The following is a 72,089-nucleotide window of genomic DNA, read 5'->3' as shown; positions in this document are numbered from 1 at the left end:
TGGAGAAATTGGGAAAATAGGGTACTCCATTTTGTTAATGGAAGTGAGTTTCCCTTGAACATGAAACTCTTCCACTTCATCTCTGTGGTGGTTGGGTTGGGAAATCTGCTTGTCTTTTGGTTTATCATACCATTTCAAAGCCTCTATTTTTGGTTTTGGGTCAATATTACCAACGCCATTCAGTGTCACCGCTATGTTTAAGAAAAGTCATTCAGTCAATATCTGCTACAATACTCTTAAGCCTTCATTACATGTCTTCCTTTCCTGATCCAGTTCCGTATCAGCATCATTCTAATGATTCTTCCTTAAATCATGATACTCATTTCGTGTCATTGATGGGGGATACATCAAGGCCCTCCTGCAACTGGTTGCTTCCTGTTGACATCAACTCATTATCCAAGAAGTTGACTTAGAAACATACCTTGGTACCTTGGTTCTTGCATACATCAATGGTAAGTTTCCTCGCTCTCTATGACATGTTTACATCATTGATCTTCAATCGAAATATTCTTTGTGGTGTTTGACATCAACTTATTTATTCACACCATACAGATTGTATTGCAATACCTTGAGATCCATTAACATAATCAGGGGTTTCTCATGTCTATTAACAACTTACATCATTGGCCAGTAATCAAATGGTGTCTACCATGTTCAAGTCCAACTCATTGATTCACATGGTTAGACTCGTACGTTGGTTGGTCGTGTGAACGAGATAGAAGACCCTGGATCTAGTTTCATCCATCTGGGCTGTGATTTCAGGAGTAATACAAGATTAAAATGTATGATGGCTATGATTATATAGGCATTCATCTAGTCATGGGTCCACCATCTGTCATCCGTGGACGTGTCTTTTGATCATTGTACATGTAATGTTAGCTTATTTGTTGAGTATGGGTATGCCTCCCTTAGCAAATATATCATGATGTAAATGTATTGTAACAGATGATGATCTCGCCGATTGTTCTTGATCCTGACTTGTCACAAGGTAAAGCACTTCAGTCATCAGCTATCATTTCTGACTTTGCGCTTTAGGGGGAAATCTGTTATAGGCCATTTTGTCACATCTGGTCAATAGGCCTTCAACTAGATCAATCAACATCCTTTGACCCCTTTTCATCATCCTTGCACAAATCCCTAAGCATGACTCATTCTAAACCTTGAAATTTTGTCTGAAAACACGTTGTTTGGGTCATTTTAAGGACCAACACACCCTACTTTCTTACTGGCCAGTGTTGACTACTACGTTGCCCTACTCTGCACCTGCGCTAATCACAAGCAGGTTTCTCAGTGTTGGGGGTGCACTGATTCTAGAAATCGGGAAAACAAAAAAGAATCCCGAAGCTTCCTCTTCTAGAAGCTTCCAGGATCTATTGTAACCATTTACCTCAGATAAAAGTATCGAATCCTATCCTATCCTACCTTGGAGTTTTCATCCCTTATCCCTTGAGCTCATTCTCCCATCAAGAGTGGATCTCAAGCCTAGATTGGTAAAAGGATAAGAATTCATGAACTACCTCCTTCACCTATATATTTATTGTCATCCCTAGGCAAGGGGTTGGATTTTGGAGAGTGATTCTACCCTTATGTTGTTGTTGTGAAAGACATCTTTCCATGCATTAGGTTGATTAGAGGTGAACTTTGTGACAAGGAAATGACAAGTCAACTTAAAGGAGCTCTTCTACAAGATCAACGTTTATTTTTGGTTATAACTCACTCCATTTATATGAATGCAAAGAGTCCTTAGTTTTCCTATATATGATGTTATGGTTTCATATATTTCAATACCATGTTGATCTATTGAAAAAGGTGATTAGATGATGATGCATAAAATTTGTGGATCGTTGGCTTGTGTTATCTGACTGTGCAAGTTCTAATTATAGCGATCAGAGCTAGGATGGGATCATTCAAGCCAAGAAAGGAGTGAAGAAAATGAAATATTCCAGATAGGCTTCATCCTGTTATCTATTTACTTTAAGGAAAACATTAGTCCTTTTGTCTTTATGTTGCTCTAGGTCATTCCACATAACAGGAGCATTTGTAAGCAACTGCGTCAACTACTCAAAACTAACTGCAAATTCCCCTGTCCATTCAAATTTCTTTCCTTTCCTCTGCAAAGATGTAATAGGATAGGAAATATGTGAGAAGTTCCTGATGAACCTAACCCCATGAATGATCTGACCTCATCCACATTCCTAGGAGCTACCCATTCCATGATAACTCTAATCTTTTCTGGATCCACTGCTATGCCTTCCTTGGAAAAAACATGTCCCAAGTAATGTACCTTTGTCTGAAAGAAACTGCATTTACTAAGCTTGGCATACAACTGATGCTCTCTTAGAAATCTCAATATCATTGCTAAGTGTTCGGTATGCTCTTCCTCATTCTTAGAATATATCAATATATAATCAATGAATACAATCACAAACTTGTCCAGATAAGGACATAACACACCATTCATAAAACACATGAAAGTAGTTGGAGCATTAGTCAAACCAAAAGGAACCACAACAAACTCATAATTCCCATAATTGGTTCGAAAAGCAGTCTTGTAGATGTCCTCTTCTTTGATGTGTACCTGATGATAACTTGATCTCAAATCAATCTTCGAGAACACCACTACTCCCTTCAACTGATCAAACAAGTCATCAATCTGTGACAAAGGGTACCTGTTCTTGATCGTCACCTTGTTCAACACTATGTAATCAATGCATAACCTAAGGATGCCATCCTTTTTCTTCACAAGCAATACTGGTGCACCCTAAGGCGACACATTTGGCCTAATGTATCCCTCTTCAAGCATTTCCTTCAACTACAACTTTATTTTCACTAACTTTGGAGTGCCCATCATGTACGATGCCTTTGATGTTGGCATTGCCCCTAGTACCAACTCAATAGAAAAGTCCACTTCCCTATGAGGCGACAACTCTAAAATCTCTGCTGGAAATACATCCTAAAACTGCTGTAAAACAAGATACCTATTCAATGCTTCTGCATCCTCAACATCTTTACCTTTATCACTAGAAATGTGCATTGTGAACAATGCACACCCTTTCCTATTCAACCTATGCCTGTTGAGCCCCAGAACTACCTCTCTTCTACATACTTCCTAGACCTTTTCTCTTCCATTTTTCCCACATCAGTGCCTCATAAGCTATCAAAGATCATTACATATTGATTCTAGGAGTGCATTTAAGTGGTTTTCTAACTATATTCTTGTGTGTGCTATTTGATTTAGATTTTGTTCATTAGCTGCAGAATGTAGCCACTTTCCGCAGCTGACTCGCAATTCCGCAGCTATTTTATTTGTTCTCTAGGTTACAGGTGTCGGCAGGTGAAACGAGGCACGTGGGCAGCTCATAAATGATCTAGACATGGACAAGGTCCTATCTATTCAGTCGAATTCATAAAGAAAATCCTTGGTTAAAGGATGGTCAAACAAGGAGTCCTACAGCAAATAGGTCTCTGTTTTCAGCACGTGAAAGGTCCGAGACCGTTCCTAGATTCGTGGATCCCTCTTGACAGTTGCAGGCCATCTCCATGATGCAAATCCAACATCCACCTTTTGTATATTGAATGATCATGGCGACCAAGACGCTAAGCTTATGGGTTCTACCTTTTTACGTGTCCTCTGCTGAAGATTCCTCACAGAAAAACAGTTATCTAATTTCCTCTATAAATAATGCGTTTGCAAATGAAAGTAGTTAGTCTTGATGTTAGTTTTTATGTTGTTGCTGTAGCGTTAGTCCTACTGTTGTAACGAGAAGACATATCCTATGTTTTGCAATATAAAAACTTTGTTTCTTATGACTGTTTAAAGCGTGATTTTGGGTTGACAGCGTATTGACCAAAGGCCGTGCAGAGGGCCCCTGCTGGCTGAGGTTTTGCTTTTCGTTTTTGTAAAGTTTTCATGCATCATTTCCCTTATTTTCACTGTATATGTTTCATAATTTTTTTAACTGTATATATTTCATAACTCGTTTATGGTGTTAATCTTTTACTCCTATACATGATTTTCAGCATTGCATACTTTTTACTAACACTGATCAGTGTGTTTCAGGATAGGTTATGCTCGAGATTTTTCATATAATTTTTTCATCAAATAGTGACATGAGATTTGCCTCTCTACTAAACTTTTTAAGCTTTTCAATTTCAGTTATGCTTTGATTTCATTGATATTTATTTGTTGTTATTAGCTAGTTTAGATATCAAATTCTTCATGTTATTTGACGTTATCTCCGGTGCCATGGCTTAACCCCGAAAAGCTACTTGGCGAGCTATTGGATTATAAGTGAAGTGATTTGACTTTAATTTTATTAATCTGAAAATAGGTAGTTTAGATATCAAGTTCTTCATGTTATTTGACGTTATCTTCGGTGCCATGGCTTAACCCCGAAAAGCTACTTGGCGAGCTATTGGATTATAAGTGAAGTAATTTGATTTTGCTTTCATTAATCTGCAAGTAGGTAATTTAGATATCAATTATTCATGTTATTTGACGTTATCTCCGGTGCCATGGCTTCACCCCAAAAAGCTGCTTGGTGAGCTATCAGATTATAAGTGAAGAAAATTGATCTTGCTTTCATTAGTCTGCAATTTTTGGTTTGTTTGAGTGCAATAGTTTAGATTTTATTTATGTAATTAGATGGGTAGCAGAGACAGTGATTTCATGATCAGTGTTTCATCTTTTGATTAATTTAAGTAGCTGCACATTTACATTCCTGTTCAAGTACTAATTTTATCACTAGCATGTTTTGAGATCTTTTGAAGTGCTAAGTTCTCGAAATTATCATAAGAGACATAAACCTTGTCTTAAATCTACATCCATACTTGCGTTCTAAAAGTATTCTTAAAACTTAGGAATATGATTTCCATTTGCATTAGGAGACCAACAAAGACAAAACCCCAAAAACAAAATAAAATTGAAAACAATAAAAGTAAGAAAGAGGTTGTCTTGCACATACAATGCGCCACGCTTCATCAGTTTATGACTCCCGGGTTGATAATTATTAATGTAGCAATTTAGGACATACTAAATTGACTAAACATTTTGGTGCCGTTTTCGGGGAAGTGTAACTAGGTAGTCGATCTCTTACACTAAAAAAAGAGAGGGAAAAATTGATAATCTCTTGAAGTATGTTGTCCTCTTGCACCTGGTGTGATCTGGAGGATCAGGAAAGAGAGTTATTAGTTCAATAATTTCTTGAGTATGCTCTCTTCTTGCACTTAGTGTGATCTGGAAGATCAGAAAAAGAATTATTAGCCCAACTGAAAAATCATTAAAAAAAAATGACATGCATAGAGCAAGAGATTCTAGGGGAAGGTTTATAGCTAGGGCCAAAAGTTCGATTTTTACAACTCCAGCCACTTCAAGGCATAGACAAGACACACCTCCATCCCAGACTCATACTCCCAGCCTTAGGATTCTTGGAATTCAAGAGGAAGCAACTGAATTAGAAGATTTTTCCACACTATCTACTAAATCTGATCTAGGAGAAGAACCCTTCTTCACTTCTATAGGGGAACATATTGCAATTGAAGAAGTAGAATCACCTGAAGAAGAAGGAAAGGGAGAGACTCCCTCTCATCAGCCATTAATAGAAGAACTAGAAAACCCAGAGGAAACTATCATGGCAGAAGAAGTACTAGATGGAGAATATTCTCAATTTGGAGGAGGGGGTAGAGGTAGAGGTTGAGGAAATAATGGAGGTGGTGGTAGAGGAAACAATGGAGGTAACAATGGAGGTAACAATGGAGGAGGTAGAGGTAATATTGGGGGAAATAGGAAAGGAGATAACTCATTTGGATTCCCTATAGCCGATGAGGAAACCCATACAACAATGAAAAACATTTCACCATCTGTCCTCCCAAACTTTCATGGGTTGCGAAGTGAGGATCCTGAAACATTTCTATTTGAGTTTGAAGTCTTGTGCCGAACCTATGACTATATGGAAGACTCTCAAAAACTCAAACTGTTTCCTTCAACATTGAAAGGAGCTGCTTTGAAATGGTTCATGGGATTAGTCACTCAATCTATTAGGACTTGGAATGATATGAAGCAAACATTTTTGGATAGATATCTGGATTATTGTATGCCCACTAATCATAAGGATGAGGTATTCAAAATGATGCAAAAAGAAGATGAGAACTTGGAGGATTTACTTGAAAGATTTCAATAGAACTTAAAGAGAGCGAAATGAGAAATTTAGACGAGGAAACTTTGAAAGCCATTAGAGATGAATGGATATATATTTTAAACATGATAGGGAATGGAGACATTTCTCAACTTCCACTACATGACATAGCAGAACTATGTGTCCATCTCTCAAGGGGAAAATCTAAAACCGGAAAGGGCCTAGAGATCCTTCTCTTATTAGAGCAAACAAATCTCCAACTGGATCAGTAAGTAGGGCAGAGATTGGCAATATGCTTGATGAGTTCAAAACTGACATTCTAGGGAGCCTCAGAGAACAACTAGACACCCTTAAAATTCAAAACAAGCAGAAAACAGAAGCCGATGCCTTAGCCATCTTTTTCCCAAAATGTAGGAAGAAACATGCTCTAAGGGAATGCCCCTTGGATGCAAAAGTTGTAGAAACATGTATGATTTGCTCAGAAAGTCATGAGACCAAGGATTGTCCTTCAATTCCCGGGCTCAAAGCTGTCTTTTAGGAAGATCCAAATTCAGTAGAATCCCTTTGTTTTGTTTCAAGAAGAACTTGGCAAGGGCAACAAAATCAAGGATTTAACAATCCTGTGAATTTTTAGCTCCCACCAAATTGAAATTCTTGGCAACAACCTTGGCCCCAAACTCAAAATCCATATCAGTCATGGGCACAAGGGGTACAAAATCCTTATGAGAGATTTTCTCAATTTTATCAATATCCTCCATCTTTTCAAAATCAACAACAAAATCCACAACTTCCAAATCAAAGTCCATAACTTTCATTGCCATTTCCACAACAACAACCTTCTCAACAAAATCAAAATTTTCAACTCTTGCTTCCATTTCAACAAAAGCCAAATCAACTACCAGCCCAGCCATTACCAAATCCTAACAACAAAAATCCTCAGAATGCTTACATGGTAGAAGGACAACAATTTCCTACCTATATGATTGTTCCTCTTAGATCTGGTAGAATTTTAGAAAAAGAAAAACCTTCTATAGATGTTCAAGAGCAAGATGCCTGTGAGGAGGATTCTCTTAAAGCCAATAAAGGTTCTGAGGAAGCATCCCTTCAAAACCCAATCATTCAAAAACAAAAACAAAAAGAAGAGTCAACCCCCACAACTCCTATAGTGGAGCAACCTGCATCTTCATCCACACCGCCTTTCCCTAAAAGATTACAAATTGACAAAAGGGTGGAAAAGCAAATCTTGTTGCCTGACTATGATTTCCTAGATGAATTAAATAATGTTTGTATCAAGATTCCCTTGCTACAAGCCATTAGAGAGATTCCTAAGTTGAGTTTCAAAAGACCAGGTAGGAAACCAAGAGATACAAAAAGAATCCACCTGGTAGGAAAAATTGCAGATATCATGATGGGAAAGATTACCATGCAGAAATATGTGGATCCAGGTAGTCCAATTTTCAAGACACACATAAATGGGATAGAAATTCCAAATACATTGATTGACTTAAGGGCTGCTATAAACATTATGAGTAGACAGACTATGGAACAACTTAAATGTCCTAGTCTTCTTTTTACACCTACCTTGTTGCAAATTGCAGATAGATCAGTAATCGATATTTCAGTCTCCTTAGATTCTTGGGAATATCCAGTATATTTCATGATTTTGACTCCCAAGAGTAATCTAGGAGGGCACCCACTCATCTTAGGAAGACCTTGGCTAGCCACAGCTGATGCTTTCATTAGTTGTAGATCTAGGGATATGTACATTTCTGATGGTATTTCAACAAAGAAATTCAACTTGTATCCTCCAGCAAAAGTAATTACAGAAGTAGGAGACAATGAATGGGTCAATGATGAAGATATTATACAACCTATCTTTACTATCTCTGAAATTAGTGAAGATAGTCAAATTTTCAACACATTAATTTTTTTTGAAACATCTTCAGAATATGACCACACACAATTTTAGTTAGATTCTGATATTGAATATTTGTCATCAAGGCAAATATATCTTTACTCTATGGAAGAGTTTGGTAGTTCTGCAGTTGAAATTTTTCCAGGTAAAACATTGAATATCAACAAAAATCTGGAAAAGTTACAACAGGAAGAGCTAACCAGAATCTTGCAAAAACATTCTACTGCATTTGCATGGGAGTATACTGATATGAAAGGTATTGACCCTAAGACTTGCATCCATCATATCTATATTGAGGAAAACAGTAGACCAATCAGACAACCTCAGAGAAGGATGAATCCAAATCTTAGGAAGATTGTGAAAGAAGAGCTCCAAAAACTACTCAATATAAACTTCATTTACCCAATTTCAAATAGCTGATGGGTTTCTCCCTTGGTTATAGTACCCAAAAGGAATGGTAAATGGAGGGTGTGCATTGATTACATGGAATTGAATAAAGCAACTTTGAAGGATCACTTTCCTTTGCCCTTTATCGATCAAGTATTAGATACATTAGCAGGCAAAAAGTACTTTTCATTCCTGGATGGTTTTAGTGGTTATAATCAAATTCAGGTAGCACTTGAGGATCAAGATAAAACCACATTTACCTGTCCATGGGGAACTTTTGCTTATTGAGTGCTTCCTTTTGGATTATGTAATGCACCCGAAACATTCCAAAGAGCAGTACTAGAAATTTTTTCTGATCTAATCCATGATTGTGTAGAGGTATATATGGATGATTTTACAGTTTATGGTAATACATTTGAAGAGGCATTAGAAAATTTGGAAAAAGTCCTTATAAGATGTAAAGAAACAAACCTTTCATTAAGCCATGAAAAATAATTTATGATGTTTACTGAAGGTATTGTTTTAGGACATCATATTTCAGGGGATGGGATTAAAGTTGATAAATCAAAAGTTGAAGTCATCTCCAAGTTACCTATTCCAAATTGTCAAAAAGATGTTAGAATTTTTCTAGGATTTACTGGATATTGTAGGAGATTCATAGAAAACTTCACCAAAATAGCATCTCCACTCTTTAAATTACTTACAAAAGATTGTGAATTCAAATGGAGTCCTGATTGCCAATCAGCGTTTGAAACTTTGAAAACAAGAATATCTGAAGCGCCTATTTTGAGAGGACTAAATTGGAAACTTCATTTCCATATTTTTACAGATGCTTCAGATACAACTCTAGGGGTTGTGTTGGGACAAAAAGACTTAGTTCCTTATGCCATTTACTATACCAGTAAAAATTTAATTCTCACTGAGATGAATTATACTGTGACTGAAAAAGAGTTCTTAGCTGTTGTTCATGCAATCAATAAGTTCAGACATTATATAACAGGCTATGAAACTTTTATTCATATTGATCACTGCAATTAGATATCTAATGAACAAACCCGTTACTAATGGAAGAGTTATAAGGTGGCTCCTAATTTTACAGGAATTCAATATTACTGTGTTAGATAGACCAGGGAAACAAAACACAGTAGCTAATTTCTTATCTAGGATTCAGAATACTAAAGAAGATTATCCTGTAGAGGACAAGTTTCCTGATGAATATTTATTTGCAGTAACTACTAAGACTCCTTGGTATGCAGATATGGCTAACTATTTGGTTACAGGGAAGCTACCTTCACACTTATTTCCTAGTGAAAGAAGAAAGAATATTCAGGAGAGTTCAAAATATTCATGGATTTCTAACGAATTGTTTAAAACAGGGCTAGATCTTGTGATCAGAAGATGTGCCAGGGAAGATGAAATGCCTGATATTCTCAAAGCATGTCATGATGAACCATGTGGTGGACACTTCGCTGACAAAAGGACATCCTATAAAATCCTTTCTTTAGGATATTATTGGTCGTCCCTCTTCAAAGATGCAAAAAAATATGTCAAAAGGTGTGACAGCTGCCAAAGAGTAGGGAAACCTACCCTTTCAAATGAGATGCCATTACAACCACAGGTACTCATCGATCCCTTTGAAAAATGGGCTTTAGACTTTATTGGACCTATTAATCCACCATCTAAACAGAAAAAGTATATATTGGTATGTACTGATTATGTCACTAAATGGGTAGAAGCCAGAGCATTATTTTCTGCTACTGAGAATTCAGTGATTAGTTTTCTTTATGAGGATATTTTTACTCGCTTTGGTGTTCCAAGAGAAATTGTGACAGATCAGGGAGGTCAATTCACATCCTAACTGGTGGAGAAGCTGATGGAAGAGTACAAAGTCAAGCACAGAAAATATACTCCTTACCATCCGCAAGAAAATGGTCAAGCAGAGTCTACAAACAAAGTAATTGAAAGCATCATTACCAAGACTGTTCATCTAAACAGAAGAGATTGGACAAAAAGGATTCCTGAAGCCTTATGGGCCTACAGAACCACATGGAGGAACACAACATGACATTCTCCCTATGAACTTGTTTATGGGAAAGAAGTTCTGCTCCCCATTGAGTTACAAGTTAAGACCTTAAAGATTGCAATTCAATTGGGAATGGATCTATCAGAAGCCCAAAAGCATAGAATGGAGCAATTGAATGAACTAGATGAGATCAGACAAGAAGCAATCCTAGGAACTGATCTAGTTCAATATCAAAGAGCTAAGTGGCATGACAAATACATCAAGGAGAAAAAGTTTCAAGAAGGAGATTGGGCATTCCTATTTGATTCCAAGTTCAAGGATTTCAAAGGTAAATTTCAGACTCCTTGGCTTGGGCCATATGAGATTGAAAAAGCTTTTAGCAATGGAGCGGTAAGAATCAAAACCATTGATGAGTATCAAACTCCTCTCATTGTGAATGGTCACAGATTGAAGATCTATCATAAGCCACTCTCAAAGGAGGAATTTGTCAAAATATTTCAAGATAATTCTACAGTAAGGATGGTGAAGAAGAATCCTTCTTCTCCACCAGCCTAGTCTTTGTTTCTTTTCATTGTTTTAAAAAAATAATAATGTATAAGCTTGAAAACCAGTCACTGATTGGCACTCTTATACAGAAAATATAGGGCGAAAATCAGAAATTTATGGCGCCCTATATTTTCCAAAAAAAAACTCTCATTCCATTCATAGTTGTTCCATTTCATATTATTTCACTTCACTTCATTTCATTCCATTTCACCATCACATTCCACCAATAAAATTCCTTTCATGTCCAGTTTTCATTCATTCAATCATCATTCATTTCCATCCATCTCCATTCACTTCGCCAAGTCATATGTTCACTATGTCAGATTCCGCAGCTGAATACTGATTCCGCAGCTGATTGTTGATTCCGTAGCTAATACTCTGTTACTCTGCAGTGACAGTCAAATGTTAGCCAAGTAATGATGAAAACCAGATGCAGGTATGGAAGAGGAAGATATTTTGAAGATGTTAGCACCTAAAGCACCAAAAAGAAGCAACCAATCAAGAGTTAGCGAACGGAATTGGTAAGATTCTAAGGTATGAGCAAAATTAATTTCAAATAGCATTTTTAAACACATGATCTGTATAGTTGTAAAACCATCGGCTCCATCATGTGTAATGATTTGAATTGATAGCTTCCTTAACTCCTCCATGACCTTTGCATAAATCCACCACGTTTTCCGCATCAAATTCCAACAGCCTCATGATCCTCTTCCGAATCTAACTCGTACTTATTTATACGACCGCATTACACCTGTTGAACCAGTTAATCATGAAGACGTAAGCCAATTGACCATGGCTCTCCTCTGCCACACCACTCTGCAGTCATTTATGAATTTTATAATGTCCACTCCGCAGCCTTTTAATTCAAAATTCTGCCAAACTCACTCTATTTCCATACTCTCACATTGAGTTTACGATTGTCAGTTCTGGTCTTTTTATACAAGCCTTTGCTTCATGAACTCATCTTCATTACATGCTCTGTATTCTTTCCGTTTTGTGACTACTATTTTTTTTCCACAATCATCCTCCATCTTCCGTTCATACAACCATTCCGCCTCCGTCAATCCATCACTTACAGAGGTATTTTCTAGGCAAAAGGAAGGAATAAGCCTTCTGGTAAGAATAGAGCCGAACGGGCCTAAATTCATGGAGGGTTATCCACAGTTAAAGAGCACATTAAGGAAAGCACGGTGGCTGCAGTTTATCCAGAAATTCAGAGGTCACAATAAAGAAGTCACGAAGACATTTGCAAGGTCTTTCAACGGCATGGAAGTTGAGGTTGGGGATATCAAATTTTTAATAATAGAGGCTTCCATTGCAGCAACAACAGAGCTCCCACAGGAAGGAGAACGATGGTTCAAAAACAAATACTTCGATGAGAAGGCCTAGAGAATCATTTTGCGTAACCCAGGTATGGATATAACCGTTTTTAAACGTGGAATCCCTGTCTCTGCCCTCAAGGAAAAATGGACTAGTTTACTATTGATAATTCAGAAGTTTATTACATGTGAAGGAAGGTTTGGGTCCATGTACATGTACCATATAAGGTTGTTAATGAATTTTTGGAGAATCAAACCATCAATCTGCCTTATTTCTTGTTGAGTAGTTTGAAAAGGATGTCCACCATTGTACAAAAGAATCTGGATGACGTAGAGCCTCACCTTTATCATCACGGTCTTGTCAAAATTCTGATTGAAAAACAATTGAAGGAAAGAAAGGACACATGGGAACAATTCCTAATTAGAAACTTCTTTCAGGACCCACCTGAAACACCTGAAGGTAGCTCAACAAGGAAAAGTAGGAGGAGAAAAACAAGTGTAAACATTCAAGATACTCCTACTAGCATAGCTAAAGAAACTAGTAAGGAAGAAATTCTGTGTGAAAATTTGACTGAGGTTAGGAAGCAAGTGAAACAGAAGGGGAAAAGAAATGTTGAGGATGTTTATCAAACCCCAGAACCTTCCTCAGAAGAGGAACATATATTTTCTGAAAGACTAATCCACCTTAAAGAACAATTAGCTATGGCAAAGGAAAAAGGGAAAGAAAAACAGTGTAGAAAAAGGAGATCCCAGCTCACAGAATTTAAGGAGTTCCAGACTTAAAGGAAAACTGAAGAAAGTGCAAACTAAAGGGACTCACTTCATAGATTTAGGAGGGGAAACACCAGAACAGTCACCAGCAATCACCCCTCCTGACCATAGTCCACAACATTCTCCTTTTTTTCAACCAGATTTTGAGATCAGTCCAAGAAAGGCCACACCAGAAATAGATCCCACTCAGCAACAAATGTATGATTTTATTGAATCATTGGAAAAGACTGCAACAGAACAGGGCACTTCATCTAATCAGCCTAATACAGCTCAGGAAGTTTTGATCCAATCACTAAAACAAGAATTTTTTGAACTAGAAGTCTTGAATAGACACATCAAAAGACAAAATGAAACATTGAAAGAACAGAACAGGTTGGACAAAATCACCCATGACAATACCATGCTGCATTTAGGGTTGTGGAACAAGAAAAACAGGAAATTGAAGAAGAAGAACAGGAGGTTGAGCAGAGCCCTCATCAACCTCAAATACAGGTGCCTAATGATGAAGCCCAGGATGACAGTGACACCAAGGAAGAAGAAGAGAAGGCTAGATGTATTAGCAGAAGTCTCAGAGCAGATGAATTGAAGGAAGGATAGTCACAGTTTTGGTTGCATGGGGACATGCAACATCTTCACAATGGGGGTATGTTGAGCCCCAGTTCCCCATGCAACATCTTCACAGTGGGGGTATGTTTAGCCCCAGAACTACCTCTCTTCTACATACTTCCTAGACCTTTTCTCTTCCATTTTTCTCACATCAGTGCCTCATAAGCTATCAAATATCATTACATATTGATTCTAGGAGTGCATTTAAGTGGTTTTCTAACTATATTCTTGTGTGTGCTATTTGATTTAGATTTTGTTCATCAGCTGTGGAATGTAGCCACTTTCTGCAGCTGACTCACAATTTCGCACCTATTTTATTTGTTCTCTAAGTTACAGGTGTCGGCAGGTGAAATGAGGCACGTGGGCAGCTTAGAAATGATCTAGACATGGACAAGGTCCTATTTGTTCAGTCGAATTCATAAAGAAAAGCCTTGGTCAAAGGACGGTCAAACAAGGAGTCCTATAGCAAATAGGTCTCTGTTTTCATCACGTGAAAGGTCTGAGACCGTTCCTAGATTCGTGGATCCCTCTTGACAATTGCAGGCCGTCTCCACGATGCAAATCCAACATCCACCTTTTGTATATTGAATGATCATGGCGACCAAGACGCTAAGCTTATGGGTTCTGTCTTTTTACGTGTCCTCTGCTGAAGATTCCTCACAGAAAAATAGTTCTCTATTTTCCTATATAAATAACGTGTTTGCAAACACAAGTAGTTAGTCTTGATGTTAGTTTTTATGATGTTGTTGTAGCGTTAGTCCTGCTGTTGTAATGAGAAGACATATCCTATGTTTTGCAATATAAAAACTCTGTTTCTTATGATTGTTTAAAGCGTGATTTTGGGTTGACAGCGTATTGACCAAAGGCCGTGCAGAGGGCCCCTGCTGGCTGAGGTTTTGCTTTTCGTTTTTGTAAAGTTTTCATGCATCGTTTCCCTTATTTTCATTGTATATGTTTCATAATTTGTTTAACTGTATATATTTAATAACTCATTTATGGTGTTAATCTTTTACTCCTGTACATGATTTTCAACATTGCATACTAGGTTATGCTCGAGCTTTTTCATATAATTTTTGCATCAAATAGTGACATGAGATTTTCCTCTCTACTGAACTTTTTAAGCTTTTCAATTTCAGTTATGCTTTGATTTCAGTGATATTTATTTGTTGTTGTTAGCTAGTTTAGATATCAAATTCTTCATGTTATTTGATGTTATCTCCGGTGCCATGGCTTAACCCCGAAAAGCTACTTGGCGAGCTATCGGATTATAAGTGAAGTGATTTGATTTTACTTTCATTAATCTGCAAGTAGGTAGTTTAGATATCAAGTTCTTCATGTTATTTGACATTATCTCTAGTGCCATGGCTTAACCCCGCAAAACTACTTGGCGAGCTATTGGATTATAAGTGAAGTAATTTGATTTTTCTTTCATTAATCTGCAAGTAGGTAATTTAGATATCAATTCTTCATGTTATTTGACGTTATCTTTGGTGCCATGGCTTCACCCCGAAAAGCTACTTGGCGAGCTATCGGATTATAAGTGAAGAAAATTGATCTTGCTTTCATTAGTCTGCAATTTTTGGTTTGTTTGAGTGCAATAGTTTAGATTTTATTTTTGTTATTAGATGGGTAGCAGAGACAGTGATTTCATGATCAGTATTTCATCTTTTGATTAGTTTTAGTAGCTACACATTTACATTCCTGTTCAAGTACTAATTTTATCACTAGCATGTTTTGAGATCTTTTGAAGTGCTAAGTTCTGGAAATTATCATAAGAGACATAAACCTTGTCTTAAATCTACATCCATACTTGCGTTCTAAAAGTATTCTTAAAACTTAGGAATAGGATTTCCATTTGCATTAGGAGACCAACAAAGACAAAACCCTAAAAACAAAATAAAATTGAAAACAATAAAAGTAAGAAAGAGGTTGTCTTGCACATACAGTGCGCCACACTTCATCAATTTACGACTACCGGATTGATAATTAATGTAGCAATTTAGGACATACTAAATTGACTAAACAATTCCCACCATTAGACCTGCGACCATATGCCCCATTAGTCCTATCCTCCTATCCATAATTGATCCATGGTTTTCCTTATCTCTGCAAGTTTTACAAATTTTGAAGAAAAAATGCATTGACCTCTACTCGTTTCTCCTGTGCCCTAGCAATTTTTTTCTATGACTAAATGATTATATCATTATCTACCTTGCAACTTCAGATTTCTGCTTTTAAACTTCTCAAGGTGTTTGTTATGTCAAGAGAGTACTCGTCTCTTGGCTACTCATCTGATCTGTAAGGGGAGTCTCGTGAACTGTAATCCACCATTTTTCTAGTCATCTTTGATCTTTTTCTTCCTACAAGCATACCATGTCAGATAACCAAATATAAACATAATCAACATACCTCAATGAAGTTCAGGGGAGGCTATCTCATTTGCAAAATCATATATATATATATATATATATATATATATATATATATATATATATCATCATCATCATCATCATCATCATTCCAATTACCATCCATGATGCCACAACTATAACACCAACTAGATACAATGCATGCATAACAACATATAGACAAATGACATGCATGCACGACAAACACATTCTGCCCATTCAATCCAAGTATTTGAACCATGCTCACATACCAATTTGTAACACCACCTCCAACATTTACCCACTTCCACCAGCCTTTCAGGGTAAACATGAGTTGAGGGCTACTATGACATGACTCAACCTCCTAAGTACCATAAAGGAAGCAGAATCGAAAAACTGAGATTTCACTGACCATCCACAACATCCTACAGGTGCTACAGGACCCATAAAGGCTCAGAAACCATCCCAGGAGGCCAAACTATGATCTGAACCCCTCCTTCTCTTCCTTGGTCCCTCAACCGTACCCACAACAAGGCCTCCATGTGGTTGGGAGCCTCCAACTGCATACATAAGCTTGAATCCATGGGGTTGCAACCCAAAATCTCTGGTTAGTATTCAACGGTCCCAGATTCTGAGCCTAAATTTCAGGTTAGCCTCCAGACCACTGCCCAAAATTTCCTGTAACTTCTCAGATGCATAAATGACATAACAAAGCTTGACATACACATTTGAAATCAACACTTGACCTAACCAAGCCTAACCATGACAACCACTTCGTCAAACACATCAAGAACATGTAATTTGCAGGCCATGAATGCATATCTGAACATAAGGGTCTGAGACGTATCTTATAATCATCAAGAAGGTTTAATTCCCTCTCATAATAGTTGCAATAAATTTGTTAGGTCATGCATTCATTAACGATTCATCAACAAATAAAATACATCAAGAGCCATAGCTAGAACCTGTAATGGAACCATGCTTATAACCAGCATATAACCAGAATAATAACCATAATAAAACAACCATCAAAGCCACATAATAACGAATACAAGTACTCATGAAGTACAAGAGGAAAAAAACTCATTAACAAATGCAAAAGGAAAACAAGTCAGGAACTTCCACGTACCACCCAACCATAGATTGAGATGAACCAAATATTTCTTTTAGCCAATCACCCTCGTGCCATATTCCAAGCATGAATGTGGGAATCAAAACCAAAACTACCAAGGATTTTTGTAGATTAAACCACATGCACCCTCAGGCTTTACCGCAATCCCGCCAAAACCAGTCAAGGGATTCCTAGGCCCAAAACCATAACATAAACCACCAGGCTTTACCACAATCTTGCAAAATTGGTCAAAGGATTCCTAGGCCCAAAAAAAGTTTGGATGCCTCAAAATTTATTCATCAATACCTTGAGGAATTTTCTCGTCTCCACCCTTAGGCTTTATCGAATTCCCGCCAAAACCGATCAAGGGATTCCTAGGCCCTTGGGAATTTTCCTAAGACCACCTCAGTGGGTTCCAAAACCATCTAGCAATCCAAAGCTCAACCGAATGATAGAACCCCATCACACCATGGCTATCTGGAAATGGCAAGGAAAGGTTGAAACCACTGTCACACCTGGAAAAACCCATGCCCATGACAGCAAAATAACAAAATGCATACATGCATGTACAATGCATTCACAAACCAGCTAGGAGAGCACACATGCAACCTATTACTTGCAAGCATTCCTACTAAAGCTGCTTGATCCAACTTTTCCTTGCTTATCCCTTGCTTTTCTTTGTTTCCTAGTCCTTCCTTTGCCTTCCTTTCTCCAATGTTATAGTGCTCCAAGAATGCTCTAAGTGTGCAAGAGTATGAGATAATAGAGAGAGCTCCAAGTTAAAACTAACAAAAGGATATGAACTAATCCTTAGAAGCCCTTTTAACATTGAGGCCTTTATTTTCTTCTATTTCCTCTATTTTTCCTTCAATTTTCCTCTCATGCAATTTTGTGGCCTTTCATCTCCCTTTTCTCCTAATTTCCTTTATTTTCATAAATAAAATGCCAATAAATGTCTCTTTGTCTTTTCAAATCCTTTTCCAATTCCTTTGCCAATTTCCTTAGTCATAATAAACCGAATTAACACCCACTAGAATGTTTTTCCCAATATTCAGCTTGGAATACGTGTCCCACAAGGAAAATTTTAAGGATGGAAAATTTTCTTGAAGTTTAAAACATTGGCGAATCTCACTAATCCCTAATATGAAAATTATAAATGTTTATTGATATATTTGTAAAATTAATCAAATTTATAATTATTTTATATATAGTCTCTATATAATGTTGGCGATTTTTAAGGTAAAATAATTTTATATTCTAAAATTTGGGCGAATCGTCTTTTATAAAATTGGAAATTGGCGAATCTTTTTTTTGGACAAATCATGGAAAATTAGCCCACTGGGCGAACATTAGCCCCTAAAATTTTCCATGTTGGCCTTGGTCTTATTTTTCCTTTATTAACTTTATTACATGAACTTTTAACTCGGGGTTGTCACAACATACTAGGCTTTGGGGGCCTGCTTCAAACCTTAAAGTGCCTTCTTCAACCTGCAAACATGAGTCTTCCTATTTAGTACTTCAAATCCCAGTGGTTGCTCAATGAATACTTCTTCCTACAGTATGCCATGAAGAAGCACAGACTTCACATCCATCTGGTGAAGGATCCATCCTTGACTAGCAATAAGGGAAACAATAAATGTAATAGTGGTATAGTGGGAAACTGGTGCAAATATATCATCATAGTCTTCTCCCTCTTTTTGGGAGAAACCTCTAGCCACAAACCTCACTTTATATTTCTCAATACTTCCATCATCACCATGCTTGATCATGTACAACCACTTAGAATTCACCACAGAATTCCCTTTGGGTCTCATAACCACTTCCCACATGTCATTATTCATAATAGATTTGTATTCTTCGGCCATAGCATATTTCCAAACCCGTTCTTTCATTGCTTCTTCAACGGTGGGAGGCTTAGCTTGAATGATGGAGCTCATAGCTATAACATATCCCTGGTATTAGCATGGATTCTTGCTTTCTCTAAAGTTTCCTATGGTAGTGACATGTCTTTCAGCATCCTATAATGTATCATGAAGCCAAAGTGATCTCTTCCTGGAAGGGGGATCACATGGAGGAGGATCCAAGGGGTCTGTAGGCTCCATGGGATCATCAACAATTTATTTATTCAACGCGGGCACAAAATGGCCATCTAGTAGGTCCACATCATCATCATTTTTCTCAAAAGGAGGAGGAGGAATATCCCTTTCTTTACCCAGTGAAACATCTTCATCGAAAGTCACACCCCTACTAAACTCAAAATTTCTCTAACCAGGCACATATTCTAAAAGATTTAGAGTTATCACAATACCTAACAAACATACATTTATTTTCAGTGGCTTCCATCTTGTTCCTCTTGTCCTTTGGCAGATGAAAACACACAGGAAAACCAAATATCCTCAGATGTCCAACATCGGGCTTCACACTTGTGAACACTTCTTTGGGAATCTTATCGCCCAGGGCTTGATGAGAAGTCCTATTTTCAACATAGAGAGATGTATTAGTGGCTTCTCCCCAAAGGAACTTTGACAAATTTTGATCATGCAACATGGCCCCAGTAACTTCCATGATAGTCTTGTTCTTTCTTTTAGCCACACCATTCTGCTCAGGATTATAGGGTACGATGGTATCCCTCTTGATTCCATCCTTTTTGCAGAATTCAATGAACTCATTCGAAGTATATTCTCCACCATTGTCAGACCTGAAGACCTCAATCATTTTCCCTATTTGGTTGTCTATTAGTGCATTTAATTCCTGGAACATCTTGAATGCTTCATCCTTGTGCTTCAGGTATAATATCCATGTCTTCTGGAAGAAGTCATCCATAGAGATTATATAGTATAAATAGCCACCTAGAGATTTTACAAGCATGGGAACACATAAATCAGAGTGAATGAGTTATAGAATGTCACTGGACCTTCTTTTTCTATAGGGGAGTGGTCCCCTTAACTTCTTTCCACTGGCACATCCTAAACACACTCCATCATGATTAGGTTGAACTTTAGGCATCCCAAAAACCATCCTTTTAACTTTAGGCAGGGCTTCAAAATGTAGATGTGCAAACCTTTGGTGCAAAAACTCACTTTGATGATTGCTAACATGTATCATTGCTTGCAGAGGTCTTCCATTGACTCTATAGAGTCCTTCCATTCTAGATCCCATGGTGAATGCATCCCTCATGCGATATTCCACAAGCCAGGTGAGGATCTTTCCAGGCTTGTGAAGGAAAATTTCATCCCTTTGTCTTGCAAGGTAGATATAGACACCAGGTTCTTCTTTAATCCTGGAACATACATAACATCATGAAGAAGAATGGTTTCCCCATACTCCAAATGAAACTTGACAAAACCAAAACCCTTCCCTGGATATGTAGATTTTTCTCCAAGGATGATATTTAGATTAGTCCCCCTCTCAACTAAATTTGAAATGACTTCCCGATACCCAGAGAAATATCTAGAAGCCCCAGTATCTACCAACCAATTATCACACGAATATGGAGGAGAAGAACTAGAAAGAGCAGAAATAAGAATATATTCAGATTAAGTAGAATTTGTATTATTTCCATACATGGAGTTCCTTGGTCTCTTTTGAGGACGATGGCCTTCTTCACAGTCATCAGGAGCATCTCTTCTTCTTCTATCATTAAACTTGTTGTTGTTGAAGCCACGATTTTTGTTGTAGTTTGATCTTGGAGCATCTCTCTTTTCCAGATAGTCTCAGGGATAATGAACATGTTTGTTACAATTAAAGAATTCAATTATTCTTCCTCTTCTTTGGGAGTCCTTTGATCTAGGGGCAGACTTTCTTGAGCCAGATGGGCTCCCTCTTCCTTTTCTCTTCTTGTCTTATGCAACAAATGCAAAGGACTCTCCTTCCTCCTGCTTCTGAATTCTCCCTCTAGATGTCATCTTGGATTCTTCTTGATACATTTTCCAACCAACTCATCAAATGTCGGAAATTTTTCATCATCGCTTATAGTGGTAATGAAGGTTTCCCAAATATGAGGAAGACCTTGAAGAGTAACAAGCACCAACTCTCTATCAGATATAGGTTCTCTAGCATTCTACAAGTGATCCCTTAATTGGGATATCCTCATAACATAAGATTTCACAGATTCCCCCTTGTTCATCTTAATGTCTTTGAGTTGATTCTTCAAGGAAAAAATATGATTCAAATTGTTGACCTCATACATCCCAACCAACTTATCATAGATGTCCTTAGTCTTCTTCAATTTCCAAACATAAGTAAGCAAATGATCTTTCAAAGACTCAATAAGAATTTTCTTAGCTTTGAGCTCACCTTTTTTATATTTGGACTTGGGAACAACAGGAGCATTTTCTGGTGGCTCTGGTACTTTTCCTTCCACATATTCCAAGACATCATTATCATCTAATATGACTTCCAACATGATCTTCTAAGCAACCAAATTTGATGAGTCACCCAACTTCTTTGTATCCTTGAAGTAAGAGGTAGACATATTGATCAGGTGGCTTCTTCCAAATAGATTCCTTCAAAGGTGATTGCTTTATACTCTTATCTCCTTGGGCTTGTGTTCACCTTAACATTGACACCATGTTAATTTTCCACTGTTTTATGCTAGAAAAATCATTTAGACCAATTATTTCTTCAATTAGCAATCACTTTTAAATAAATTTTATCTTCCAATAACAATGAGCAATTGTAAATAGAAAAATAATTCAAATGCAATAAAAGACAACCAAGAACATGAGACAAGAGAGACACAAGATTTGGTCAAAGACCAGGGAAAAACCCCACAAGAGGGAAAATCCTTTCAAAATTCTTCTTTTATATGATTGTCATCAAATGTTTAGTAGAGAGATACACTATTCCAATTCAACAATAAAGAGTCAAAGTCAATTCTTTGACGTATAAAAAATATACTAACCAATATCCAAGAGATGAGCCCAAAAGTCAAATCTAGTCAACAAGTGAAATCTGGTCAAAGTCAACAACAATCAACAACAGAAAATTATGCCCTAACTAGTCAACGTTCAGCAGTCAAATCAACTCCAAATCAACTCGATCAATAGTCAAACAATTTGACCTCCTTTGTTGGTCAAAATTCAATCAAAATAGTCCCAAAAAGACTCAATCAAAGGAGAGGGAAAGTTGCGGTCAAACTTCAGTCAATATACTACATTCAACCCCAGTCATAGTGCCCATAAAAATTTGGTTCCTTCACCAAGAAATTTGGCCTCTAAGATTCGAAATTTTGCAAGTCAAAATGCTAAGTCAAAGGTAGTCAACGACTACCCAAACAAAAAGTTAATGCATAAAATAAAGTCAACCTCCTTCCCTTCACATGTGTCAGCTTAGACTCCTAAATTGCAGACCTGTACGAACCAATCAAGAGAAGAGAGAGAGAAGAGATGTGTGATGTGATGATCAAATGAGGTGACCTTCATGTGTATTTATATGTGACTTTGGAGACCCAATTTTTCCTTTAGGTCGACCTATACTTTTGTGTACTTGTGTGTTTTCCAATACAAATAATATTTTTCCTTTACCAAAATAAATTATTCCAAGGAAAAAGAGGGCCTTCTTTGAATGAGGAAGGTTTTCCAAAGGAGGGAATTTGTCCCTGAGCTACCAAATTAGTAGGGACTCCCATCCGGTATGTGGGCCCGACTAAAACCATGTTGTTAAAGGTTCGCTTGGGACAAAATAAACAACAAATTTTTGAGAACAAATAAAACTTCAATAAATGCAATTAAGCAACTTATGGAAATTGAACATGTGGAATGTTATGAATATAACAATGACCAAGTATCGTGACATGAATCTCAAGAGAAGCAGTGTTAGCAAAATTTCAAATAAAACTCATGTATACAGTAAATATTAATTCAATGATCATAAACAAGTTCATAACCAACAATATCATGAAAATGTAAGTGTACAAACCTACACATAATATATGCTCAAATCAATAAAGCAATCATTGACATAAACATAAAGTAAGCACAAAATATACCATCCGATCGCCACATAAGGAATCTCACAATGATTGACGACACATGAAAAGAATTGCATACGCAGGCTCAAAGAAATTCAAACATTAAGTTGAAATATCCATAACATTTCCACATGAAATGCCCATGAAATCCATCAGTGGAAGTGTAGAGTCACTACTTGTATTCACAAAAGATCTATTAGCTCTCAAAAAATATGCACAAGTTGAGTCCAAAACAAAAGGTCCCTTTACATCTAGCCACAAGGGTTTATTTATAAAAGGTAAGGTGACCTTTCACCTTCCATGACATTTCATCTACCTCATGTCTCTTCAGCTTCCCCATGACCTTTCATATTCCATATGAGTCTCTCTACTCTACATTATAATCTACTATTAATAATATACAAATTACATTAAATATTAAAGAAAACAAGACTTTTCAATCAGCTAATCTAGTAATAGAGAGATCTGGGACATCCGAAATCTTATACTAAGTGTGGCTACCATAGCTTGTATTCCCCTGCAAGAGTCAGGATCTTATGCTACAACTCATCTCCATGCCTCTAAAATCATTCTATAGCATCTAGTATCAAGGTGGACTTGTTGACTTGTACCTGATTTGATAGAGTCTTAAGCTTTGTGTATAGCCTTACAGGCTCAACCACGTATTGAGCAATCACCTCCTTCATAATTTCCAAGCCATCTCTTGCAACAAGTTGCTTGATGGGATCCAAGAATCCCTAAATCTCTTGTTTGACTTCCTCTTTTGTTCTTGTTTCACCCACTGCGCCAATGGAAGGAATCTTGTACAACTCAACAAGAGATTCCAGTGGACCATGGAAGTGCTTGTATGATGCCATTACCTTGTCTAGATCCTTGGCCAATTTGTCATGTGACTACATATTGACATGGAAAACAACCTTGTCATTTTTCGTTGGTATCCAATTTTTCCTTAGAAGTTCCTTGGGTGGATTATCAGACTGGTTAGAACATTCATATATGTGTTCGACTGCTACAATAGTTATTTTGATCATCATTCCCCTTTCTTTCAATTCCCTGTGCATGCTTGGGAACAGAGCCATGACTTGATGTAAAGTCATCATCTCATCATAAACCAAGTTCATTACCTCTTCTAGTATATGTACTTCATCTAGAATAGATGCCTCTAAATCTTTGCTTTGGGAGCGGGAGGCAAGCAAAGCTTGGTTCTCACTCTATAATTGTACAACCTTTTGCTTGGAGGCAGCTAGATTTGTCTTCAAGTCTGCATTTTCCTTATTTTCCTTATTTATATTTAACTTTGTAGCTATTACAAAAGCAGTTCTAGCAAAAGCTATCATTTCATGATTCATCGTGATGTTGATGACAATTTCCTTTTCGATGACAACTGATATGGGCTTTGTTGGGTTTTAGCGTAACACCTATGGCTTTCTTGCATGATTTTATATTGGACTTGATCAAAGGTCAGCCTAGAGATGTCCAATACTTATTCCTCTCCCTCCTTCGGAATGCCCAATTCCTGCATTGGGAAGTGTTTGCTAGTGATGGGAGTGGATGGAAAAATGTTCAAGGTGGGCACCTCCACCTGCATCTCTGAGTTCCTTAACTAATCATCTTCTACTGATTTGTTCTCCTGCTCTCTAAATAGATCCTACTCAATTTGTTTGGCTATGGCTTCTTCTTGTTACTTGGCTTGCTCTTCTTCTTGTATTTCCTTTCCTTTTCTTCTTCTTTCTTTCTTTGTGCTTCTTCTCTCCAAGCTTTTTCTTCCTTTGTTTTCTCTTGAGTTCTTCCTCCTCCATCTCCTTCTTCATTTCCTCCTTTCTTCTTCTTTGTTGCTTTTGCATTCTTCTTCCTTAGGGATTCTTTTTTCTTCTTCTCCTCTTCCTGCTTCCTTTTAAGTTCTTCTTCATGTTTTCACTAAGCCTCTTCTTCATGTTTCTTGCTTTGCTCCTTCTCTGCTTGATTAACCTTTGGTTTCTTTTTCTTTTCTTTATTGGATCCCTGCCCCTTGTTTCTCTTAAGAATGGTTTCCCTTGCTTCAAGACTCATGCTTTCTTGTGTATCATTCACTGATTGTTCTGCCTTCGCTTCTTGTTGTACATTTGATCCTATTGCCCTGGAAGATTTATAAAAGTATTTGATGTTTTCTTCATCATCATCGAAGTATGCATAGGCCCATCCAAATCCAATTAATTTGTAGTGTGCCGACACAATACCCCTTGGGTCATATTTATGGAACCTCAACTCAATGACAAGGAAATGATTCAAGACCTTGGCTTCCGCTTTGACCTCCTTAAAGTTTTGGATAGTATATCCAATGTCCAAAGGGAAGACAGGACATGGTCCCTTATTGCCTTTGACTAAGGTCATATACAACTCCGTAGTTAATTGATAAGCAACCTCCTGTAAAACCACTATGTTAATTACCAGTGTAGGGAGACCGAGAGGAGGTTTATAGGCACCAAAAACTCTGATATAATTTACTTCTCCAACTGGGAACCAATCTGCAATATCATGGAGGGATTTCTTAGCCCTTTTGGACATGCACAAAGGCTCTTCTCCAAAGAGTGTGCTATACAAAAGAGAAATGAAGGATTATGTAATCCTTTCGTACATGCCCTTGTAATCCGTGTTCCAAAAGCTTTTGTAGTGAATATGCACATGTTTTCGCTCTTCTGGGGTCCGTTTCAAACCTAAGCCTTTGAAGTCACACCTTGCGCAGATTGCATCTAAGAGGTAGGAAGCCATATAGAACACTAATTGTTTCCCTTTTTCCAGGTTCTTGGCCACTTGGGAAATTGACTTGAGAGAAGATGCAAGAATGCTTGCCCAATTGAAAATTGTTCCTTTTGTAGCAACTATGTGCATCAAGGGGACCCATGATCCTAGAAAGGTGTCAATGTTTTCCTTCCCATTGAGTATATTCATCATGGTAGCCATCAACTGGTACACCTTCTTGAGATTTTTTTTTTTTATAAACTGCATCTGCTTTGACCCTGAATTTAGTTGGCTCCTGCCACCATGATTTGAATATATCCTTGGACCTGGCTTCACTGAAAGTTGATAACCATTTAGTATTAAAGGATTCCTCATGTTTTGGTAGCTTATAGTAACTCGCAATATCGATATAGTGAAGGATGTTATAAGCTCTCCATTATGTCCCCTGATTGCCCAGTTATCTTCGTTTTTGTGTTATAATATCCACTCCATCGTTTTGGCACACGGGAAGACCAGCGGGTGTGTTGTCACTTGATGCAACCAAGATTTCTTTATATTGATATATAACTGAAAATATTCCTAGTCCTATGGAATGTCCTTATTTTCAAACTCTAAGTAGATGTCACCCCAAGTGAGTTTTGTTGCTTTTTCAATTTGAAAAGCAATATCAACATAGATGGGAAGCTTTGGCGGATTGTCCATGACCCCTTCTATGTTTCTTTGAACTCTATTGGAACTCCTGATATAACCTCTGATCACAAGTGGCACATCTCTCAAGAAGAAGATGGGATATTGATGTAATCTAAGTCGATGGTACTTAGACATCTCAAAAATGTTGATTAGTGACATAAATGTTAGCACAAACAATGATAATCACCAATTTGATGCGAAAATAAAAATGTTAATTAGAGGTTTTAGGGTGCTAGGGTAAAGGCTATTTGGGCTGGGAAAGGAGAAAGGATTTGTGCAAGTCGCAGTTGTAATTGGTAGGATGAATCACAATTTTGAAAGGCAGGACAGGTCACACCCTGCTAATGCATCACTAAGGTTCACAACTGCGATTTGCGACTTGGAGTGTTAGTGTGATGGTCTAGTCGCAAAACTGGCTCACAAATATGGCCACATTTATTAAGAGCAGAGCAGGTGACACTCTTGAGGAACAAGACAGGTCACACATCGGCTCAACAATGTTGGTCGCAATTAGAATCGGTAGAATCGACAACCTCGTGCAGGACCAGTATGGTGAGGTCACGTCCCCAACTCTTATTGCAAGTCGCGAGGTTATATGGCACAGTGAGAGAGTGGATTGTGACCTTACGTAAGTCACGACAGTTAAGTTACAACCTTGGATGGCAGTTGGGGAAGCGACGGGCAATTCAAAGGCATGAACATTGGGTTAGGCCTTCAAATCGCGTACACTCAAAGCTAATCGACGAGAGTTTTCGTGGTTGCAAATACGACGTAAGCTTGTAACTCGAGAAACGTCAATTTGTAGCTAGAAGTAATGATTACAGGCTTAACGTATGCGTTACTTACCAAGTCGCAAGTCGCTATGACAAGCTAGAGGGCGGGTTGCTTGCTCCGTTGTGAAGGCAAAATGAAGTGACGAATAAGAGTCAAGGAGTTTTATAAAGAAGTAACACGTGCGAGGGAGGTCACACTTTAAACTCGCGTGATAGTTTTATTGCATGAGACAAGCTTAGGAGGGAGGTCGCACATAGGAGTCGCGCAATGATTTTATCGCGTGCGACGAGAAAAGGGAGGTCGTAAGTTTGGAGTCATGAGAGTCGCGGAGTGGTCTTATCGCATGCAACAAGCATAGGGAGGTTGCAAATTACACATTCAAATTGGAGTGAGGAGTTACCAATGACCAAGAATGTGACTTTGCGACTTAGTGAAAGAGTATTTAAAGGAGGTCGCAAGTCACAATTCTTATGCCCAATTCTTATGCCCAGTGTGGTTGCCTCTACAAGTTGTTGGTGCGACTAGTGACTTGAAGAGTGAAGAAGCACAAAGGAGGTCACAAATGGCAAATTTAGTGGCTAGTAAGATTGCCACTACAAAATGTGATTGTGATTTTCGACTTAGTGAGGAAAACTTAAGTTTTTGGACTTTGAGAGTTAAACTTCCTAGGTCCCAAGGAAACCCTAGATAGGTCTAAGGGGAGATGAAACCCTAGGAGACCATAGGCAAAGGATGATGAGGAATTAAGTATGGGGTTCTCCAAAATTTTGAGAAAGCTGAAATTTTGGGGCTGTTGTAGCAGCTACCACATATGGGTAACATTTGTTGGAAGTTTTTGTAACCAGAGGCAAGTCCAAAGGTGATGATTGTTATTATGCAATTCATTTCACTATTCTTAATCCCACTTCTTCACTCCTTTGACATCACTTAATGTAATGAGCGCTAAGTGAGGCACAATACTTGTTAAAGTTTTGCAAATTGGGTAGCAAGATTTATTAGTTTGACTCTGGGCAAAAGTCCATGGACGTTTGAGCCCGAGTAGTCTTGGGATGTGTGATGTTATCAAGAAGTTATAATTATCAAGTGTAAGACTAGAGGGTGATAATTGATGCTTTGAAATCCATTTTGTTAGTTTGATCCTACTTCACCCTTGTAGGCATCACCTAATGTAGTGAGTGCTAACTATTATTAAAATTCATGAGAAATTGGTCATTCTAATTAGTTATGATGGGATATGGGTCACACATTAATGACTTACACTACACATAATTACAACAATGACATTTTATATATTGGACGATGAAAGTCCTCCAAAGCTTAAATATAAGCGTCAAGGGAGCTTCAAATGAATATTCATAAGGCACAATACTTGTCAATATTGGAAATGAGGTAGTATGCTAAGTGAGCTTGACTATGGGGACAACTCCATGGTTGAGCATGCTTGAGACATAGTAGCCTTCAGATGAGTGATTTTCTTGAGAATTTCGATTACTAGGTGCAAGTCCCATAAGCGATGATTAATACTATGCATTTTCTAGGTGTCGATCCCACTTATTCACACCTATAAACTTCATTTAATACAATAACTGTTAAATATAATATTCAAGAATAATAAGAAAATAACCATTCTAGTTAATTGTCATGAAACAGAAGTAATGTATTAATGACTTACATTGCATACCTAATCCGAAAATGATACTTCATATATTAAATTAAAAAAAATCTCCAAAAACATATTTTTTAATAATACATATAATATTAATAATTGTACATCTTCAAAGGGAGGACTAGGTCACCGATGAGCGAGAGGGGAATGGAGGGTTTACAGATTGCGACCTTGCGGAATGGCGAGACTTGGCAAGCCGCGGTGGGCAAGGCCATCAAGGTCGATGTCTGGATCCTCACACTTCGAATCTCATGCAACGTTAGGTATACGCTCATGCCCTCGTTCTCGTTTGAGACCCTTCAGATAATATTACGCTCACCGTAGCGACAGTCCCAGGAGGTGCAGACCTACGCCGCATAGGAAAAGCTCATCCCCATCAACAGGGAGAGGTCGGACACCACCGCTACGACCTAAGTTTTCATCCTCTATTAGCCCAGGAGCGGGAGATCTGAAGGCGGGGGTGGTCTCACGCACTGACGTAACTGCTACGCTCGGAGGCCTAGGAAGCCATGGCAGCCCTGGACAGAGAATTCGCTCTCCAGTTAATAGAACCAAAGGCGGCCACGCAGAAGATGTCATACAAATACTGATTCGAAATAGCCATCACTCAGAGGTTACCAGCTCTATTCATTGGCAAGGATCGATCGTTCTTGATCTGGATTGGAATTTTATCCACGGATTGAGACACATCCTATCAAATCTGATCAACTAGAAGACAGATTTGCCTTCGATCTAGCAAGATCCGGAAGTATCTCCTCGAAATAGCAATACCCAATACCTTTCTGTTGACGATAAGCTCTTTATGAGGACAGATCTGGCATTTTTCCAGGTTTCACTGAATCTTGCGGAGTTGGATCAGCATATCATCTTAGCAATACGGGAATATGCCCTAGAATTGGCAAACACTGAACTCAGATACCAAAAGGGCCTCTTAGTCAAGCAGATCGGTGGTGCTCTTGTCGGCTGGAACATGATGAAGCTCTGCACGGAAGCAACGAGATGCTTAGATCTGACATATCTGGGCACATGGGTAACAGATTGAGCCATACCTCAGAAGGACACACACTCAAAAGAGGAGGATCAGATACAAATTTTCATTAAAACATTGGATGGCAAGACTATTTGCTGGAGGATTTGGAAAAGGAGGAAGATTTAGGAGCTAAAAAACAAAATCGAGAACCACCTTGGTATACCAGCATACCGACAAAATCTGATCTGCTTAGGCCACAGTTTACACGACAATCTCACACTCCAGGATTATGGCATCACCGCAGACTCAACCATCATAATTAACCTGCGTCTGAGGGGTGGAAGTACTGGAACCAGCTCAAAAAGCACATGATCCTTCAAGGAAGCAATCAGAGGTAAAACCGCAACACCGCTCGAGCTCCCAGAACCCTACATTGTAGAACAAAAATATGAGAATCCTGCTCTTACCATAGCAATTCCTAAGGTAAAAGACCTGTACACAGATCTCTATTCCAAATCAGTTATATGCAGATTTAATGGGTTTGAGCCAAAATCTGATGTTTTGCACCAATGGATTTATGAGACCTGGTCTCCAAACTATGAGATATACTTATGTCCCAAAGGTTTTTTTATAGTCAGATTTAGAACAGTACAATAAAGGGAATATATCCTCAATAAGGGGCCAGGGTTCTAGGGCAATGAAGGACTATTTATGACCCTTTGGTTTCCGAAATTCGACGCCAACACAATGGTGGTATCAAAGATGCCAATGTGGGTAAGGTTGCACAACCTCCTGCTACATTTCTAGCATCATAATGTATTAATCGCCATAGGGAATGTATTGGGAAAATTCCTAAAGACCGATGATGACAGAATCACAAGGGGGATATTCACATTTGTCAGGATATGCATTGAAGACCTCAGTGAAGGACTACCAGAAAGCATAAACTTGAATGTCAATAATACACAATGGACACAACCACTAGACTACGAAAACACAGCTTTCTGATGTCGAGGATGTCTACAAACAAGACACCTCCACAGTGCTTGTACTAAAGCAAAACAAACCCCCAAAACGGAACAAGAAGTAACAGAAACTGCCAAAAGGATGGCAATATATATCCCCCTTGGAGGAAGATGTAGAAAAAGCAGAAACAACAGCACACAAAGCAGAAATGGAGGATCAAAAGGACCAAAACAACACACCAAAGGAGGAAGAAGACCCCAACAACCCAATGCAACACTAAGCATCTCAACTAACATGAATGGAAATAACTGGCGTCAAGCGAACTCATGGATCAGAGGGATCCGATTCTGACAAAGACACTCCCACTCATACAAGTGAAAATCAGCTTTCCATTGTATCAACCACTTCCAAAACTGGAGGTTGGCGAAAGGTGGAAAAAAGAAAGAGAGAAAAAACAATAGTTAGTTTTTTATTTTTTTTATACTTTTGTCTGTCTTGTATCCTGTGAAAACAGAAACATGCCATATGTTTATGCTTTTCAGAGTCTACAAAATGTATTTTTGTCTTTATAAATTACAATTTTTCCAAAATCCAAAAAATAAAATAATAAATAAATCATACATCTTCAAAATATAAATTTAAATAAAATATATATGTGTATATGCATAAAATAAGACTTCGCATAAAATAAGACTTCAATGTTATTTTTGTTAGGCCGCCGTGTGCCCCATTGTCAAAACAACAACTATATCATGTGCTTAATATTCGACCACAACTAACTATATCATGTGATTAATATTCGACCACAACTATATCTTGTGTTTATACCATGTGTTTAATATATCACGTGTTTAGTAAACCCGTAAGTGGATCCCATCGCGGAGTTTAAATTTGTGTCGATCTCTCTAACTTGAATTTTTTATCTTTATGGACCTCATACACGTGAAGATATTAGAACTTAGAATCCAATCTGATTTTGTGGGGCTGACTTTGCCATAGAGGAAACTTCTTAATTTACTTTTTCGGTTTATGATTGCAAATAATAAAGATGTATGGATTTTTTTTTAACAATAACCAATAATATTTATATTTAGGGTGGGAAAAAATTATATAAATTATGTTTTTATATATATATATATTTAAATATTTGAAATAATTGCATAGAATAAATGGTGATAGGGTGTACTGTTAAGTGACTATATGATGTGAAAGTCATCGAGTCAACTCTATCGGCAAAAATCCAGTGATGTTAAGGGCTATGTGGTCCAGGCCAGGGGCGATCCCTAAGTGATTTTGACAGCTTAGATGCCATTGGATCGCGGTTTTAAAGGTTAAACTTGTAGTCATCTTTGGAGGACACAAACAACTTGACAAAAAAAAATTATTTGAGATAATTTATTTCAAAAAATGTAATAAGAAAGTTGATGATTTAATGTAAAGTTAAACATTATATCTATTAAAATTTATATTGCAAGACGAGTTAGCACATTGTAGAATCATGTTATAAAATACACAGAATTAAGAACTCTTGCCACGTGAGCATGATGTGGGCATCGGAACCTTATGGCATAGATTGAGTGAAATTCTCGAGACAATGTTATGGAATTAAGAGGGGGATTACAAAAAATGGAGAAAATTGTCCACATGTTAAAAAAGAATCCAAAGGGCCATTTTTGTAGAAGGGAAATTGCTAAGGAAGGGGAATTGACCTTCAAGTTGGAGAATGACATGAGAGAATTATATAAATAATTTATCTTTTCAACAAGGGGATTCAACTCCTAAGATTTTTAGTGAGATACATTGTATGATATGTGTACAATTTAACATTAAGTATTTAGATATTGAATTTCGACCAAAGATATCATGGGTTACATTATACATGTCTAAGAGAGAAGAAGATCTCCATACCAAGATGTAACACGTCAATTTTGGCCTTAGCATGTGAATAAAGTTTGAATTTATTTCATTCACCTCCCTTGTTTGCCTACAATCTTTTAGTGGTTTTCATTATCCTTTGTGTTGCAACTCTCATTAAGCATGTGTGTAGGCACAACTTTTGTAGAGTTAGCACTCCAAAGGTGAAAGATTGTTTTTGCAATAATTATTATTTGTTCACATGTCCCAGCATTGCACCAAGTGGTATCAAAGCAAGCTTTGTTCCTATAAATTTGTCCCTATTCAAATTTGTTCCCATGTGAAATTGTGGTTGGATTGAGGCTTGAGATAAAATTGCTTCAATAAAGTGTGATCCATGAAAGTGGAGCTTGTGGTAGAAATGCCACGAAGGAAACCATCAGAATGGTAGTTAGGTTGTGAACTACAAGACAAGATACAAGGGTGTCTCTACAAGGAGGAGGAGGATGAGGCACGGGGATAAAAATATTGGAGGGATAGAGGACGAGAACTGAAGAGTTGTAGATGTCGAAGAAGGTTCAAATTAGAATCTGAGATCACTAAAGAGCAAAACAATAATGAAAGAGACTCAAAAACGCAATTGATCAAGTTTATGAAGGAAAGAGGTAATTCTAGACTGGAAATTTCTTGCTACAATGGTAACTTAAATGATGAGGCTCTCATTCACAAGGTAGGAAAATGTAGAAGACCCCAATAGGGTTGGTTTGTTGTAACTAAGTTGAAGGGCCACCCCTCTCTAGTGGGTCATTGCGTAGAAAGACAAAGTAGAGAGGCAGCGAAAGAAGATCAAGCCCTGAAAGAAAATGGTGAGCAAAATCAAGGATAAATTCTTACTTGTTGATTACCAACCGAGTTTGTGTAGACAAGCATATAGAGAAAATGAGACATATATCCAAGAGTATATAAAAGAATTCTTCAATTTATCACTCTAATCAAGCGTTAAAGAGCTAGAGTACTATACGACAATGAGGTACATTAATGGTTTAAAATTCAAATTCAAGATAAAAGGAGTACCCATCATTATGTAGATGCAGCTTATCAGACTGCTCTGAAGAAGGAAATTTTAAATAGGAGACATCAACTAACCTTCAAAGGAAGAGCCTCTAGAGGTAAAGGAAGAACAAATGATGCAAGAGGTAAACTCAATGATGGTAAAGAGAATGAAACGACCAGCAACAAATATACTAGAGGTAACAACATTTGCAATGGTAAAGGTTTTGCAAAAGGCCAAAGAGGTAAGTATGTCTCATCATCTGCTACAAACATAGGGTAGAAAGACAAAAAGCATCATAATGCTAGAAAAATCACAATTATGGAAAAAGATAGGAGGCCAGGACTCGTCTTGCAGGATGAAGCATTGGTCATTAGAGCGAATGTTGCTATAATTCATCGTGAATAATGAGAGAACCTGACGTTTAGGGTATGTTTCTGAAGCTTAAGAACAAAACTATTGAGGAACCTAGGATTGGAGTGTTTTCAAATCTAATTCCAAGATTTAGAGTAAATGTTGTAACTTAATCATAGATAACAGAATTAAGGAAAATTCAGTTTCCACAAAGGTTATTGAAACATTGAAGTTAAAATGCATTCCTCCTCGTAGGGCATATCATGTTTCATGGCTGTAGAAGGGTCAACAAGTAGTTGTGACAAAGCAATCCATGTTAAGTTTTCAAAAGAAAAATTATATGTATCAGGTACCATGTGAAGTCATTGAGATGGATGCTTACCATGAGCTGCCATGAACATTCTTCATTTGACAAGAAAGTTTTCCATCACTTTATGGAGAATACATTTTAATTTGTAAAGGATGGACAGAGTTTCTTCATATTGTTGCCTATGAAAGAGAAGAACATTGTAAAGATGAACAATGATAATGACAGTAGTAGTGGACGTAGCCATAGCAATAACAACCAAGTATTGTTGTGCTAAACCGAGGAATTTCTGAAGGAGCAAAAGAAGGCCAATTTCTGTTTGGCCATAACATTGAAGAGAATCCAAGATGTTGATAAAAACAGATATGTGATAGTTAAGGTCCAACATTTGTTGAGCAAATTTAAGAAGATAGTTTCGAGTGACATCATGTTGGTATACTTCCCATGAGAAGTAGTTTTCATCGGAGACACTTAACCCTTAGATTAAGTATGGGCCATAAAGGCCCTAAGCAAATGACTCCTGCAAAGAATGAAGTAAATAGGTAGGGGCATGAATCATTGATAGGGGTTTGATACAAAAGAGTCTTAGTCCCTGTGTTGTACCGACAATGTTGGCACCTAAGAAAGGTGGCAAATAGAGAATGTGTATTGTTTTGGGGCCTATCAATAATTGGCCAAGGATGTATGACTTCATGCACTCTGTGGGGCAAAGTACATTTTGAAAATAGACTTCAAAAGCAAATATCATTAAAACCAGAAAAGGGAAGGTGATGATGGAACGCAGCATTCGAGACAAACGATGTATTGTTTGAGTCGCTGTTTATGTCGTTCAGCTTAACTTATGCATCTAGTATGTTTATGCTGTTGATGAATCAAGTCTTGAAGCCTTCTCTTGAGAAGTTTGTCATTGTATAACTTGATGGCATTCTGATTTCTAATAGTCAACAAAAAGCATTTTATGCATTTGAAGAAAGAGGTACATTGGTTAAATTGGAAATGTACTTTCTTGTAGGAATTGTTGATTTTCTCGATTTTGTAGTTTCCCAAGAAGGTTTGAAAATGAATACCAAAAAGCTAAGGGCTATTGTTAAATGGCTGATGCCTAAATTCACTTTTGATGTGAGGAGCTGTCATAGTTTGGCAAGCTTTTACAGGGAAATTATGAAAAACTTTAGTGGGATTTAAGCAACATTAATTCAATGTATGAAAGGGGGGATTTTCCAGTGGGCAATAACAGCAATAGTCTTTTGAGACGTTGAAGAGGAAGGTAACGAAACAAGAAGGATTAACAAGCCTAGATTTCAATGAGGTGTTTCAAGTAGATTGCGATGCAAGTGTTTCAGTGATTGGAACAGTTTTGGGCCAAGAAGGTAACCCTATAGCATTTTTTTAATAGAAATTGAATGAGGCTAAGAAAAGGTAATCAATTTATGACCAATAGTTCAAAGTCATTGTTCGAGCTTATAATCATTGGCAATAGAATTTGTATTGTTCACATATCATAAGGCATTCTAGAGCATGAATGATTCAGCTAAGATTAACCAACAACCTCTTAATGGTTGGATTTTTTACATAGCTACTCACATGTTTTTAAACACAGATCTGAAAAATCCAATAAAGTAGCAAGATGCTTTAAGTAGGAAACAGATATCTCTGAACACAATGTCTATTAAAGTAGTTAGTTTGGACATCATGAAAGAGTCATATATAGATGATGTTGATTTTGCATAGGCATGGAAGGCTTATAAGGAGCCATGTAGTACAGATACAAGTGTACTTGGATTTTCATATCCAATAGGGATTACTATTTAAGGAGTGTGTATCATAGAGATTGTTGGTAGGAAATCTCATTTGGGAGCTACATAGTGGAGGTTTAGATGACACTTGAGAGTGGATAAGACAAAAGCTTCGGTAGATGAAAGGTGTTTTTGACATATTCTTGGAAAAGAAGTCAAGAAGTTTGTTGAGTGTTACATAATTTGTCAATTTAGACAAGGGAAGAAGCCCCGACACAGGTTGTATATTCCTTTACCAATACTCGAGAAACAATGATAAGACATAAGCATGGATTTTGTTTTGGGACTGCCCAAGACACAAAGAGGTAATGATTCAGTGCTAGTTATAGTGAACACATTTTCTAAAATGTCACACTTGATAACATGCAAGAAGAACAATGCTACTCACAAGGTAGTTTTGTTTTTCACGGAGGTTGTGACACTATGCACTACCTAGAAATATCACTTTAGAGAGATATACTAAATTTCTCAGATATTTTTGGAGAACGCCTTGGAGGAGAATGGATTTCGAATGCACTTTAGCTCCACATATCATCCTATGGAGGGATGGTCGAACAAAGGCTGTTCACCAAGGTATTGGTAACTTGATGAGACGTTTAGTTAGAGACAACACTTGGTCAATGGGATTTGGCTTTAGCTCAAGTTGAATTCGTTTGTAATGAATAGATACATTTGCAGAAGTCCATTTTGGAGAGTAACTTTATGGTGGGGCTCCAAAAGGTGTTGATTTGGTCAAGTTGTTAGAAACAAAGAATAAAAAAGAGTGTTGATGCTCACAGTTTTACAAAAAGCCTGAAGGAAATTCATGAACAGAATAGAACGAAGCAACAACAGAGTAATGACAGCGGCAAGAACGCAGCAAATATGACATTGATATTTCATAAAGAATGAAATACGGTAATGGTGCACATAAGAAGGGGCAGATTTCCCAGACAATAAACAAGTACAAAAGGATTGGTCTGTGTAAGATTTCCAGAAGGATGTGCAAGACTCTGATCCTCCCTTCATGAGTTTGTGGTTCAGCACACATGAGCAAAAGGTTTACGTTTTTGAATTTTTCTAACCAAGGATCACTGATGCAGGGGCATCCTTGGCTGCAAGCAATCAACATCACCCAAAAAAAGATTTTACTTTCCTGAAACAAGGCCCAGATCTCTCAGTGCAGAGGCTTTGATATTCTTATGAGTTGAGTGAGACTGATAATCTGATAACTAACAAGCGAAGTTCTTTGAAATAATATGTGCCAAATGGATCAGTGTTTTCAAGAAGGCGATGAAAAATAAAACTCCCTCTATTCATTCACAATTCATTGATCATCATTGCGTTCTCAATTCATTGCAGGCTAAGGTGGTCCCAGACGAGAATGATAAATACACTTGTGTTTATGATTCAGATATGGAAACCAGTTAGAGTGGGTGCATCTCTGTTTCTCCTTCTAAGCCAGATACGGATAATGGATGTCATAAGATATATATACTGTGGAAGCGTTCTCAAGCCAGGAGGATGCCGTGCATGCGGTATTGTTTTATTTATTGCAACCCAGTAATTTCCCTTCTGAATAAGATTATATAATGTGCATTAAGGCGTGTATGAAGCTCTTCCTGCACTATTGGTATAGTAAATGGCATTCTAAGATCTCACTGTGCTTCTGCTTTCTAAATGTCAAGAAAATGATATCTATACTGACAGTCATCTTGTTTTTCTAGGTTGACTTCACCATCGCAAGACTCATTTAGTTCGTAGTGGAGCAGTGAGAAAGATCACATATGAAAAAAACAGGGGATATTTATAAAAGTCTAGTCTTTCTTCTGAAACACAAAAAAAATCTGTATTTGAGGAGAAGCATTTACAGTGTTTGCCTTGATTTTGAGCAAGCTGTAGTATGTGAGCTTTGCTACAGCCAAAGAATGTGGGTGGGCACCATACGGTAGAGAATCTGCTATTTCGATGAACAGCTCTGATTAACAGCAGACTTTGGAGTAGAGAAGTCATCACTTTATTCTTTGTGTTGTACACATTTATGTCACTCTTAGCCTAACTGTTTCTATACTATAAATATGCAGAAGAGGGTGTTTATTATAAGTTACTATTCACAAAATGCATCCTTCGCTTGCATGTTGTCAAACAAATTTAGATTTCAATGCAGATAGACGTTTACAGTCTTGAGCGTTCCATGCTGATTCCATCACATGTGCAAATTATTCAAGTCAGCCTCAGCTTAATGTAAGCTCAAGAAGCCCAATGGATGTGTCTCTTCACCCACAACGAAGTGGCATAAATAAGAGAGACCTCACACCTCATTTGGACATCATTCACTCACACATTCTTCTGCATTTGTTTTTATGTTCTATCTGTATTTACTGTCAATGTGATTAATGGTTAATGTGATTGCTACTGAAAATTATTCGAAATTGTTATTGGGCTGCTAAAAGAACATTAAAGTAAATTGTGCTAAGCATAGAACATACCATTGTTATCTAAAATTAACAGACCTGGAAACAAATAAACTGCAATATAAATCAAATATCAATTATCGTCTCATGTTTTTGTGTTTGAACTTTTTGAAAGAACTTGTGATGATATAAGCGGTAAAGAAAAATAATGTTAGAACATTCAATGAGAACCAGTTCTATCTAGTTCCATCATGTATTCATATGTTTAAATAGAACTAAAAGCTATATATGAAGACAATCATTCCTCCAATTGAATAATAAAAAGAACCTGAAATAAAGGTATGATGATCTCAGTCTTAAAAAGAAGGGTATTGGTAATAGAAATAAGGAACTGTAGTAAAGGAGAAAAAGCTTCCCAATCACATAACTCTGAAAAGGCATCATTATCTGAAAACACACATCATTGGTTACAAGTTTGTTGCAATTCAATCTTCATTTCTAACAGTGATATCAACAATTTCTAGGAAAAGGCAGATAAATAAATTGCTAAATAATGAGTTTCAGGCTATACTACCATACATATAACAAATTCCATCAAAAATCAAGCTTCTACTCTAAACGTCATCTTTAAGTATTCTCCATGATTTTACTCTGATCTCTCTGCATATCGCTCCACTTTTTCATCATTGAGATTGATTCCGACCATGGCTTCTCCTAAATCACAACTAACCTCAGCCAGAAGGCGGGAGTCATTATAGTGAGTTACAGCCTGTACAATTGCTCGAGCCCGGCGAGCTGGATCACCGCTTTTGAACACGCCTGAACCTACAAAAACACCATCACAACCTAGCTGCATCATCAAGGCAGCATCGGCAGGTGTAGCAACACCTCCTGCTGCAAAATTCACAACAGGAAGCCTTCCCAGCTGCTTGGTTTGCCTCACAAGCTCATAAGGAGCAGCAATTTGTTTAGCAAAGGTAAAAACTTCATCATCATCCAAGCTCTGAAGCTTACGTATATCACCCAAAACAGACCTTACATGTCTTACTGCTTCAATAACATTACCAGTACCAGCTTCTCCTTTGGTCCTGATCATAGCAGCTCCTTCAGCAATCCTTCTCAGTGCCTCACCAAGGTTCCGGCAACCACAGACAAAAGGTATACGGAAATTATGTTTGTTGATATGGTGCATGTCATCTGCAACAGTGAGCACTTCACTCTCATCAATGTAATCAATACCGATGGCCTCCAGAATTTGGGCTTCAACAAAATGACCTATTCTAACCTTGGCCATGACAGGGATGGTCACGGCACGCTTAATTTCCTTGATAAGCCCAGGATCACTCATCCGAGCCACTCCTCCTTGAGATCTAATATCAGCAGGCACTCGCTCCAATGCCATCACAGCAGCAGCCCCAGCTTCTTCAGCTATTTTAGCCTGTTCAGCATTGACGACATCCATGATAACCCCCCCTCTAAGCATTTGGGCCAGACCAACCTTGACTGCATATGAAGATTTCTTCGGGTCGGTTATTACACCATTGCCATAGACGGTGACAACTCCATCACTTGCCATTTGCAACTCCAAATGAATCTCCTAGATCCAAAAAAGTATAGCCTATTGTTAAATACAGCCACACATATATCTCAAATCGCATGAAAAAATAGTAAACATGCCAGTTTAGTCACCCATAATTCCATGTATTAAACCTAAGACAAAAACCTAAAACCTACAAATCCATGGCTTGAAACATGCAACCCATAAAACAAACAAACAAACAAAAATTGGAAGCCCAATCCATATGCATGTACAGAGACATCTGAAAATCTCAAATGCAATATCAATGACAACAACACCTTGTAAGGCAATGCAATACCAATAACAATAAACAACATATAAGGCAATCTAGGGCCAACAATGCCTAAAAAAAATCCCAAAATCTATATATAAAAGATAAAAATAAAAAATAAAAACAATACAGAAACCTGAATCCCTATGCCAAAAACATTATGCAACCTCAACATCCATGTCCAATGACCCAACCTCACATAACATGCACACAAAACTACACCGGGAAACATAACATGCACCATCTAAAACCCATCTGGAAATCAAACCGGAAAACCTTAAGCCCTACAGAACCCATCTTAAAATCATGGATAATAAAACCAAAGAATGCTGAATAATAGCACAAACATATCGAAATCCCTGTAAGGCAGTCCTTAAACCCCAATACCTTGGCAACTGCATGCATAGACAAGAACCCAAGTGAAAAGCAATCCCTAGATGCTAAAACCTTAAACCCATATTCAAAGCACGGATAAAACCAAAACTGCCGACTAATTTCTTAACCAACTAGAACCTTGCATCACAGATATCAAAGAATCCTATTGTATTCACAACCCATCATCACAGAATCCTAGTCAGCATCATATTGCCCTATTATTCTAAAATCATGGAAATGGAAAGCAATGAACTTACAGATTCCAAACGCGCAATACTAACTGCCAAGCGACTATACTTACAGCTTCTCCTTACTCTCCTCTGTTACAGCCTCCGGAAAAAAAAAAATTCTTATCAAACTTCTGTGAATGAAGGAAACTCCCAAGCTGAATGGCTTTATAACAGAACACTTATAATTGTTGTGAGGCTAGCGTTCAAGGAATACACGCCACCATCCAATACCAATCCTCTCAGGCCGGCAGACATTTATTTCATTCTGTTTACATGAATATATATATATATATATATATGTCTATAGTATGCTGCCTTCCCTGCAATTGGTCAATCACTAGGCGGCTGAGTTTTTTAAATTTATTTTGCCGGAAGATATTCCCTCTCCGTGGACAAAGAAAAATCGTTCATTAAACCCTTAATCCATGACCACCTTTTTATTATGATACAGTTTTGTAGACCTAAGGGTTTTACTTTCCTTGGGATTTAAAATTGAATTGGACCCCATTTTTTACAAATTTACTCCTAATAATTTCCAAAATAATATTTTTGTCTTATCAAGAGTATGAGAAGAAGTTGGCTTACAATACATATAATAATTGTTATTATCAATAATTGACATGTGTTTATTATTACATTTTCTTAATTATATAGTTCGGTTAATTCATCATATTCGGTTATAATAATTTCATAATCATAATAGAGCGTATTTAATTATAAATTATTTTAATTAATAATAGTAAATTATTTTAGTTAATAATGGTTGACATCAACATCCATTACCACTTTTTTATTATATACCCTTTTGTATACCTAAGGGTTTTACTTTTCTTAGGATTTGAAATTGGATTGGAACCCACTTTTTACAAATTTACCATTAAAATATTGTTTGATAATATAATATTGTTATTATTAATAATTGATATGAGTTGATTGTTGTTTATTATTATATTTTTTAATTATTTTATTTGGTTAATTTATATATTTAGTTATAATAATTTTAATTAAATATATGGATTACAATGGAATGTATTTTACTTTATTTTATTTATTAATGGTTAATATCAATATTTATTTTTATGTGTTGCAATATTTATTTATTGTGTGAAGGCATTTTACAATTCACTATAAGGTAGATGTGTAGTTGTAATGTAAGTATGTAAACAATTTTAAATATACGTTTAATTAAAAAATAATAAAAAGGTAAAAGTGATATCAAAAATGAGTGTAAACATTAAAATATTGGCTACATTAATAATAAAAAGTTAAAAGTAATAAACAAAAAGTTAAAAACTAATAAAGAAAAAGCTAAAAGTAATATAAATCTGAGTAATGAGTGTAAACATTTAAATGATAGCTCGATTAATAATAAAACGCTAAAGTAATAAAAATAATAAAATTCAATTTGTTATATTTTGATTTTGTTATTATTTTGTGAATAGGCTTTGTTACAATACCATGGGCCAATATCATGGCTTATCAATACCACATGTCCAAAAACCATAACTTATTTCACAATCAAAATATTTTATAACAATATGACAAGATTCTTAACCATTGATATTCACCCCCACTTTACCATGGATAATATTAACTTGTAAATAGGATTTGTTACAATACCATGGGCCAATACCATGGCTTATCAATACCACATGCCCAAAAAACATAACTTATTTTACAATCAAAATATTTTATAACAATATGACAAGATTATTAACCATGGATATTCACCCCCACTTTGTCATTGATATTATGAACTTGTGAATAGGCTTTGTTACAATACCATGGCTTATCAATACCACATGCCAAAAAATCATAACCTATTTCACAATCAAAATATTTTTTAACAATATGACAAGATTCTTAACCATGGATATTCACCCTTGCTTTACCATGGATATTATTAACTTGCAAATAGACTTTGCTACAATACTTTGACTTATCAATACCACATGCCCAATAACCATAAATTATTTCGCAATCAAAATATTTTATTTTAATTTTATTTTATAACATTTTTTTAATCAAATCTAAAATAAAAAAGGTTATAATTAGTTTTGAGATATATCTAAACCATGTGTCCTCACTACTACTAAAAATGTTCCCATAGAAATTAAATCAAGGTTGTAATAAAATTAAAAACGATAATACTTTTATATATAATGAAGTGAAATTTATATAATATAAATAACATTAGTAAGAGCCAGCATAGATCAATCTTAACTAAGGATCCAAATGATGAAAGCAAGCAAAGTGACTAACAATAATAGAGGAAAGATAATGCATGATTCTTTTGAGTTTTTCATTATTATATTTTTTTTTGACATGATTGATCCAAAATATAGGTTTAATATTTTTACAAACAATTGAGTTTTTTTAATTTAGATACTTTCTTAAACACAATACAATGGGATCAGATTTAAGAGAAAGAATGTGTTGGGGGAGAGAGGGAGGGAGATAGTGACAGAGCTCGATCGAGAGAGAGGAACAAAGGCATAGAGAGAGAGAGGTGGAGTGAGAGAGGGAGTGACAAGGGAGAGATGGGAGAGATTGAGGGAGAGAGTGTAACACCCTCCTCCCACATCCACCCAAGTAACCATGCCAATCAGGGTAAACATGAGACGAGAGGCTACTATGATCAGATTCGACCTGCTAGGTGACCTTAAGGAACTGGAATCAACGGAACATCACACATAATCATCCAACATCATCCACAGAACCAACTTAGGCCATAGTAACGCTCCCCGGACACTGTCAAGGCGAGTTATAATGCTCCTGAGACATTGCCCAAGTGAGTTATAACGCTCCCCAAACACTGCACAGGTGAGTTAGTCTCTAGGCTAACGCTCTGTTTTGCTAGCATTCCGGAATTTGAGCCATCTTTTTTGGGCCAAAGCCCGAGACACTGCCCAGAATGGAGTGATCACTTAAAATTGGTAAGAATACAAGGAAACAAGGATGCAAAATCAATAAGATGAACAAGACCATAACTAGACCCCTACTAGCCATGAACAGGCATTTCGTCAAACATATCATCAACATGTAACCTACAAGTGTAAACAACATAATTAAGTGTAGGGATCTCTTACTTATCTAAGAATCGCCATGAACCATTGTTTCCTGATGTCATTTGTTGCCTTATCATTTATTAGATCATAGATACATTATCCATTCATATACAAGTAAAAACATACTGATAGCCATACATAACTGTTGTCACAAAATATACATATAACCAACATAATGGGAATAGAAATACAATGGACATATCAACCATCAAAATCCATGTATACATCAATACGTTTACACATGAAAATCAAGGGAATGAATTTCTCATTAATGAATGCAATAAACCAACCGGAGATGAGACTACCACGTTCCACCCAACCATAGAATGGCTGAGCCAAATCTCTCTTCAGCCATTCACCCCTGTGCCATATTCTAAGCATGAATGTGGGATCTCATAGAGCACATCAATCAAAATTCATCCAGGGCTTCCAGAGGCCATCCACCTCAACCCATCAAACAATGATTCCACCTCACGGTCGAACATCACAAAACCATCATCAGATTAGTCTCCATCCAAGCCTTCCAGGGCTTCCAGAGCGTTTGTCCAACCAAGGCTTCTAGAACTAGTAACTCAACCCACAACTTATACAAGGCTTCCAGAGAATTTGTCCAACCAAGGCTTCCAGGACTAGTAACTCAACACACCAAGGGCTTCCAGAGCATTTGTCCAACCAAGGCTTCCAAGACTAGTAACTCAACCCAAGTTGTTACAAGGCTTCCAGAGTGTTTGTTCAACCAGGGCTTCCAAGACTAATAACTCAACCCAAGCTAAGGAAACATGAGAACCAACCAAAAAAAAACCATGAAAGTAAACCCATAATCACCATGGCTATCCACGAAATGGCAAGGCTAGGCAATCCATTGTCGATCCAGGAAATCTTCCATGCCAATCACAGATCACAACCAAGAAACCACATGCATATGCCATGCAAAAACTAGTGAAGAAATCATACATGCAACTCGGTACCTATAAGAAAATCTGATGTAGTTGTTGTTGTTGATGCCTTCTTGCGCTTTCTTGATCTTCCTTTGCCTTCTTGCTCCAAGAATCCAAGTATGCCACACCCTCCAAAAGTGCTCCAAGAAAACTCTAAGTATCCAAGAGTATGTGTGAGAGAGAGAGAGAGAGAATAATGAGAGAGTTCCAACACTGAACTGACAAAAGGTTACCAAATGTGAGGAGAAAAGAAGGAAATTTTTAGGTATAAATATGAAAACCCAGGATGTGAAGCCCAATAGCCGACTCTTTGTCTTATTTGATGATTTAATTTATTTGTTTTAAGCTTTTTGATTTTACATTATACCTATTTTTAATAACTACCTTGTAATTTATTTTTAATTATTATATTAATATTATAATTTTATATTTTGTCTTATTATGTCATTATGCCTTATAATTAAATTTTGCTTTATTAATTATGGTTAATGCTTATTGATATTTATGCTGCTCTTCTTAATTAATTAAAATGCGATTTTATTATTGTTGTTATGAAAGTTATTTTTTATGTCTTCTTATAAATACTATATTTGTTATTAACATTTCTTTTTGTAATTCTCCGATTGGTATTATTTTTATTAGTATTTTTATTATTTAATGCTTATATGTTTATATTTATTGTTTGTTTATTGTTAATGCTATTTTAATTTTATAATATTATTTTGCTCATATTATCTATATTGTTATTAATGATATTTACTATGCTCTTAGTTAGAGCTCCTCTATATATATTTATTGTTATCTATTATAATTGATACTTGTTATGATATTTAACACTGCTTCACTCTATATACTTATTAATTTGTCTATTATTTATTTGTTATAATGAATGTTTGCTTTATTGATAGTTACTAATCTCTATTATTATATAGGTTATTTATTAAGATATTTAATAATGTTTTCTTATACATGCTTATTATATCTATTATAATTTATATTTGCTATTATATTTTGATGAGGTTAATGTTAGCCTTATTGTTTAATTAGTATTAATGTTATTAATGATTATATAAACTGCATCCATTAATGCTTATTATACCTTTCTTATTAGATGCTTAATGTTTTTTCATAATTGATTAAAATGAGATTTCATTATTATTGTTATGTAAGTTATTTATTATGTCTATATATAAAAAAATAAAAAAATAAAAAAAAAATAAAAAAAAAAAAAAAAAAAAAAAAAAAAAAAAAATTTATTTGTTAATAAAATCTCTTTTTGTAATTCTTTAGTGTTATTTTTATTAGTGTTTTAATATTTAATGCTTTTTTTGTAAATATTTATTATTTGTTATAGCTAATGCTATTCTAATTCTATATTATTCTTTAGCTCCTTATTATCTATATTATTATTAATGATATTTATTATGGTATTAGATAAAGTTCCTTTATATATACTAATTGTTATTTATTATAATTGATATTTATTATGATATTTATTAATGCTCATGTATACTTAATAATTTATCTTTTATCTATTATAATGTATGTTTGCTTGTTGATAGTAGCTAATCTATATTATTATATATGTTATTTAGTAAGATAATTTAAATTTGTTTTCATATACATGTTTATTATATTTATTATAATTCATATTTGCTTTTATATTTGTTTTTAATATTATGATGGTAGGTTAGGAATTCTTAACATTGTTATTAAGATTATTAGCGGGGGTTAGCACGGGGTTCCAGTTTTTGCTAATTTCCATGCCACCATCCCTATTAAGGTTTCTAGGATGTTTAATGATTTCAATAGCTTCCCTAACTTTACGCTTGAATTGGTGTTCTACATTAGCAATGACTTTGGTTTCTTCTAAGCAGATATGATGATTAGTTTTACCTACATGTTCAGCTAGGGCCGAGGTCTTGGTTCTTTCGTTACGAATGTCTGCACTATGTTCTTTGAGTCTGGTCCTAACCGATCTCCCAGTTTCTCCTATGTATTGATCCCCACAGGAGCATTTTATGATGTAAACTCCTTTTTGCTGAAGTGGCTCTTGGTTATCCTTAACAGATCTCATTCTTTGTTTAATGGTAGACCAGGGTTTGAAAGCAGTTTTTATATTTTTCTTATTGAGGATTTTGGCTATTTTGTCAGTGACTCCTTGGATGTAAGGAAGGCAGGTATTGGAGGTAGGGTTGTCTTTAGTTTTGTTTTTATTGTTATCGGTTTTTGCTTTTTGAATGGCTCTGTATATGTTTTCATTGCTGTACCCTAGGTTGGAAAAGGTCCTTTTAAGGTAGGAAATTTCTTCATCAGTATGGTTTATATCAGAGATTCTATATGCTCTAGTGAAGAGGGTTTGTAGTACCCCCATTTTTTGGGCGGGGTGGTGATGAGAGTCGGCATGCAGGTAGTTATCAGTATGGGCTTTTTTTCTAAAAACTTTGTGGCCAATGGAACCATCCTTCCTTCTAATAAGGAGAATGTCTAAGAAAGGAATGCAATTATTTTCTTCAACTTCCATGGTGAATTTGATGTCTTCAGACAAGCTATTGAGGTGATCTAGGAACTTGTTTAGCTCTTCCTCGCCATGAGGCCAATTGACACTGGTATCATCCACAAACCTTACCCAGGATTTGGGTTTTAGTGGATATGAGTCTAGTGCCTTCTTCTCGAATTTTTCCATGAAAAGGTTTGCCACGATGGGGGAGAGAGGTGATCCCATAGCAACACCTGAAGTTTGTTCAAATATTTCACCCTGGAAGGAAAAGAAGGTTGAGCGGAGACAGATTTCGGCTAATTTAGCGGTCTGGGGATCTGCTACATCTTTGACTACCTGAATAGCATCATCTAGGGGAATCTTGGTGAAGAGCTGGACAACGTCAAAACTCACGATTTTGTCTCCTGGTTCTAGCTTGGTGTTTCTTATGTGATTCACAAATTGATTGGAGTCTTTAATGTACGAGCTAGTCTTACCCACGAGCGGGGACAGAATGCTGGCGACGTACTTGGCTAACTCATAAGTGGGAGACCCTATGGTGTTGACTATGGGTCTTAGAGGGACATCTTTTTTATGAATTTTAGGGGCTCCATAGATTCTGGGGGTAATTTCGCTGCTAGGAGTCAATCTCTTTTTTATTTTATCATCAAGGTTAGTTTCTTTAATGGCTTTCTTTACGAGGTTTGTGATTTTGGAGATGGGGTTTTTCTCTAGCTTTTTGTAGCTACCACTGTTGTATAGGTGGTCTTTCATTTTGCTTATGTAATCTGCATGATCCATAACGACAGTGGCGCCACCTTTGTCAGCTTTTAAAATGACTATGTCCTTATTATTTCTAAGGTTTTTTAGGGCTTTAAGCTGATCAGGGTTTAGGTTTTTTCTGGGTGGCTTGGCTTTTCTAAGGATAACAGCGACTTCCTGTCTGATGAGTTCTTTGTCATCATCCCTGAGAGACTTAATTCCATTTTCAAGGTTGCAGATGATTTCTTCATTGGGTATTTTGTTAGGGGCTAAGGCAAAGTTAAGTCCTTTGCTAAGGACTTCCATTTCTTCTATTTTTATCTCATAAGAGGATATGTTGACTACTTTTCTATTATTCACGCTACTGTTCATAAGGTTATTTTCTATGTTCCCATTATCTATGATGTTGTCTTGACTTGTGTTGGAACACTTGTTTTCTATGCTTATATTATTAATGTCATTACTAATAAATTGTTTATTAACACCAGAATTCAGAGCGTACCTGTGTTTATGGGCGCTTTCCAAGCTACTTGTTCCTCCCTCTGATGCGGCTTTATCCTCTTCGCTCCAACGTTTGTTACCTTCAGGATTGTCACGCTGTATAGCGGTCATGACTGTTTTGATTGGTTGCTGATCTTTCTGATTTCCGGGGTCACTGGTCTGCTGGTTTATAATCGAGCTGGCCATCTTTATGATACTGCGTTCGCCATTGACTCCGTAGTCTACCTCGCCTCCAGCCGAATGTGATGCTTCCTCAGAGGCGATAATCTCATCAATGCTGCCGTGATTGGTGTCTTCGTGTTCATCAGGCTGTGCTGCGGTTATTTTAGCGCTGCTGTTTCCGTCTATTTTATCTCTCTTGCTGCCGAGTATTTCATCAGTCAAATCGTCTTTTATTAAACCTGACAGCGAGGGATCCGATGAGTTATCAATATTGATGCGTAGCCGTGTTGAACTTCGTTCTGTCCACACCCTTTCTTGGGTCCTCTGTGCGTGTGTTTTCCAGTTTGAATGCTTGGTGGCTCGAGTAGGATCGCTTAGATGGTGCGTTTCTTTGCTTCTCTCCCGTCTTACCATGTTATTTAGTTTTCTCAGGTGCTTAGATTCTGCGTCTTCTTTCATTCTATTGGCATTCAGTGCTGCGGATGCATCGATTACCTTCCAGAGGTCCTGCTCTATCGTAGATGCTAGTTTCAAGTGTGATTTGAAGGCGGTTGCGGATAATTTCGCCAAGGAGGTTCTGGTTTTTCGGATTTCAAGGCGGACCAGAGTTTTGCTGAATCGTTCGAAAATTCTGTGATATTTTTGGTTATGTAACCTGTGCTTGATGTATGCAAAATTAGGCGTGAGATTTGAGTCTCTGCATTGCTTCAGAAAATTTAGATCTGCTTCTTTTCTCCTTATTTTCACCCTCGCTTTTTCGAGATTACGAATCTCTTTCCAAGTCTCCCCTCCGTGCAGGGTAACTATTTTAGTTTGCAGATTACTGTGGTGTGATTTTTTGAATGAGGTTCGGATTACTGTGGAAAATCCGAACCTCATTCAAAAATCACACCACAGTAATCTGCAAACTAAAAAAGGTTACCAACTGATCCTCAAAAGCCTTTTTATGAATGAAGCCTCTATTTTCTTCATTTTCCATTATTTTCCTTCGATTTCCTCCTCACATGCAACTTGTGACCTTTCACCTCCTCTTCCTCCTAATTTCCATTATTTTCATAAATAATTGTGCCAAAATGCCATTTTGCCTTTCCGAAGTCTTAGCCATTGCCTTTGCCAATTTCCTCAGCCATAAACAACCAAATGAACACCCACTAGGATGTCATGCCCAACATGCAGCTTGGAATAAGTGTCCCATCGACCGTGGTTATTGTTTTTAACTTTTATTACATGGAATTTTCGCCATGGTTGTTACAAAGAGGAGAGGAGGGAAGAGAGAGAAGAGGAGAGGAGAGAGATAGGGAGAGAAGGGGAAGAGAGAGAGAGGGAAACATAGAGATAGAAGGGAGAGAGAGAGAAGGAGAGAGTGAGGGAGATAGTGATAGAGTTGGAGGGAAGAGAGAGAGTGAGAGAGATGTGGGGGAGAGATAGAGTGAGGTGGGAGAGAAAGGGAGAGAGAGGAAGAACGAGAGAGAGGACTCAATAGAGAGAGGGAGAGAAGGGGAAGAGAGAGAGGGAGAGGGAGAGGGAGAGAGAGAGATGGATAGATATGGAGAGTGTGTGTGTATATTTATTTCCAATTCTTACATTTCAGATTGATTTTCATTTCTTTATGTTTTTCAATGAGCTTAAACACAATGACTGTATTTGTTAGTCTAAGTAGAAATAGTAAACATCTTGAAAAGGATTAGGTGACGATATATTTTGGGACATGGAATGGACATTCTTTTTGTGACATTTTTTCCTATCTTTCTCATTATTTTGACCTTAATAGCCACATCTTGCTACTTCATTAATCTCCTTTGGATCAATGTAAGCCTCCTTTCTATGTCACCTTGATTTATTTAGATTTTCTTGTGTTTTGATATGAAGTTGATTGTTTTAGGGGATTTTTTCTCACTGGTATGTTGTTGCAGGAACATCATGTTGTTTCTCCTAGTTTTGTCTTGGAAATTCAAGAATGAATACCTTGTTGATACCATTGATACTGTGTCAGTACTATGTCTTTCGCATACTTTGTTTTTCTAATAATAATAACGATGGTCAATGGACTGTCACTTGGTCATGGTCAACGTTGATCAATGTGCCAACAAGGAAAATCACTTGTTGATAATGAAATCAAAGTTGGATGATACAATTATGACCTCCAGTTGTTGGTCTTTCATTATTTGGAAAGATTGTTACAGTGCCACTTATTCACAGTAAATTGTTGTAATTCGTTATATGAGGTTACAATTTAGGAAACATGAGAATCAATAGATTCTTAGGACAAATTATGTTTCAAAGTTGCAATGTAATTTATAAAAGGGAGAGCCCTTTGCCTCGTGGGGGGTGGAATCATTGTTGTAATTTTGGAGAAAAGGTGTAATTAAAATCCTTTTCTAATATCAATGTGACTCTCATAATTCATGGCTTCATTTCTCTCCAATGATTACCCTGTGAGTTGTGTGTTACTAACTCTCTACTAAGGAGGAAGGGCCCTCCTCTTTAGCAGAAATAACTGAGTCAATGAGGTATTATAACAATATGCTTAGTTTCTCTCAACTACATTTTATGATTCCTTTATTGTTACCATTACAAATTTCCTTAATGCATTGTTATTACTAATTGGTTGATTTGCATAATATTAATCTATGTCACCTATGTAACAACATAAGCCCTGAACCAGTCCACCTGTTAATATGTATGTTGCTTATTTATTTACTATTACAACTTCTTTTATCTTAATGGTTGAAATGTTGCATGTTTGTTACAATGTAATTGTTCAATTTGATTAAGTAATGTTACAGTGGATTCTTTTATTTGATGAGAAGTTGAGTGAACAATTTTCCGGGAGTTTTGTTTTCCTTCTACAAGAGGGATTGAGTGATAAAGTAAGTTATTTTGCAAGAGTGTTCTATTTTGCAATAGTGGTTCATTCTATGAGAGTGTTTTTATTTCAGAACTATGTGTAAGTTGTGTTGACTATTGGAGTGTAACAACAATAGTTTTGGTGTGATGAGAGTGACAATTACAATGACTTTATTATGAGAATTTAAATAGTGCTAGTTGGCATTGTTACCTACATATACTTTGCATGATAACCTTGAAATAAAAGACTTATTTTGGTTGACAATTTATGTGTGTGTGTGATTTATTGATCCTAACTTGGAGATAATTAATTTGCCCAACATTTTGGTGTCATTTTTGGGGAGGTTATTAGAGGTGCATATGTGTTACTAGCATTGTTTTTTATGCATTATTTGTAAATGTGTTAGATGTGTTCATGGCTTTGAGGTGACAGGGTGGTAAGATGAGAGGTATGAACATACACATCGCTTAGACATATTTAAGCAGGCTCAGCCTCATAAGGAGTCAAGGCACATAGGATTGCATGAATAGAGAAAAGGAAAAACGCGGTGCCCCCAAAAATACTAATTGTGCAGGTAAAAGAGGATGTGGGAGAAAGAGGAATCAAGATTTGGGAAGATTAACATACATTCAAGAGCTAATTTCAAAAGCAGAGGTGGAATCATCTACCCAAAAGGCAACATCTAGGAATAAAGGATCTAAAAAGACCATGTATCAACGATCAGCATCTCTTGAATTGTCTGTGTTGGGAGCACATATCAGGGAGGCAGAATCTTATGAGCCTTTAGACTCATAAGCAAGCCCGAGGATTTATGAGCCATCTGTGTCAGAAAAAGAAGAATATAAGGACTTGTTGGAAGGACAAGGAGGATCAAACATGCACAATTTAGAAGGCTACAAATTGAGCCTAGAGGGACAACCCACTGAGCAACCTCTTCCAAACTTTGGAAGCACTGTGAAACAATTTTTTGACCATTCTATTTCAAACTTTGGAACTATTGTGAAATAGTCTATTGACCATACTATTCAAGACTTTGGAAGGGTTATGAGACAGTTTGAGTAGTTTGAGCAACCTGAATATCTTGAACAACTTGAATAACTTGAGTAGTTGGTGGAAGATTCTCCTCAACCAAGGAAGCAACAATTACCAGAGCTTGTTGAGTTAGATCTTAAAATTCATAAGGAGAAAAAGATGGCAAAAGATACAATTACTACCTTTGAGTTTCTTATTGAAAATGTTCAGGGGCAATGCCCTATGAAGAATATTCTCCTGTTAACCCTTTCAGTTTTCAAAGGTACTACCAACAAAGATCCATATACTTTTCTTTTTGAATTTGATTTCCTATGTAGAAGTTATGATTATACTTTAGGAGCCCAAAAATTAAAATTATTCCCTGCTACTCTGAAAGGAGTGGCTTTAAGGTGGTTTATGGGACTAGGGGGTTCATCTATTTCTTCATGGGAAGATATGAAGAAAACCTTCCTAGAAAAATACCAAGGCTATTGTAGGAGTAGGGACCAAAGGGAATAATTATTTAGAATGTCCCAAAGAGATGAAGAGAGCTTGGAAGACTACATAGAATGTCTTCTTTACAATCTGTAGAGATTTAATCATAGTAATTTGGATAAGGACATCTTGAAGACTATTTTGATCAAAGGAATGAAGGGGGATTGCTTAGATATGCTAAATTTTTTGGTTAAGGGGATATATCTAAAGAATCATATGATACAATTGTTGCACTTTTCTTGAGAAGCTCTAGAGGATCAATAAGAAGCAAGGTTTCGACATGAGACACCTCATTTAAGATACATAGGTTAGTCAATGGTGGGGTAACAAGAGAAAAAATTGGAAACCTATTGGAAGAATTTAAAATTGACATTATGAGTTCCCTATATTCTCGGCATGTTGTATTATAGGCAAAACAAAGGCAGATTGAAGCAGAACAAGTTTTGTCTATATTATAACCTAATGCAAAAAAAGGCATCCTCTTAGGGAATGCCCACTTAATAGTATAAAGACCTGTATCATTTGTGAACATGAACATTTTATAGAACAATGCCCATCATTTCCAAGATTAAATGCAATTTATAAGGAATCGGGAGAAGAGGTTAAAATAACATACTTCATTGGTTCCAAGAAGCCATGGCAGCTTCAACCACCAGGTATGGTCCAAGATATTTTCTCGTCTTCTAATGCTTGGTCCAATATGTATAATCCTCAACAAGTCTCTTAAAAAATTCAATATCTTGTAGCCCCATGGAAACCTTTTAACCCTCCTGTGTTTTAGTATCCAATGCCTTGGCCTCAGTGGCCATATCCTCCAAACCAAACACTTTCATGGCCTCAAGCATGGCAGGGAACTACTTTCCCTAATAAACTGTCTATACAACTATTGATGCAATAACAACAACTACAACTTCCTTAAAATGCACCAGTAAGTGGCCCTCCTCTGCGACCCCAATTACCTATGCAACATAACCCTAATCTAAATAATAAGACAATGCAACAAATTGATACATCAATTCTCCCCACTTATTGTATCTCACCTATGGAATATAACAAAGTACAATTATGATCAGGGAGAATAATAAATCCAAGAGTTTTGCCTATTATCATAGAAAATAAAGAAGATAATTTGCTAAGGGAAGGAACTTTGATTCAAATAATCCTCTACAGGTTGAATCCTCTACAACAACTAATAATATTATTTTAATATTAGATATCATTTTTTGGGATTCAACTGTGTTAAGTAAGCCATTCATCTATAGTTGATACCATTGCAACTGTTGATGACATTGTAATAGTGGATGTTGTTGTAACAACTAAGCCACAACTAATGCTACTATAATATCCAATACCAATATTGTCACAAGTCCTGTAATACCCAAATTTGCTTCTAATACTGACAACTCTTTACACCCACCATATCCCGAAATATTAACTATAGTCAATACTATCCCTCAACCTAAGTTTGAATTTCAAAAAAAATTGAAAAATTTACATGTTTGAATCCCACTGCTCCAAGTAATTCACGATGTTTCAATATATGCAAAATCAGTAAGGGAATTGTGTGTCAAACAACTTGGTAGGAAGCCTCAATATCTAACTACTGGGCATGTGGTAGGAAAACTATCAGAATTAGTGTTAGGAGAGACTCCACCTACTAAATATGAAGATATTGGAAACCCAACAACAAATGTTCATATTGGACAAACAACCATTCCAAATAACCTGGTTGATTTAGGAGATGAAATTAATATAATGATTAGGGATACCTTTGAACTATTTAGGTTTACCAATTTAATACCAACCCCTATTGTCCTAGAATTGCTGATAGGTCGAAAATTTGGCCTGAAAGAATACTAGAGGATATTGTTATCTCAGTTGATTCCTAGGAGTATCGAGTGGATTTTGTAGTGTTGTAAACCAAGTCACACCTAGGAGGACATCCCTTGATCTTAAGAAAACCCTAGTTGACCATTGTTGATGCATTTATTAGTTGCAAATATGGATTTATGACCATATCTAGTGGGACTACTACCAATAATATTGTTCTCTATCCTCTATCTAAGATGAGTGTTGAATGTGAAAATACTTTATGGCCTAAATTTGAACCAGAGGAAGATGATACACTTCCACTTCTCATTGTTAGAAAAGATTTATATTTCAAAAATGAGACTGATGACAATGCTACTAATAAATTTCTTAATGACCGCTCTGTTGCTACACAACTAGTATCTTGATTATTGAGTTCTATAATGGACAAATCCGACGAGGAAGAGACTAATGATGATCCTATTATGGAAGAAATAATTATTGCCCCTAGTCTTAATATTATTCTAGTTGTGATAAAGCCTAGAAATACCTTGAATATTAATCCAAATTTATCCCCTGCATAAACAAAAAAGTTGGTACAATTTATAAGAAGGTACAAAGAGGCTTTTGCATGGGACTATAAGGACATGAAGGGTATCCATCGTGGTTTATTCACTCACCATATTTATTTGAAGAAGGTTCCCATCTTGTCCGTCAACCTCAACGATGAGTGGATCCTACCTTGAAAGATGTTGTTAAGGAGGAACTTCAAAAAAAATTGAATGCAAATTTCATCTGCCCAATTTCTGAAAGTTAATGGGTATCTCCACTTGTTGTTGTTCCCAAAAACAATGGCAAGTGGAGAATTTGTGTTGACTACAGGGATCTTAACAAATCCACTCAAAATGACCATTACCTTATATTGATCAAGTCCTTGATACCTATCCGATAAAAGGTTTTTATCATTTCTTGTCGGGTTTAGTGGCTATAATCAAATTCAAATTTCTCTTGATGATTAGGACAAGACCACCTTCACATGCCCATGGGGTATATTTTCTTATAGAATCCCTCTTTTTGGACTTTGTAATGCACCAACAACCTTCCAACATGTTGTGCTAGGAATCTTTTTTGTCTTGGTTAATGACTTCTTAGAAATATTTTTGGATGATTTAACACCTTATGGCGATGAGTTTGATGAAGCTATAAATAATCCTGAAAAGTTACGTGAGTGTTATATACAGACCCATCTCTCTCTTATTAGTAAAAAGTGTCATACAATGATGAATGAGGGAATCATGCTAGGACACTATCTCTTTATTTCAAATATACAGGTTGATCTAGCAAAAATTGAGGTAATTTTGAAGATTCCTACTCCCAAGACATAGAAGGAGGTACACAAATTTATAGGGAATGTGGGTTATTATAGGTCTTCTATGGAAAATTTTGCTAAAGTTGCATCTCCATTGTTTTCCCTATTTTTTTTTTTTAACAGGAGTAGGCATATATACTATATATTCAAAAATATGGAATAGGGCCAAAACCCTTACAAATTTTTTCATTGTTCTTGCATTCTATAGATTCAAAACACCACAAAATTGTAAACCTAGACTTGTGTATGCTCTTTCTTACCATCCTGAAAATATGTCTTTTATAGACATGATAATAAACCCCTAAGACTAATACATATCTACATAACATTAATACATCAATATAAACATAGTAACCTTTTCCAAAATAACATTTGTTACAAACATTGTATCCCTTAAAATTTGATTAACCTCGATTCCTTGCTTGAATGTTGTGAGACCTTTGCTACCCTTGCTCCAAGTTGGGCTCTCGGGTGGCCCCCAACCGTTGAGTTGGTTTGTCTTTTCTCCCTTCTAGTACTGAAATTATTTGATCCATTCACTACAACATCTCACATATTTTGATTTGAAATTTCTTGAGGAGTCCCTTAGAGAAATTCACGAAGGGAATGCAACAAATAGCAAGGCAATCCGACTGAGTTCGAATTGCCATTTCCATGCATTGGAAGTAATCAAGAACAAACCTATTATAGCGAGATCTGGAAATTAATTATGTAGAGCTACTTTGCACTAGGGGAACCATACCTAACGGACGAGATTTAATGACGCAACCAAGACTTGTTGACTTCGGATGTGGCTTACCAAAATAGAAAAAGTGATGGTGCCAAATAATTATGGCCTTCATACACTTTCTAAGAAAATGACTTTGACTTCGTCGCTCTAGAATGCACAATGAATGCTTGGGGTCTTAGGTTCATATAATACTAGTATAGCCCCCTTATTGTTATTGTTGTGCCCATGTAGCCCCCATATTGTTATTGTTGTGCCCTATAGAAGCCCACTATTGTTATTGTTGTGCCCTTACATTAATATTGTTATGTAGCATCTGATTATATTGTGACCCCTTAGACTCCTTTATATACCAAGGAGGTCATGTCATTTGTATCATCCAAGAATTGTTCATTTATGTGATTTAAAGGAGGTTTCCCCCTCGAAGAGGTTAATTTTCAAGTCCCTGATCCATACTTTATTCTATTTTATGATATGGTTCGATCCCTCTACAGCAGTGATAACCTCAGCACCAGTTTGGGTGCGATTGCCAAGCCTACCCTTGCATCTCTGGAATCTCTCCTCGCTAAAAGCCATCGGAAATGCAATTGGGAAATTTTACTGCAGGTGCCCAGAAACAGAGGAATATGCCAGAACCACCTATGCACGCATCTGTGTGGAAATGGATTTCAGCGCCGGATTCCCAGCTGAAATAAACCTAACAAGTAAAGACTATGTGTGGAACCAGAAGCTTGATTATGAAAGTGTCCTCTTCAGATGTCGATCGTGCTTTGAGACGGGGCATCTAGCCAAAAATTACCCAAAAGCCTCTGAGAAAAATTTTGCTAGAAAAAACCACCACAGATCTACATGGTGGGAAGGAGCACAAAAAGAACACTACACTGTCATCAAAGAAGAAGAATATTCTAGAGAAAATGAGTCACAAGAAATCAAGGAAGAAGGAAGCAACTCTCAAAACAAGCAAGGAGAAATCCCGCCCCAACAAATCAACAGTTATGAGGATTTGAATACCGCAGAAAATAAATCTTCATTTAACAGCAAAGCAGATCTCCTACACCAAACTTCTTCTCCGACTATTTTCAAAAGAACGAACACAATAGATCGCGAAGCTAAGACACCAATGTCCCAAGAACCAGAAGAGATGAAGGAGATGCAAGACAAAGGAAGTTGGAAGACCGTAGAGAAAAGAAAGAAAGCTACAACACCAATCTCGCCAAGAAAGACCAGGAGCCAGACAAGTAAAAATTAAGAAAATTGTAGGTCCGATAGACCAATTTGGTCTGAGTGGACGTTAACCATCATCATCATCATCATCATCATCATCATCATAACATTTGGTATAAGAGCTTTGGATTCTAGTGTTTCACAGCTTCAAACGAGCCATCTTGGAATTTTCATTATAAATTTTTTTATACGAGGCTTCAGAAGCTAAAATTTCGACTACATGGAAAAGCCAGGTTTTTTGAGAGCGCAGGTCTAAGAGCGCATGGTTTGGCCCACGCAAGCATACAACCAAGAGTAGATCTCAGCCGTAATGGATCCAGGAGGTGGCTCTGAGATCCTTCCTCCCTCGCCTCCTGAAGTAGAATCTTTCAAGAAACTTGTTGCAGCAGTTGGAAAAAGGCCGATTACTGGAGCCCAGCAGAAATTTGTTAAAAAATTGGACAATATACCTATGGTGGTTCTGCTGGCAGAAGAAACATGCAGATCGGCTCTGAATCTAGCAAAGAGGGGACTCATTGGTCAGTTCACAGGGCTCTGGCCATCCCCGAAAGCGGTAGAAGATTGGGTAAATCGAAACTGGATCCCGCTGGTTTCGGAAGGAATCAAAAGTCATTTTGTTGGGAAAGGTTTCTTTGTGTTTGTATTTGACAATGTCGAGGACAGAAGTCTGATCTTCAGGAATGGGCCATATTTTATGGGCCCTCAGGGCCTCTATTTGAACAAATGGTCTCTAGATTTCGATCCAGCTCAGGATGTACCCACAGCTGTTCCAGTGTGGGTGCGACTACCTCATCTCCCCCTCCATTGTTGGAATCAGAGGTCATTGCAATACATAGGCAACGCCCTTGGTAAATACATAGATCAAGCGGCGAGAAAAGATCAATACTCCTGCACCAGAATATGTGTAGAAGTCGATCTAGAAGTTGGTTTACCTGAGGCCATCAAACTTACTATTGCTGATTGGACTCACATCCAAGAGCTTGACTACGAGCAGCTTCCCTTCAAATGCCGACATTGCCACGAGTATGGGCACTTTGCAAGGTATTGCAAGAAAAAGAACGAGGAAGTAACAGAGAAAGAGAAAGGAGAACAATGGAATCAAGTCAAGAAACCAGCAAACAACAGGCAGAACAACAAATCAAAAGGCAAAGAGACTGGGAAAAAATCAGGGCAAAGCAATGGAAATCCTGCAGATTCAGGGAGCAAGGAACCTAACAACACTGAGGCGGGCAAAAATTCCTTTGATCCTCTCAAAACTCCTCCAGAATCTCCAGAAGAAGATCGGGAAGGGTTCCTCCAGCCAAATGACACCACCTCTCCGGAATCAGGTAATGTTGAAACAATCCCCTCAAGTTCAGTCCTAGGCAATAATCCCTCTCCTTCTTATGCAGAAATCATAAAAAAGAAGAAGAAGACCACAGAAAATTCAAGCTCATCAGAGGATGAGACCTTGGAGAGGCCTTCGAAAAGAAACGGAAGGAAAACCCTAAATGAAACTAGAGAAGAAGAAGCAGAAAGGCTAAAAACCCTAGGGAGTCAAGCTACCATTGAGATGTCTTTGGGGAGGAATACTAGAACCAGGTCGGCCAAGGGAGGTGGTCCTTCTCCAATGAGTAGTAAGTAATGCAACTGGTCTCTTGGAACTGCAGGGGTTTGGGGAATCCTAGAAAGGCAGAAGCAATAAAAGATCTTTTGAAAATGGAATCCACAGATATTCTCATGCTCCAAGAGACCAAAATAGAAGGGGATTCCCTTCTTCATACAAGCAGTTCAAAATGGAAATTCGATAATGGGAAGGCAGTTAGTGCCAGGGGCACGACTGGAGGAATAGGAACCCTTTGGTCTGGAAAAACCTTCTCTCTAGAAAGATCCCATGAAACACAACATTGGATCTTCACTGAACTTCGACACACCACAAGTAATCTCAGTCTAGCATTATTCAATATGTATGTCCCAGTAAACTATGCTGAAAAGAGAGAGTGCTGGAAGTCCCTGTCGGAGTTTTTAGATCTCCACAGCCCAAAGAATATTGTCATAGGAGGAGATCTGAATATCATAATGGACCCAAAAGAAAAAAGAGGTGGAATTTATACTAGAGACTCCATGCTCTCTTTTGTGGAAAATCTTGCCCAACAATGGGATCTGGTTGATTTTAAACCTGTGAGAGGAGAATTCACTTGGACTAACAATAGAACAGGGGAGAATCACATTTCAGCCAGGTTAGATAGATTTTTCATTCACAGCTCAATCTTTTTGGACAGAAGAATAGTCTTTTCCAAAATTCTACCGAAGTTAACCTCGGACCATAAGCCAATCCTCCTCGCTTTGAAAGAGGAAGAAGACTTAGGACCTCTTCCTTTCAGATTCAGCCCTCTCTGGGCTGAAAGAGATGGGTTCCTTGAAATAGTCCAAACAGCCTGGTATAAAGAAGTTACAGGATCCCCAAGCTTCGTATGGGAGCAAAAGCTAAAAAATGTGAAGTATGCCTTGAAAGATTGGATAAAAAAGGTGATAAAAACTCCAACCAGCCAGAGGAAGGAAGCTGTCCAACAGCTGGCAGATTTTCAATTTGATATGGAAAAGACAGAAGTCTCCTCTTCGGAGTTAGACAAAGAAAAAATTGCTCAAAGGAGATCATATAGCTCCTTTTGGAGAGAAGAAGAATATTGGTGAATCAAATCTCGCAGCTTGTGGTTAAAAGCTGGAGATAGAAACACAACCTATTTTCATAGGCAATATAGAACCCGTCTCTCGCGCAATCATATTGCAGAAATTTCCACTTCTAGTGGGCAGATGTGCAAAGGGACTGAGCAGATTAAAGAAGCAGCAAGTAGTCATTTTCAGAAATTACTCAACGTAGAAGGGGATGGGTGTGATGAGGATATAAATGATTTTCTCGCACACATCCCGATTCTGGTTAATACAGAAGATAACAACACCCTGTTGAAACCTTTCTCAGAAGAGGAAATCTCAAAAATAGTGTGGTCCATGGAGCCAGATAAAGCACCAGGGCCAGATGGTTTTTCAATTCATTTCTACAGACTTTGCTGGGATATAATAAAATCAAACCTTTTGAGAATGATTCAAGGCTTCTTGAGAAAAGCTTAGGTTGGAGGAGGAATTAACTCCACATTTCTCGCTCTGATCCCCAAGGAAGTGAATCATGGGTCCTTTGAAAGATATAGACCGATTTCGCTCTGCAATGCCTCCTACAAGATTCTGGCTAAGCTGCTGGCTAATCGAATCAAACCACTGCTGCAAAAACTTATTTCTCCTACTCAAGGAGGGTTCATGAAAGGAAGGCACATCTTGGACAATGTAATTCAAGTCCAAGAGGCTCTGCACTCCAGCCATTCTCGAAAAGAACAAGGTATGCTGATTAAACTGGACATGTCTAATGCTTTTGACAGAGTTAATCATTTTTTCTTGTACAGGGTTCTTCACTCCTTTGGTTTCAGCCAGGAGTTCATAAATCTTATCAAAGCTTGCACAGGGAAGGTATGGATCGCGCCACTAGTAAATGGAAGGCCAACCAATTACTTTCAAGCAACCAGGGGTCTGAGGCAAGGATGCCTACTGTCCCCTTTCCTCTACATTATGATGGCAAGTACTCTTAGCAGAAGGTTATCTTACGAAAAATATGTTGGCAACATTCCTAGGATTCGAATAGTAAAAGGAGTGGATCCTATGAATCATGCTCTGTTCGCAGATGATTCCTTAATGCTCAAAGGAGCATCTCTTCGAATGGAAAATTCTTTCAAAGTCATTCTCAATAAATTTTGCAGTATCTATGGTGCTCTGATAAATGAAAGGAAAAGTGTTGTATATGGTTGGAATACAGAGCAAGATACTATAGACAGAATTGCAAACCTTCTTGGCTTCATTGGGTTTGCATCCTAGGAGAAAATAAAATACTTAGGACTCCCATTAACACTGGGCTCTAACAGGAATAACCTGTGGGAGGAAATCATAGCTAAATTAAAAAAAAAATCGCAGTTTGGGGAGGATATTGGCTCACAACAGCAGGCAAATTAGTTCTAATTAAATCAGTGTTATCGGCGCTGCCCACATTCCAGGCCTCTCTCATGCTGGCACCTAAAGCAATTATAGATTAGATAACAAGGTTAATGCGGGAATTTTTGTGGAACGGAGGAAGAGGAAATAACAAAAGGTTTCACCTCGTCAATTGGGAAATGGTGAAAAGACCCCTCGTGGAAGGAGGGTTGCAGATCAGAGAACCCACACATGCAAACATAGCGATGGGTTGTAAAATTTTGTGGCAGCTTCATACAGAACCCAACCATCCGGTTAGTCAGATTATTAAACTTAAATATCTTAATAACCAATCATTGAAGCATTTCAACACAGAGAAAATGCCAAAAGGTTCCTTGGCTTGGACCTTGTGTAGTTGGGGAATTGAATTTTTCATAACCTTCCTTTATCGCATACCTGGAAATGGTAGAAACACTAAACTTTGGAGCGATAGAATAATGGGTCACCCTCCTTTAGCATAAGTAAAAGAAATGGATGAGATAAGAGTCTGGCTTATCGAGAAAGGAATTCGAAAGTTAGAAGATATCTCGGACTGGGATAACAATGGGAATTGGCAGAGCTGGAAGTTCCCAAGAATTCCAAATTGCTTGAAATTGCAGTTTGAAACTCTTATTGAAGCTATCACTAATTTCTCTCTGGTCCACAAAGATGAGAATGACTCCTGGGGATGGGGCAGATTTGGGGCTTATTCAACTACCCAAGGATACTTCCAAATGCAATCTAGGAAGGATTCAATCCACCCGACTTCCTTTTGGAAATAGGTTTGGGATAGCTTCAACATCCCAAAAATTAACTTTTTCTTCTAGATAGTAATGCACATGAAAATTCTAACTAGCGAGAACTTGAACAAAAGGAACATCGCAGGCCCCCATCGCTGCATTCATTGTAAATGCGCTTTGGAAACCACAGATCACTTGTTTGTCGAGTGCGAGTTCGCGAAGAAGGCATGGTTTTTCTTTCTTCAAGGCCTAAATCTTCCCTTTCCTCCACAAACCTCGATAGTCTCTATGTTCTCTTCGTGGAAGGACAATTATCATTATATAATCAGCAGCAAAACTCTCTAGTATCGAGTGTGGATAGCAATTCCAAAGTATGTGTGTTGGAAGTTGTGGCTCGCCAGGAATGATCTCATTTTTAACAACACTGAGTGGACCCCAGATAAGGTGGCTGCAAGAGCAAAGGGCCTCCTAATCGAAACCTTAAATCAATTCCCCTTTAAAGAGGATAAAACTCTCCTAAATGAAGAAAGGTCGTGGCTGGAAGCTTTTTCCTGCAGAGACAGAAACCAAATTCTCTCCCGTCCAACTCAAAAGGAAAGATGGCAAATTCAGGATCCGGATGATAGCTTCCAACAATGGTGGAGAACCATGGGTAAGTGCACAATTTTCTTCGATGGCGCTTCTAAAGGTAACCCAGGAAAAGCAGGTGCTGGAGGAGTGATCTATTTTCCGAATGGGATCAAAGAAGACAGGTTCAGCTGGGGGCTCAGACAGAAAACCAACAACCAAGCTGAAATCCTTGGCTTATTGAAAGCCTACCAATTGGTTAGAGAGAAAGACATAAGAGAAATCCTAGTCTTTGGAGATTCAGAAGTTCTGATAAAAGCTCTCAACACTGAGAAAGATCTAAAGGATCCGGGGCTAAACAAGCAGCTAATAAGATTGAAGAGAATCTTGCAAGAAATTCCCTCGACACAATTTTTCCATATTCTCCGGAGCTCAAACAAGGAAGGAGATAGCTTGGAAAACATAGGATGTACGCTGGATACTGGAATGCTAAGCATAAATGTTGAGATCCCGGTTAAGGCATTAATCCCTTGAGGATGATGTAATGAAATTTCTGCTCTCTGTAAATGGTTGATTGGCTTGGCCCAACCTGGTTTTTCTCATAAATAAAACATAACCGTTTCAATTAAAAAAAGAAATCGACTATGTCGAGCCAAAATATTGGTGAACTTCATCTAAAAACTTCAGATCTTGGTTCGCTACATTTTCTGAGATATGGTCTGAAGAAGTTATGGTTTTTGCATGCTTCAGAATTCAGTCTCAAACATGTGACCTAGGGAAAATCATCATAAATTTCTCTTCGAGCATCATATTTGAATTTCATAAAAAGTGACTAAAATTGCACGGATTATATTTTTTTGTGTATCATTTGTAGGGCTGAAGGTTGAAACAATGACACATGGCATTCCGTACAAGTTTTCTCTACTAAACTAGTCCATAATTAGGTCATCATGGGAGATTGGGCATAACTTTATCTTGAAGAATCCAATCTTGGTTTGACCTATGTCATTGGAAAGAAGACTCATAGGGATACTACAGGACAAAATTTCAAACCTTGGAGAGATGAAATGATAGAAGTTTAAATATTGAGCTCCTAAAAGAAAGAAAAATGTGTGTATTTAAAAAACAAAATGTTTGAAGTGATTCAAAGAGCATAATGAAGCATAGAAATCATTATTTGGTTCCAAAATGCCTTGTAAAAAGAAAATGGATACACGTAGTAAGGAAAAAAGAAGCTCTAGTATGACGCATGAAGAATAGGAAAAAAAGCAACTTGATATATCAAAATTACGAGACCAAATGCAACAAAATGCACTCTCTCAAAGAGTAACCAAAAATGAACATGGAAACTAAGATGGATGGTTTGAAGAATGGTTTAAAATCCAACATGGAAGTAATGATGAATGTCAAGATGGAAGGTTTGAAGGATGGTTTAAAAAAATAAATAAAAAGGGACTGTAAGGGTTGAGAAAGTTGCTACAAGAAATTCTTCTTAGTGGTGACAAGGTACTCCATGAAAATAATGATGAGGACAAAAGGAATACCAATTATGATTTTAGAGACTCCAATAGTGGGTTGAAGACTAACTGCATTCCAAAGATAAATATGAGGAAGTTTGATGACAATGATTACTACATATGGAGCAATTCTTTGATCTACATGATGTGTTGTACACAAAAAAGTTACATGTTGCATCTTTATATTTAGAACAAAATCAGTTTGTGTGGTATCGATGGCTTTGTTCTCGTAAATCAATTTTCAATTGGACAATTTTTATGGAAGAATTGGTAGTAGATTATGAGGATACAAAGAGAAATACCTTCTTTATCCAAATGATAAATCTCAAACAAAAGGGTTCAATGGCAGAGCACATTGAGGACTTCCAAAATTGAATATTAGGGTAAATGATATTCTAGAGGAGCATAGGATTGATGTCTTCATAGGGAATTTAAAGGATAAAATCAACATGAGGTTTTCCTTTGGGAAACTAATTCATTGGAGAAGGCATTCTAGGTGGCAAGAAAAGTTGAAAGAAAAATTATGGCAACAAGGAAGTCTACCACTTGATAAGCACCAGTATTGCAGTAAGAATGTTGCAACTCCTGGGGCTACCAACTTTACTTTATCAACCCGGGGTTCGTACAAACTTGGAGGTGACAGTGTTGTATACACAAGTAGATGCAATGGGTCCACTCTTTGTCACTGCTAAGCTGGTGATATACCACTATGGTTTCTCAAACCAGCCTTCTATTGATTCAGAAGAAGCTTGATTACCAATGAGAAAAAAAGGGAAATTTGCACTAAAGGAAATCTTATCTACTGTAGTAAGGAAAAGACTGAAATCAAATGCTAAACACATCATTCATCTAACTAACTGCTGAGAGTATTTGCTTCAAAATAAGCTAAGTTAACATATGTGCAATCCTATTGTCCTAGGCATGCAATTTGAAATATCCAAACATTCTACTGTTGTGCATATAAATGAACAAAATAACTATTTTTCCTTTTTGTCTTTTTGTGTGAAAATGTGAATCCTAACTTCTCTTTGTGGTGTGGCGGGTGGATTAGGGATGATAGTGAATGGTCAGATGGATTGGAAGGCAAGTAGGGGTCTTCTCCTATCTTCCTAGAGGCTTTTTTCACAATTTGGCCTCAAAATAGGCCACTATAGGTCAACCTACAGGATGTCCTAATGCTCCTATAGGATCCCCTGTATTCCTATAGGATACAACCGAGAGCAAGAGGAGGGATTTTGAAGGTGATGTAAGGCTTAGGGAAGGTGAATGGTGGGTGAAATGAAGCAAGGGAGTGCCTAGGACTCCTTCAGAGATCAAAAGAGAGTTGTGAGATGGTTGGATTTGCTCAACAATCTTGAAGAAGTATTCTTATGGAATGATGAATTTGGTGAGGGATTTAGTGAAAGAGAGTGATAACCATGGGTGGATGAGGTTAGGATGGTGTTGTTGGTCATGAAATCTCTCTATACTACTAAAACTCCTGCACTGCATCAATCATTGACATTTTATCCATGAATCATGTTAAACAAGAAAGCTTTTCAATTAACTAAGGAAAAACATAATTTTATTATCTAGTTGCCTATGCATGGGAAATCTTGCAGAATGATGTGAAACCTTTATGAGATCTAATGCAAGGTTGAAGACATCAGAAATGGCAATTAAATCCTATTCTTGAAAACTAGTAAAATGTTGGCCTAAGTAACAGAAAACCCTAAATTCCATGAGAAATCAGAATTCTGTCTTTTTGGGGCTGCATAGGAGTTCTTTCCTCAAACCATGGTCCCTAAAGGGAGGAGTGAGGCCAGATCCACCCACTAACAGCTTTTGGATATTCCTTTACCTTCCTAAGCTACTGCTACAACAATGAAATAATGCTAAGGACAATTCAATCATTAATATATGAAATCAAATAATCATACAAATACAAGTAGAGGAGCCTTTGCTGCTAGGTTTGGGCCCTAACCCAAGAGCTTCAACCCTCTGATTCAACTCAGTGTTGGATCAAGGAAATTCTCATTCTCATTATCAAATCAGAAAATTACATAGCAATGTCTTCCACAAGTCTTGAACTCAAAAAATGCTTAGTGCTTTTACATCAAAAATTTGAATCCGAATGAGGCTCTAGGCCTCCTTATTTATACAACTAAAGTCTCCAATGAATTCCTTAAATCTAGGGAGGCTCGGCTCCCAAACTCAAGATGAAATGGATCTTTAACTGTCATTGGCTCGGTTGCCTTTTGATCTTCGTGATTTGGTTGCTTGTAACTCAAGTTAGTGTGATTTGATGGAGGAATATTCGAATGAGTGAGGAGTAAATGAGGAGGATCTATCTCCTACAATCTCTCCTCTTTGTCTCATTCAACTTTCTGAACTTAATTAGCCAAAATTCCCATGATTTTCTCTCAAAAACTTGCAATCAATGCACATTAGTCCACTATCTCACTTTTACTCCTCTCATTAAGCAAAATATAATCAAAATATGTAAGAAATTATGAGAAAAGTTGATTTAAATAAGCTAGGAGTTGTATTAAGGTCCATATAGTTACCCGATGATGAGGCTCATCATCACCCCCTACTGAAAGTGTTGCTCATCCTCTGAGAAACTCAATCTATATCCATGCCTTTCATTGCTCTAGTGGCCTCCCTAACATCCCATGCTTTTGTTGTAGTTTCCTCTTCCTGTGCATAGAATCCTACCTTCCCCTCTATCTCCTCCCATTGCTTTCTTTCTTCCTCTTCCTTCCTTCCTTCCAAAATTCCTAAGAGCAGTGGTGGACTGAGTCTCAAGCCAATCTAATTGACTTTGAGTCTTTGGAGAGCTTGATTTTACATGGGTGTTTTGTTTAGTGCCTCTCTCAATCTCTGAGGAGAATGGTACTCTCTAATTTTCAAGTTGTAGGGAAAAGTGTTCCATCTCCTTTGGAAAGCTTGCATGCTGTCATCCCCTAACAACCTGAACATGTCCTCAAAGTGTGTGATTGCTTGCTCTTGGGAAGAAAGGTACCTAGGTGCAAGTTTAGGGTCATTTGCAATTAGATTGTGGGTGCTGATGACAACCATTGGATTTGATTGCTCAGCTCTTATCATGAGGGGTTCTGTCTCTTCTCTTGCCATTACTTTCTTCATTTCTGCAGCTCTTGCCTCATCATGATTCATCCATGATGCCAAAGCCATCAATTACAAGTCCCCTAGTTTTGAATTAGGGTCCCACACATTCACATTTGTCAAGGCCAAGTTATGTAGGTAAAACTCAGACATTTTAGCTCTATCCTCCAAGGTGCTTTGATCACAGAGATCAATGAATTGTCTGTAGTCTTGGAAGGGCATAGTGCCTCTCTGCTAAAGTCTTGATTTGGAACTGTAGCCATTGTTCCTTAAGATACAATGCATAAGACTTTGTTGGCATCTTGCACTGGATTGCTTCTAAGGATAGACTGGCCATGGATGCCAACTGACTTTCTCTTTCTCATAGTTGTCCCCTTAACCATGCATTCTCTACTTCCAACTGATCTATCATCATTTCCTCTCTGTCCCTTAGGCTACTCAGTTCTCTACCCATCTCCTTTACTTTCTCCTTCATGTGGCCTATATCCTCCACTCCTTTAGATTTGGCAATTTGCATCCACCTATGTGTTCTTTCCCTTTCTTTCTCTGAATCTCTAGCTCAAAGAATAAGGGGATGGAAAATTTATGTGGAAACCCCCTTCAATGAAATTGTAGTAAGAGTCAAGGTTGGGTTGAGGACTAGGTTCCCTCAGCTCTGGATCCTCCTTCTTTGTTTCTTGCTTCATGATCCCTTCTTGGTCCATTTTTTGAGTTTCCTATAGGTTTAGCAGAGTTTCTTGTAGGATGGCCTCTGCTTCCTATAGGTCCTTCGGTGTCTCCTCTAGGGTACCTTTTCCTTTGGAAGAGGCAGACTTGGTGATAGGCCTCCTCACATAAGTGATAGGAGATTTGGGAGAGGCTTGTCCTGATGATCCTTCTCCTTGATTTTTCACAAGAGGAGTTATCTTTTTCTTGCTGTTTTGGTGAGTATTCAATGAAAATAGGAACTTTGGTGGGTGTTTGAGGTTTTCCTTGCCTGATCCTTGTACTTTTTCTTGTCCTAAAGTACAATGGAGTTTGTCTCTGTCTCTTCCCTTTTTGGTTGATAGGGGTACGTAGGGCAGTGAGGGCAGTTGCCGCCTCCTTCTCAGTGGGTTTTGGAGATACCCTGGGTGAGTCCTCCCCTTCTTTGCCTTGCATTGTAGACCTCTGTTCTTCCTTGTCTTTTGTTTCCTGTTTTCCATTCTCCTTCTCATCCTTGTCTTTCTCCTCTTCTTCTCCCTCTAGTTCCTCACTCTGTTCATCAGTTTCTTCCTTTGCATCTTCTTCTGTCTCTTCATCACTTTCCTTCTCCTTTTCTTCCTCTTCTTCCTCTTCTGTTTCTTCATCATCCCTCTCTATTTCTTCTTCATCCCTCTCTGTTTCTTCTTCATCCCTTTCACTAGCAGTGGGGCTTTTGTCATATTCAAGGGCTTTTATGTCTTCCTATGTCTGCATGTCTCTGAAAGTTGTCCATGTAATAGGGAGTCTTAGGTTTTGGAGGGCATCTTCTAGGATAATTTTAATTAACCCATGATGGGCTAGCTGTTGATGTTTTCCTTCCTGCACCTTAATGCTCATATCTATCACTGATTGAAGAAGAAAGTAGGGTATGCTTAGTCTGTTTTGAGGAGGTGTGTCTGCTCCAAACCTTAGCTCTTGGAGAAGCCTGAAATGGTACCCATATACCACACTGTACCTACCTTCACATGATATATACTTAATGAGGTGGTAGCTAATTTCATTCCAAGGATATGGCAAGCTTTCTCTTTTGACCCCATTTTTGTCTTCCATTGCCTCCTCTCCTTCCAAAAAGAATTTCTTCTTTGCAATTTGGTTGTTACCCTTATCTTCCTTTCTCCAAGGCAACCCTAAAGGAAGTGTGGTGATTATGCCTATGACTTCAGGGGTGAGTTCTACAGAGAGGCCTTTCACCACAGCAGTGGCATGGGTCCTAGTTAGTGGTATGAGGGAGAGAGAAAAGTCTTTGGCCACTTCATCATCATATCCCCTCATTTTTCAAAGAAACCCATCTAATTGTGCCTTGTGAATATCTCTACTACAGGAGGGTGCTGATGAATTCTCATTGTGTTGGTGGGTTCCCTCTTGTTAAATCCCCCTGTCATTTTTCTGATGGATGTGGAGGGCTGTATAGGTCTAACTCCAAATTCTAATGGGTGAGAGATTTTAAAGGAAATTTTTGTGTACAATTCACCTAGACTGCAATCTCTTTAACAAAATAGAAGGCTTTTCTATATTTTTTTTACTTGGAAAATGTGGGAAGGTATAGCTCCTACCTCCTTGTCACTGCCTGATGAAGCCAACCTTTGGTTTTTCCCTTCTTAAATGCTCTCTGCCAATCCTGTAGATGATTGTTCTGTATCCTGTAGGATATTGTAGGTATTCCTATAGGATCTTGTATGTGCTCTTGCACTGAAAAAACGCTCATTGTCTTTCCTATAGATTGCTTCAGGGGCCGAGAGCAAGCTTGCTTCGATGTAGCCTCGAGATTGTGAATGCCTCCTATGCATGGGAATCAGTGTTTTATTTCCTCATATGGGTGATTTGAGTGGGATGGTGTGCTGGAAACTGAGGTATGAGTACCCATTTTTGGACCGTTGGTCCCACTACCACATCATCGTTCTCCTTACCTCGTAATCAACTCCCACTTTGGGCATCCATAACTTAACCACTTTCAACCTCATCTCTTCTTTCTCCTGATTTGACTGTTGCCACGTGTGTGATCCAGGTGGATATTGGTGGCCACCTGCCAAGTCCACTTGGACCCCCACCTTTGTGTTGCTTCAAGCGAGCATGCTAAGATGATTTGGGAAGCACATTACAGTTGGGCTATTGGACATTTTGGGGTCGAGAAAATGGTAGCAGTACTACAGAAGTATTTCTATTAGCCGAATCTTCAACGAGATGTGGGGAAGTACATCAGATCATGCACTGCCTGCGTCATTGCCAAACCAACCATCAAGAATCAAGACCTCTATACCCCACTGCCTACCCCTAATTGACCTTCGGAATCCATCTCCATGGATTACATGTTAGGCCTTCCTTCCACTAAGCATGGAAACGACTGTGTTTTTGTGGTCGTCGACGGGTTCTTGAAGATGGCCATTATGGTTGCCTGCAAGAAGAATATCACAGTAGAAGCCACTGCTAAACTCTTCTTTGAACGAGTGTGGGTACACTTTGGGATCCCACAGTTTATCATCTCAGATCGAGACAGCAGGTTCCTCAGTACATTTTGGTCCAATCTCTGGTCGATGCTCGACACCAAACTCACTAAGTCCACAGCCTTCCATCCTCAAACTGATGGCCAGACAGAGGTTGTCAACAGGATGATCGTACACATTCTGCGCATGTACAACTCAAAGCATCCATGCACATGGGACGAGAGCCTCCCCTATGTTTAACACAACTATAACCGGGCTCTCCACAGATCGACTGGCCACAACCCTTTTCAGGTGGGCTTGGGATTCCAGCCACTATATCCCATTGATGTGGCCATGCCATTTGCAGCTACTCACGTAGATTCGGCTCATGTCCAGTCTGAAACAGATAAGGAAAATAACTTCGTTGA

At 37.5% G+C, this 72,089-nt stretch overlaps 1 pseudogene across 2 annotated transcripts; it reads right to left on the bottom strand.

The window, feature by feature from the left end:
• Nucleotides 1-39,106: 39,106 nt before the first annotated feature.
• Nucleotides 39,107-41,563, bottom strand: LOC149148574 (putative pyridoxal 5'-phosphate synthase subunit PDX1 pseudogene; annotated as a pseudogene). Of its 2 annotated transcripts, none has more exons than XR_016262420.1 (2): nucleotides 41,192-41,563; nucleotides 39,107-40,306 (listed from the first exon to the last, which is right to left on the bottom strand). The product of XR_016262420.1 is annotated as a putative pyridoxal 5'-phosphate synthase subunit PDX1 pseudogene, transcript variant X1 (transcript). The 2 variants fall into 2 exon arrangements; XR_016262421.1 differs by having other exon boundaries at nucleotides 41,236-41,563.
• Between the last annotated feature and the right edge of the window lie 30,526 nt (nucleotides 41,564-72,089).

The sequence above is a fragment of the Pinus tabuliformis genome, chromosome 9 (genome assembly GCF_031772625.1).
Source record: "Pinus tabuliformis cultivar Carrire ecotype Pingquan chromosome 9, CPIR1, whole genome shotgun sequence".
NCBI lineage: Eukaryota > Viridiplantae > Streptophyta > Pinopsida > Pinales > Pinaceae > Pinus > Pinus tabuliformis.
Note: the sequence above shows the minus strand (reverse complement) of the source record. Positions and strands in the feature narration are given on the sequence as shown.